The 72,089-nt window shown below is 36.0% G+C and overlaps 1 protein-coding gene across 1 annotated transcript; it reads left to right on the top strand.

Moving 5' to 3' along the window:
• The first annotated feature begins 23,598 nt into the window (after positions 1 to 23,598).
• Positions 23,599 to 24,914, top strand: TUSC1 (tumor suppressor candidate 1). Its single transcript, XM_060301011.2, has one exon. The coding sequence runs from the start codon at positions 23,761 to 23,763 to the stop codon at positions 24,373 to 24,375; it is 615 nt and encodes a 204-aa protein (XP_060156994.1). The 5' UTR covers positions 23,599 to 23,760; the 3' UTR covers positions 24,376 to 24,914.
• The last annotated feature ends 47,175 nt before the right edge of the window (positions 24,915 to 72,089 follow it).

Raw genomic sequence — 72,089 nt, 5'->3', positions numbered from 1 at the left:
GTTTCCGAGAAGACTTCAAAGACTGGAGTCAAACAGTGAACACTGTAGATAGAGTTCTCTGGTCCCTAGGCTAGTAGCATCTGGAAAGAATCCATTGTTATATTGTCCTAACCAAGTGCTTTAGAGATTGGCAGAATTAAAACAGCACGAAGCTCTCAGTCCTGACCCACATAGTGTGAACAGCTTCTCCTTATAGCTTTTAAAGATCCTGACTATATTTGGTTCTTCTGGAAATGGAACCTATTTGGGGCACAGGGCAACACTGAGGAGATGCTAAAAAGTTCTCCTAATTTTTCCCATATCTGCCAGAGATGGTCAAGGGACCTAATCAGAGAACCCTTGAAAATCGCAGGTACCTTTCCATTTAAAGTACCTGTTACTGAACGTAAATTCGTGTGCCTGACGCACAGAGAGGCCAAACAAAAATGTCAGTTTGGAGCAGGCAAAGGTTTATTGCAGGGCCATGCAAGGAGACGGGTGTCTCATGCTCAAAATACCCGGAACTCCCCGAAGGGTTTCAGCAAAGCATTTTTAAAAGCCAGATGAGGGGGGAAGGAGTGTCCCAGGGTATGTGATCAGCTCACACACAATTCTCTGATTGGTTGATGGTGAGGTAACAGGGCAATTAATATTATCAATCCTTAGAAGCCGGTAGGTCTGGGGGCTCATGATCATCAAGTAGTTAATTTCTTCCATTTGGTGGTGGATTTAGCATCTGTAAAACAACTCAGGAAGTGTGCAGATACTATTACCTACGTACTTCAGAGAGGAGCTACAGCAGACGATATGGGGGAGGTATCTGTCCTGGGAAGGCCTCATAGGGTCCTGCTAGGTTACACATCCATGTTTCCGTGGTGCAACTTACTTATTTATTAGTTCATTCATTTATACATTGAAGTAAAATTTATTTTACTTGTACCCTAGGAGATGGGATTCAGTGTTCAAGAAGATAAACAAGGTCCCTGCTCTCATAGAAGGATCTGGACAATGAATGAGTAAGTAATTTATACCACTCAATTCTCACTTTTAATGAAAAGTCCTTATTTCAGCAGGTTTGTTTATTGATAATGAAGGACCTAAGATTTGTGAAAGGGTATATCCAAAATAAGTTATTCATAAATATTCAATAATATCTTATAACTGACAATACTAGATACATCAAAAATTATAGAGGATGCTCAATAAATGCATGCAGCTTTAGAAAGAGTCAAAGGGAATCATCTTTAGATTACCCATCCTTTGTCTAATGCAATCAGATGTAATATTTAGGAATTTGTATCTGTATGTAGGTACCTGAGTTAAGAATCAAGAGTAAAGGAGACAACTTGATGGTTTTATCAATTTGCATTTTTATCAAGACGACTTATTATGTGGAGATTTTATCTTTTCATGTCATTGCATTTAAAAATAAAAGGTTATTGTAAAATCTGGCATCATAAGGCATGTATCAAAGTATCTTCAAGGAAATTCCAAGTCATTGTGAATCAAAGGCAGGTCTTTTCGTAAGTATGGTGGCAACTTGTGGCAGTATTGAATTTTAATGCAGATTACTTGCCTATCTTATCAGAAAGGTGGGATTCTTTAAGAAAAAGAAAGCTACTCTAAATATCAATACATGACATGATTATGTGATTAGGCCTTAGACACTGACATCTTTAAACCATGTTCTAGCTAGGTAAAGTTAGTTGTTTACTGAGCATACACTATGTTCGTTGTGTGGCAGTGTAATACATAGATGGATAAGATATGAATCATCCACTTAAGAAGGCTTTAACAAGGTTTATATTGGCTCCCTTCATTCCAGATAAGTTGATATAAGTATTCCGACCTTCCATATTACCATACTTGTCGTAGTGCCTTGCTTCTATGACCTTGCTTAGCCAGTATTTTTGATTGAGTGGAAAGTGAGTGTAGGGAGTGATGATACAGTCATAACTTAATGGGCTAGTTCTTCCTCAGGAGGGAGATACTAATATATGCACTTTGAGACCGATGGAGATGATATACTGTACCCTCAAGCCCTCTACCATTTCAGCCAAGTTTTCATCTCTGGAGGAAGAATTCTAGGACAAGCATAACAGCCTGAATGGTCTCACTGCAGGTTGCTAGATAAAGCGCTTGTGCCATCTCTTCCTCTAATGATTTTTCTGCAAAGGCACCTCCATTGCATCACTGCCAGATGGAAAGTTTACTCGTGGCTCCTCTCCAGTTTGAGCCAGGCCATGCTTCCTCTGAGGGCCATACAGTTCAGGCTAGCTGGTTAATTAACAAGCTCTTAATAAACACCTACTCTGTATGGAACACTCTGTGCAGTTCTGCTCTCTACCTATACAAAACCTACTCACACATCACAGCTCAGCTCCAGGCTCTGCTCCTTTGCCTCCTCTACTGATTCTAACCTATGTTGATACACCCTGTGGAAACGATCATCTGAACCATTTGGCATTTTAATATTTTTTTATCATTTGATTTTTTATTGATATCTAAGTGTACACTTTAATTTCTAAGCACAACTGTAAGCACAAAGATGTTATTTTTCTATTGTTACTTATTATAGTTGAAGATTACTTTGTGACTAATTTATTGTTACTTAAAATACTGTTTCCCAAAAGTGTTTCAGGAAATGCTAGTCCTTAGAAAAATTCTGGGAAAAAGGGCAGGTGGTGGTGTGAGACGGTCGAATAAGTTTGTGAAAAGCTGTACACCATTTCTTCCCTCTTAAAAATACATTGAAGATAATTCAAACTTTGCAAATTCATGTGTTAAAGATAAAATTTTAACTCGGTTTTCCCTAAATTTAACCAATTCCTTGTTTAATGAGATCAGATATAATCTTCAGGAATTACGTCTTTATTTAGATATCTGAAGTAAGAATTCACTATTAGAGATAGAAGTTTAAACTTGGTGTGGTTTGTTTTTATGGTGACAGTCAAATACCTTTTACCTTTTTTACCAGTCAAATACCTTTTTTACCTTTTTATATATATAAAATATACCTTATGAGTATATTTTCAAACGAAAGCCCCTCCCCTGTCCCTTTACTGAACACCATTTAACATCCCTCAAAACCAGCACTCTACTGAATAATTTTTGGGAAATACATTTTTCCATTGTAGGCAATAGTTACGGCTAGTGGTATAATCAAAGTAGATGCTACATCTGAGAGGTAGCGTCTGTTTGGCTCGTGGCCGTGGTGAGGAATATCCTAGATGTCCAGAAACTTTGTACAGGCAGGGGTTAAGTTCTCTTCCTTAGCCTTTGAAGCTGTGATATAAGTGATACAAGAAAAACAGGTGTAACATCTATCACCCCAGTGGCAGTCAAGGTCCATTCAGTTGATCAGATTATCTCTGTCACTAAATAGAGGAGGACTGTCATTTGGTCAAAACTGTCTAAAGCTCAGCTCCCATGCTAGAGTCTTCCAATAAGCTCAGGAGACATTAAACCAGACAGTTTCCTTGTCATCAGACTTGAAACTACAAGGAAGTCCATAGCATTATTTAGTTGCACAGGGTACATTTTATGAAATACTGTGCCTGAAAAGTCAGAAGGAGGAAAATCACTCCAACAGAAGTAGTGTTTCTATGTTTTCTCACGTAGGAAGTGGTGTTTTCTAAGTTTTCAGATAAATGGCCACAGAGTTTAGGAAAATGTTCAGGAATTGATGCTGTGTCTTGTTTTTGGCAATGTCAATTAGAGATGTTTGCCAGGTTTCTCCATTGTAAAATTTCAAATTTTTCTTTTGAAAGTAGTAAATATGTCGTAAGAGATACTTTGAGACTATGCGAATATTTTGTTTCTCATCATACTTTGACCCAGTAATTTTAGCATTAGTTGATGACTCCTGCCTACAGTACCTATTACTAAAATGTTCACCAAATGGCAAATTGCTGTCATTCCTCCTACATTTATTAATTGCAATCCTAGTATAAGGAAGAGCTACCCCTTTTACCCCATTTATTTGTTTATGTATTTAATTACTTATATCAATATAGACTCATGGAGATTTATTTTATTTGATGTGCTATTATCCATTGCTTGTTACTGTTTAGTTTTTTTCCTTAACTTGTCTCAGCTTCAGCTTTTGGAAACATCTTTAAGTTGGCTTTTGTGACCTTCATCCTTTTTTTGTTTTAACACTTCCTTATTTTTCAGAACTCTAAGATATTCCAAGCTCATCCTGTACTTCCTCAGTAATTTCCCAGCCCTAGAATCAGTAATTTTTCAAGTGTTTTTGTTTCTTTTGGGGAATTGTTTATAGAAACCAAGATCTAGGCATAGAGTGTTCTCATTGCTACTGGGACGTCATTGCTGTTATGCCATCTCAGTGAATACAGCTAGAAAATATTTGTATGTATAGTAACCCTTGTATATATACATCTACATCTATTTCCTAACAGTTCACATTATTTCTAATAAAATCCATCAGTTCCAACTGATATTTCCAATTCCAGTCTAACATCACCTTGTTCATTCTAGCCTTCTCCTTTCCTTATTTGTAACTCCTTTCTCTGGTAGTGAGAAATCTGTATCTCATTATCCACAATCCATTACTATCGGGTACACTGACATACGATAGTCACAGAATTGCTAATTCATACCCCAGCGAAATCAAATTTACCAACTGAAGCATTATATTTGTGTATAGTTCTTTTTTTTCTTTAGGCTTATAGTATCTTGTGAAAATACTTTTTTTTTTTTTTTTATGGAGTTATTTAGTCTATTTTTCTCTGACCCCTGCAGTGGGACTATTTATTCATTTGTAATAGGATTAGGTTTATTTGTTATTTTTGTATTCCATTTTCAGTCCTTCCCCTATATCCAGTTTGAATTTAATTATTTATTGCTTCTGTTTATAAAATATTGCTATGAGTCTAAGATGCAGAACTATACATACAGGTACACTCAAAGAAGTTTCTCTTCCTCTCCTTCTTTTCTGATCCACTCCCGTTCTCATTCCCCCATCCTTTCCACTCTATTCCCACCACCCCAGAGGTAACCCATCTCATTTGTTTCTGAATTTTTTTACCTGAATTACTTTTTGCACTAATGAGCAGATATATTGATATTTTCTTACTTGTCTTTCTTTATGAAAGGCTGTATGCTCTATTCTTTTGTATTTGCCTTTTGCACTTAAAAATCCAACCTGAAAATTACTCCATGTCAGTAATAGAGATCTTCCTCATTCATTCTTACAGCTGTATATGGAGCACCTAACATTTTTAAGGGTCTGTACATACAAACTGATGAGAATGACCAATTGTATTCATTGATTGTGATGACTACTTATATTCAAATCAAAATAAAATACCCCATGACTTGCCGCCTGAATTTTTATCTCATCCCTGGCTTCATGAGTCAGAAAGCATACATATGTCTAACTTAATTTCATGCACATGCTCTGGCTGGTGCTTCTCACTCTCTTCCTTCCCGTTTCTTCTTGCTCAAGTTGGCTTTTGCTTCATCTTGTGGTCTCATGTTTGAAATGAGTCATTAGTTTCTGGTTCTCCCATTCTCTGTCTTGCCTCCAGGCACCTTACATCAATATGGGTTCTACCTTGGCAACACCACAGCTCCTGGCCTGTGTGTCAGTTTCACTGTAAACTCCCCTGGTCATGGTGGTCTTGCTTTTATAACCAGACCTAGTCTAGCTGAGTCTAATCCAGCTAACTCTACTCCAGATTTCTCTTTCGTCTCTGACTTCTCTGCGGCCCTCACTCACTCTTAGGCAAATTACCTGGGATACTGTCCAATTTGCAGAATGAGGCTTGGCTTTAAATTTTAGCACTTTTTTTTTTTTTTTTTGAAAGAGGCTTACGTCTTTTTACTATATCTTTGCAATGCTTTTACTCTATTCATTCAGGACACTGTTAAACAGTTCCCTCATGAAATTCATCCATTATGGTAAATGTTTTCACTTCATGGAAACCTACTGAAATGGAAAGTATTTTGAAAATAAATGAAACCTATTTTTGAAGACTATGCATGACCAGATTTAGCAAATGTTGATAGCTTGGAAATTCCTGATACTTTAAAGGAAGAGGGGGAAAAAAATACAGTTCTGTGCTAGAAAGGTTTTAGCCTGCACATGTAACTTTATTTTTATAGATGTAGTGATTAAAATCTTGATTAATTGTTCCAGGAAGTCTAACTCACAAAAAACAAACTTTCCGATTATCCAAATAAGTGCACACACAAATCAAAATGCAAGAATGCTATCTCTATGTTTAACTCTCTTCTCACCAAAATGTTATGAGATTCTGTTCATTCCCTTTTTCTGTTGATACACATAACAGTTTAGACATCTGGATTTGAGCTATATGAAAAGCAGGGGACAGCCATTAGAAGGAATAAGTAGAAAACATGTGCAGTGAATATTTGTGATAAAACAAGCCATTTCATTATCCACATGCAGTTGGAGACTTTTTTCTACCTTCTCATCTTTGGCAGAAATCAATTTAACTCTCACATCAATAGAACATCTCCTAGATGAACCCCTGAGGTGGGTCTATAAAGGGTATCTGATTTTTTCATTAATGCAAAGCTATTAAAGCCATAAATAGGGCTTAACAGCATTCAACATTCATTGCAGAAGGGCTCCTCTAGCAAAGTTGTATACAGAGAAAAATAACAATTTCCTATAAATTCTGGCATTTAAAGGTGGGAAGTGATCTGAAAATTGTACGATGGAAATGTAGGTTCTAAGGATGAAAATAAGACAATAGTGGTCAGATCTGAAGAATTCACTTTTTTTTCCAGATCAGGTTTAATTTTGCTTATACTATAAATGGATACACACACTTGATACTCTAAAAATACACTGTGTATATTTACTTGCCACAGATGTCTGATGAATCACTGTACAATATGTTTGAGATAGGTGAAAATGATTTGAACATCTAATGGAATAGCAACTAAATATAGTACTTTAAAATAAATTACAGAGGTTAAACATCCTGAGACATTTTAAGGTTACCTCTCCCTAATTGATAAACAGGGTATTCATTTGTCTTTTTTCTCTGCATTTCTCATTTTTTGAGATCAGATAGCTTGTTCTACCAAATAGTTTCTGAGATATCCCATCTTCTTTCTAAATGCTCCTTTTTTTTTTTTGAGACAAAGAGTTAAGAGTAGTAACAGGTTAGTGTGAAATGTGTAGGTTAACATATTAACTAACTAATAAAACCTAGACGTTATGTTAGGTGTTGGAAATATAATAGTAAAAAAATATGGGCCTTGCCCTCACAGAGCCTATAGCCTATTATAGTCCAAGTAAGAACATATATGTGTGTGTGTGTGTGTGTGTGTGTGTGTGTATATATATATATATATATATATATGCAGGTTGTTAAAGAGCTATGAGGGGCAGCAGTAGGATGCCAAGAAGATAACGAGTGGGTGAAGTCATCAACTCCCATAGGTAGGTAGTCATGAAAGAATTCCCTCCTGAAGTTTGAAGAGAAAACCATATGAAAGCTAGCAGAAGAATACTCTAGATAGAGAAAGGAGCTTGTCATGTCCAGGGATCTGAAAAGAGGCCAATGTAGCTAGAGTACAGTGCAGAGAAGTTCAGATAGGAAACAAAAAAATGGAAGTTGAGAAATTGGAGTTTTCAGTGACGAAGCTGTATGGCAAAAGCAGATGGCATCTGGAGGGATGGGGATTTGTAGTCAGAGGTAGAAAGAGGAAAGTTTACACTTTCAGATGTATAGCAGCTCTAGATGATTGCAAAGTTTGCAGTGCTACCTAGCAGACCTGGGGGATGAAGTAGCAACATTGTGAGAGTTATAGAATGAAAAGATGTCAAGGAATGTTAAGAGAAGGCTGTTAAGGGGTCCTCATGGTCTTTGAGACCAGGCTAAGTATTATAGAAAGCAAGACTCTTTTAACATATGGGAAGTATACATTTTGTTATTATGCTAAATTCAAATCTCTATGATTAGAACATTTTTACTAGTTTTTAAATGGGCAAAACTTATTCAAAACATTAAGGATGTTCAGTTTTCTTCACGTACATATGGGATAGTGAGAAATTTGTTGTACTTTGACTGAAACTGTCATTTTTACATTCAGCAACCAACTGTCTGTATTGTATCAGAAACAAATAATCCAGTCATTAAAATAATCAGAGGCAGTGATTCTCAAACTTGCCTAGTGTAAGGATCACCTAGGATGCTTGTGAAAAGTGAAAACTCCTGGGTCTCATCCCAAATTTACTGACTCACAATCTTCTGGAACAGTGTTTGAAATTTTTCATTTTTAATAAGCACCCTAAATAATTCTTAAGATCAAAAAAGACTGGGAAAAGCTGCTGTAGTGGAAATACAACATACTATGCATGAGGAAATACGAATTCTAGGCCCATTTCTCTGCTAACCAGCTTTTGATCCAATTACTTAATCTTTCTTGGTCCTCAGTTTCCTTTTCTACAAAATAATTATTTTGAGGGTCATCCATAAAAATTTCCTAGCATCAGCACTTCCATCTATGGTCTGTATAGGAAATTTTCCATATACAGTAAGTTAATAGTTTAAGTCTTGTGACTTCAGGGAACATTTAAGAAAACAGCAAATTACAAGTGATTTGCTGAAGACTCCATGAAATTAATAAGAAGGCATTTTTCTTATTTTCTGGTATTTTTAAGGACTGGCCACCTTACCATATCTTTGTGGAAATAATCTAAGAGATTTTCTGGCTCTCTTCTTTTGAATCTCCTTAAAAGTTTTCATTGAAATAGCTTATCAAAAGAAAAAAACAACTCAGTAAAAATAACAGTCTTAAACCCAAAATATATTTATTAAAATAACTATTCTTATAGTCAAAGGAAACCATGACAGACAGCAAAAGAAATATAATTTTTAACAATAATGTTTTATATTAAAACATGTTTTAGATTTAAAAGGCGTGTGTACCACTAGTAATATAATATAGCTCCTTAGATAGAGCACAGTGTTTTTAAAGCTGTGGGTTGCAGTGTATTAGTGGATAGGAACCAAAAATGTTTTTGCAGATTAAATTGAACACAATAAAAATATCAAACACATATAGTAGGTTAAGTATTATTTTGTGAATGTTCTTCTTCAGGTATATACTCATATATATAGACATATTTTTGTATATATGCATATCTATAAACACATGAGATTTTATACAAAATGAATTTCTCGCTGTGTCATACATGTATAATATGCATTATTTACTGCTATATTACAAATAATTATGAGTTTGGGATATTAAGTTAGACCTGTGAATACTGTGCCTGAAAACATGAGGGAAAAAATATATCTCAGGCTCCTGTGAAATATGAGCACGAACTCAGTGAGCTCTGACTTATATCTCATTTCTAAGTACTCACTCCACACAGTTAGTGTTCTGTCTCCAGATATCCAGGTACGAAGGCCCAATAACATTGGTGCTTGGCACCAGAATCTAAATGAAGCACAGTGTTATAAGGGAAAGTCAACCCTGTTCAAAATCATACTCAACGCTCTTTACTACCTACCTCACAGGTAGATTGAAATGTCAGTGTCCATTATTTGCTGTAAACTTCTTGAGATCAGAGACCCTGGCTTCTGTTCAAGACAAAATCAGTTTATTTTCATTGGTATGGGGAAAACCTGAGGATTTCAACTGGATTTACTGATTTTCTTTCAATAAGTAGTTATATTTTAAAAAGAAGAATTGACTGTAGCTCCTTTATTTGGCATTTACAAGTGTTTATGAATTTGAGGAATATATTTAGATGAAAAATGATTTGGCTTCCTTGCATGTCTTTTCCCTGAACCTGATACATACAGCCCTATGTCAGGTCCAGAACATAGGACAAAAAAGCAAGTTGTTGGGCCTCCAGTGACAACATGGAATTTGAAGTTCTAAGAACTAGATGTTCATTGAAAAATTGAACTGCAACATGCCAAGGTCAGAGAGTGACGTTTTCATAAATTAATGCTATCAGAAGCTGCTGGAATTTTCACAATTGTCTTATTTGAAACCAGCAGACATTTCAGTAGAGGTCATGCTGATTATGCTGGGGGTAAATCTGAAGACTTCCAATGCATGTAAGAATTTTATCTGAATACATAGTGATAAAACTCAAATATAGATATGTATTTATGCTTAAGAAAAACCCTATATTTGTATGCTTAGTGCCTCTTCAGTTGCTCTAAAATATGTTTCTCTTTTTACGTACTTAAACTTACATATCGCTTTTGGTAGTTTTTATCTAGAAGTAACAAAAATCTTAAACTATAAGTTTCAGTTTGATAGACATAGATTTGAATTGCAACTAGACAATGGAATAAGAAATGATAAAATTATAGTGAGGAAGTGACAGAGGCTAACAGAAAGAGAAGGAGAACTAATTTTCCACTTACTTTGACTATGTAATAATTTCTGAACAGTTCATACCTGGGTGAACCCTGAACACAGGAATTGATTGGGAATTATTAAATATTTATTTCACGTTTTTCATTTGCCATTAGGTCATTGGGTATAGGTCATACATGAAGAATATTCTGAAACCGTAATAAGGATTATGATTCTAAATATTCTATTAAACATTTCGTTATGTTAAAAAAAATATATGGGAAACCAGGACAACTCCTCTGAGACATGCGATGAAGCCTCTAAGTGGGAAATCAGAATAGGAAATCTTAATATGCCTGTAATTTTTCTAATCATGTCTTTATCTACCGGAACTCATATTATCTCACTTAACTCACTTCCCTCCCCTTTAAACCTTTGCAAGATGGGTTTTAAAGGAAGTGATCAATTCCAGTTCATCATCCCTGAACGGAGCTGAAGTTTCACTGGCAAGAAGGAGTTAGGGTGGTAGTTTCCAGCCTTTCTAGCAGCAAACCTACTGCCCATTTCCCTGAAATACAAAACAATAATGGGAACAAGAAGTTTGAATTTTACTTACTGACAGTGTAAGATTCCGCGGGAGCAGAGATCAGTGTCTGCTGACCTGCCAGAGGACAGACTGCCTGTGGGTTGCTCCCATCCCTGCCCCATCCCTGGCCAGGGAGCCTCAGAGTGGTTGCCACAAGGACCTTCAGCCCTGCTGGAGGCCATGAACGTGTCTTTCACTTTCTTAGTAAGCACTATCTGTACACTAAAACAGAAAACAACAGACAGAGATGATAACCATCACAGTCACAAAGTAATTTAAATTAAATTTAAAAATACGCAGACAAACAAATCAGACAGCACATTCCCTGGGAATGGAATGTGAAGCACATTTGCACTCGCAGATACTCCCCATTTAGTCCTGTTAGCAAGTAGGTCTGTCCTAGCCTTCATTTTATGGACTTCAATTACTATATTTTTCTAAATATGAATAATCTTTTTCCTTAAGTCATATTCTGATGGATAGCTCTGTTTTGACACCCCTTCGTCTCATCTCTAGACAGATGCCTCTCGCTTGTGAGGTGGTAGGGAAAAAAATGTTTTTTCAAGTCAGTGCTGTTAAAGCAGACAGTGCTCCTCTTGCACCCTCCCCGGAAACCTCTAAATCTCTAAGCAACAATAGGCTCAGCTGACAGTCCTGATCTGAGATGTTTAAGAGGATTTTAGAAGAGATTTGGCTTTTGTTTGTTGTTTGTTGATATCTGGAATAATGGGAGAGTATTATTTCTAGTCTTTCAAACAAAAGGTTTCAGAGCTTGCTTTGAGAGTAGGTCTGGTGATTGGGATGCTTCCATCTCATCCCACTCATTGGATCATCACTAATGTTACACTGCAGAGCTGGCCAAATGGTGGTATATTTCTCAGTAGCAAGTAAATAAAGGGAAGTAAATGACCAATAATTTATTCTACACTGTTATAAGTAACTGAAATGACCTAGAAGAAACGAATGTGTCTCTATTATTACCACATGCTGTAAAAAGATAAAAGTATATGGAAATAATGATTTTCAATTGCATAAAGAAAAATGTATATATCAATGCCTTTATATTTCATATATGTATAACATTTCATCCATTGAAAAACAGTAATGGACCCAAAACTTAACGTGTCATGTGGGTCATGAGATAGTTCATGAGATTATGGATCTGAGGGAATATATTCAGTGATTTGTCCAAAGTTAGCTAGAATTAACAGCACAAGCAAAGAGGTATTGTTACCTCTTTCACTTAGCTACAGCTAAAATACTGAGTAATAACACTCAAACAGTTTAGGGGTATCCAAACAGTGTTGTCCTTGAAAGGTAAGAACTAGCCTCTACTCTTTGCTTTCTCAATAGCTTGTGGAAGAAGTTGAAATTAGATCTTCCACACTTTAGTAAGGGAGCACTGCGTTGAGAAAGTTTTAAAGATTGAATCCAAATTCAACCTTAGCAAGGAAGAAAGTGGGATTAGTGATATCTGCATAGGTACTGAAGGGGGAAGGAGCACTAGCCCTTGTGTCACTTACTTGCCATCTCTTATTGCCATATTATTGCCAACACATTGTTTATCCATTTCATCATTCAGCTATCTATCCATCTACTTTAAAATGGCATATTGAACTTAAACTATATGAACTTCTGGGCTATATCCTAGGAAATTAGAATCTATGTTCTAGCCAAAATACACTCTAGAAAAATTAAAACCTAATATTACATAGGACCAGCCTGTAATTTCCTTTCTACTCTGTGTGGCCACTATTTCAGATGCATGCTTTTCAGATATCCTCTTTTCACTCCATTATTCTCTTTTGAGGTGCACAGTCTTCTCCCACTTCTTATTCTTTGCTTCTCCACAATCTCATGCAAATACTTTTCTCTCAGTCTGTAAATAATTACTCATGAGCTCTTTGATGTAGTTTCCATTTAACTAAAAAGTGGTGACTGGGTGTTGGTATCTGCTCAGTGTCCTCAGGGATGCTGAGGTAATTAACTCCACCTACTACACTGGCCACATTTTTGCCTATTACTAAGGCCTCAGTGTTTTTTGTTTTTCTGTTGTTGTTGTTTTAGTATTTTCTAGCTGCTTCCTCATCAATTGCCTGTTGGTCAAACTTCCCCTTTAACTTACTGCTGTCTCAGGTTTCATCATGGGGAGAATCTAATGATACAGGATATGATTAGAAATGTAGACAATTTTTTTTTAATTCTCTTATTCTTTCTTTCTTTCTCCTGTCTTTTTTTTTGTTTGTTTTTTTTTGCTTAAGATTGAAGTTGCTTTGGGACTAGAAAAACATCATGTAGAATCAGTTCCCTAAACTCAAAAAGGTTTTAAAGTGCTTAGTCAACACTATAGTATTTTCTCCCAAGTCTTGTTTCATTGTAGCCTAAATTCTACTGATTAGGTGGATTGTTCTTTCTTCTTGGTGAATCTCTCTCTAAATCTGGATACTTCCTGCAGATATGATCAAACTAAGCCACTGTTTATCACTATTTGAACGCCAATGTCCTCTTATTTTCCTAATATTTGAAAAATTAGCCTTGGTAAAAATAAATTCAGTAGTAACTTCATTTTTAATAATCAAGAATTTGTATAAGTTAACAGCTGAAAAAGAACTGTTGGTCACCTCGGGATTCATTTTTTATTCAACAAATATTTATTGAGCACCTATATTATCCTAGATAGTATAAAATGATAAACAAATCTGATATGGGCTCTATTTCTTTGTATCTTACAGACTGGCAGAATAGATAAACAAAATGTAGTATTAAAATGGAACTTACAGATTAGTGGAAAATTTAATAAAATATAGTCAAGGCTAATTGTCAACATTCTGAAGTAAGTGAATAGAGCAAAGGGATAGACAGCAAAGATGGTTGTCATCTAGGAAAACCTTGATGGAAAGAATATTTAACTTGAGATCTAAATGATTTTTTTAATCATGACAAGTCACACAGAGCAGAGGAAGAATACATTCCAATTAGATAGAAATGAATGTTCAAAATCCCTAAAGCAGGAAACAGTTTGACAAGCTCCAAGAATTAAAGAGGCCAGCATGGCTAGAGTGTAGCAGAAAAGTAGGTAATAAAAATAGATGAGTCTTAAGAAGTACGCAGGAGCCAGGGATTATCAGAAAATTGTAGGCTATGTTAAGAGTTTTAGATTTTATTGGAAGCGTAATGGGACACCACTGTAGGGTTTTATGCAGAGAAACAGCATGCTCATATTCATGCTTGCAAAAAGTCACACTGGTGGGCTTCCCTGGTGGCGCAGTGGTTGAGAGTCCGCCTGCCAATGCAGGGGACACGGATTCGTGCCCCGGTCTGGGAAGATCCCACATGCCGCGGAGCAGCTGGGCCCGTAAGCCATGGCCGCTGAGCCTGCGCGTCTGGAGCCTGTGCTCCGCAACGGGAGAGGCCACAGCAGTGAGAGGCCCGCGTACCGCAAAACAAAAAGTCACACTGGTGGCTCTGTGCAGAAGGGATTTGATAGGGTAAATATTGAGACCAGCAAAGCAGTTGCAGCAGGCCAGATGATAGAGGGTAGCGCTTTGGACTAATCTGTGGTCAGAGGAGATGCTGAGAAAAACCAAGATTCTTTAGAGGAAGAAATGAACAACTGGAGATGGATCTAGTACCAGGGGTGGGAATGATAGGGAAGAAGAAGGAATCAAAAAAGACAGCTGGCTTAAACCACAGGATGGATGGTGGGACTAATTACTGAGATGGAGAAGTCTGGGAGCAAAACAGCTTAGGAGAGCAGGGCAGTGTAAGAGTTCCATTTTGAAAATATTGTTGGACACACCTGTGAGATAGTCAAGAAAACGCGTCAGGTGAGAATCAATGTTTGAAGCTGGAACTCAGAAGCTGGAACTCAGAGTAGAATTTTGGGGTTGAGAGATAAATTTGGAAAGCACTAGCACAGAAAAAAAATAAGGTTATTGGATTGGATGAAATATTTAATGAAAACATAGAGAAGAAGAAAGGATATAGGAATCCAGCATAATCTGAGGGCTTGTAAGTTTAGAGTTTACAACTGTTATGGCAATACATGTTCAAGTTCCTACAATGTGCTAGGCACTTTATATATTTTAAGTTTTTAAAATACTGGTTCATAGTTGAATTTATTAAATACTACTTGATTGAATGAATGTACAGCCTTCACTAGAACAAATATCTCTTTGAAATATGGTAGAACTTGTCCTCATCTCAGCTGACGTGCCAAAACTAGACATTGATTATAGGTGCATACCTGTCTGAGAGGCTAAACCATATTGAGAACCTTCATCAAGGGATTTGAACTGGGAAACTGATTCACTGTCCTGTATATAAGAGGGCAGCATGATCAGAGAGAAGACTGGGGATATGAACATCTTGAAAGAGTCTAACAGAGAGTGTTTTCCTGAGGTTCCCGCTCCCTACATATTCTAAGTAAAAGTTCCTCAGAAGAGCCACAGCTAGATCCTGTGAGTAGTCCACAGAATGGAAACTGACATTCAGCCTGAAGCAGAATACTCTAACTGCAGAAACTGATATTCTTAGTGTATGCTTCGACAGGTGGAGTGTAGTGAGACGCTTGGTGTTTGTGGGACACTGTTGCCTGGATAAATCTTAAAGGTTAAGGGTTAGCTGAAGATGACTTCAGGAGGGTGGGTGAGGAGGTAAAGCATGGAAGAGAATAAACATCAATTTCACCCTCCTTTTCCATTAAGGCTGGTTAATTCCAATCTGGGGGGGAATGGGTAGTGACAGTGCTGTGAGGAGATGAGAAACAGGGAATTGGATGAGCGTTTTAAGTTTTGAATTATATTGCAGTGGACTTTTAATATCTGAAAATGAGGACTGTTCATTAATATTCAGAAGTAGTTGTAAATTAATGGTTCTTTTCGAGATATTATATAAGGGAAGGGAAGGAAGAGTGACAGAGTGGGTTTGAGGGGCAGTGGTAAAAGAAAAAAATAAATTACTTGGTTTTTTGCACCCTTCTGAAGATAGCTGGTAGGTAACTTAGTTCTAATTAGAAATCATTCCCAGACTCCTGTTACTACCTTCAGTGATGCGTACGTAGCTGGAGAACTCAGATTGAGCCAGAATCACTATTTTAGATACGTATGCTTAAGAATAAGAGGGCCCTATCTGTTCAGGGTTGATTTAAAAATACAAAACACCAAGACCGGGCGTGCTGTGGTGGAGCCAGGGCCGGGGCAGGAGCCGGGTCGGGACCATGGGCGCTCCGCACCTCGCCTGCATCCGCGGTCCCTCGCCTCCAGCCCGCTCCGGCCCCGGCCCCCTCACTCCTGCGGCCAGATTCCTGCCGGAACTGGAGCTCCCAGGATGCCCCTTCCCCGGCCGTGGTGAGCCCGCTGGTCTCCAGGACGTGTTCCTGATTTGAGGTGAGACCATGAAGAGAAGATAAAACAAATAATAATGCTTTTCCGCAGTCGCTTCGTGCTGCGCTGCTGGCCTTCGTGAGCCTCAGCCTCCAGTTCTGAACTAGCACTGCCAACCACATAGGAGGTGTCTCAGGAATGTTTAAGTGAATGAATGAATCTACACCTGCTCTGGAAAGCAGGCCGACCCTAATTCCCTATCCTTCTAGTGCTGTGTACTTGAAGCCGAGAAAATACCTGTGCAATGCCAGCAGTTGTGTTTTTGCTGCCACCTACCTGACCTCCACCTCCCACCTCACCCCGATGGGTGGGAGACAAGGGCTTGGCCCCCATCACCGCCTGGGACACCTCTGTGAGGAGGTGGCGTTGCTGTCACTGTCTGCCTGATGGAAGGAAGGGCAGGTGGCTGCGAGAGCAGGATGTTCTCAGTGTGCTGGGGGACGTGGGAAAGACTTGGCATTTGGAATAAGTGGTTTGAAGGGAAGAGGCTTTGAACAAGTTTCTCTGCTTCCCCTCCAATTTGTGACACATTCCATGCACACATCTACTGCATATGACAGGCACTTCTAATAGTAAAGAGAATTAAAAATACTCACTTTATCCTAACAGAATAGAGAAAGAGGTCAAGAGAAGATACTTGTTTAAAGATACTCCAGATAGTTAATGAAGTGTTAAAAAAAAAAAAGAATATTTTCCAGAAAGTGTGTTAGGACTGTCATTCATTTAATTGTTTATAACTTTTCATTAAAAACTTTCCATCCTGTCACTGGAGAGGTAGGATGTTACAATCAACCTTGATTGTTATTCTGAGACCCTGACAGGTTCTGAGACGTGAATGTGGGTTACTTGTGTTTGCTGCGTTTCTCTTGCATGAGGTGGTTTCCGCATCACTCAGTTGGCCTGTGTGTTTCGCTTATATAACTCTTCTGAAAGTACCTTCTGTTTTAGGAGAGCCACTTTTCAGCCGTACTGTTTTTACGGAAAATTTTGCAGGGTAAATTGACCTGCCTGGGTCTGAGGTCTTTATTCTTGAATACGTTGAAGTTCGGGAAGATATTAAGATATGAACGTTCTTACTGCTCTTCTGTGTCTAGGTAAACTGTAACTTTGGAATTTAATAATTCCTGTGAAAATCGAGTTAAATGGCTTTAGTTTTTAATTGCTTTATTGGTTGCTAATTATTATGGTGTAAGAAACTGGACTAATTCATAATACAAAGGTGTCTGCTTAAGTAACACTTATATTTTCATCCTTACCCTAAAATATATGGCCTTTTTTTCTTAAAATAAAATAAAATAAACAAAACAAACAAAAAAACTCTTTCATTGGCATGAAATCAAACATAGAGAAAATGCTGGAAATATGCAGAGTGATCTCTTGCATTTTCTTTTCCAATATCAATTTCACGATGGCTTTCTGAAGATTGAGACCAATAATTAGAGTAAGAAGTGGGGTATACTGATTGTCCCAGTGCTGTCCAATAGACCTTTCTGTGATAATGGAAATGCTCTATGTCTGTTCAATCCATCATGATAGCCACTAAGCCACATGTGACTACTGAGAACCTGAAATGTAGCTAGCGTAATGTGAGAACTAATTTTTAAATTTTATTTAATTTTAATTCATTTAAGCTGAAATTTAAACAGCCACCTGTGGCTAGTGTACAGCACAGGTCCAGACCCTTTAAGAAATAATGCTAATCTACAAACATGTAGCATGGGGACACTACTTTAGAACTAACAAAGACATTTCCCACGTTAAAAAGTCTCCATTTTGGACTTCTTTTGGCCAAGTGTTCTGTGTGGATACCTTTTGCTCTTAGCTACATTACTTTCTGCTTAACCTATAATGCTCTTGCCCTCTTTTGTTAGTCTGGCCAGTGCTTTTATATTTAAAGGAAGGAGGGTCTTTCCCCCACTGTAGAAAGTATCCTAGTTAAGACAGAGAAGTCATGCTGCTTTTTGTTTATGTCACAATTTTCCCTGTAGCTAGAATTAAATGATGTTGTCAAAGGGCAATGCTAGTGTTTGATGGTTTTTAATATTTTTGTCCATATCAAAAGATTAAATAAATGCAATCAATATTCTCAATTCCTAACCCTCTAGTAATTATTCCAATAAAGAGATATTCATGCTACCAAGCATCAATACATGCTCTTCATAGCCCTAATAAATCGGCTCCCAGAAAATAAAACCGTGTTCAGCTAGGGCTTTAGAGAGAATGTTAGCAAATCCCAAGCTCAGAATGTGATTAACTAAGTTTTTCAGCACATGGAGCTTACAAAATATGGATTTTTAAAACCCAAACATTTAATGAGAACTATCAAAAAATAAAAATCGTATCTGCAAAGGGGCTGCATATTATATTTGGGGCAGCTCCTTAAGCAAATAACTCATATGGGGAGTTTAAATACCACTGGCTCTTCACAAGAACTCATTCTATTAATGTCTTATAAAATAAAAACAACAAATTAATAATAGTATCAAGAGTTAATGTGTAATCCTTGCTGGCTGACTCTATTTTAAGATTTTTAAGAGCTCTTCCCAAGAACCCCATGAGGTAGATACTACTTTATTCCATTGTACAAATGAGGGAACTGTGGCTTCAGAAGGCTGCCCAAGGTCATACATCTGGAGTGGGAGGGTTGGGTTGTGGTGTTTATGAAATCTGGGTATGTATGTCTTACTCCAAAACCTGTACCTCTTATTTATTACATATTCAAAAATCTACATATAAAGACCCACTATATATTAAGATAAGTCTTTAACAAGGCTTGTCATTAACAAGGCAATGCCAGCCTCCTTCCTAGTTCAGTCTGAAAATTGTCAGCATTCTAAAAACCTTTTTTGGTGAGTTTCAATTAGCTCAGCTCTTGGATATATAGGTTAACTTTATTGACTATTAAATGGTTAAAGTTTTACTTGATAAAATCATCCTTAAAGATTATATAAGAGAATGAGGAATTAATTTTTTCAATATCCTAGTCATTCAAGAAATATTTGTATCATACTCTCACACACACACACAATATAAGCTGCTCCAGGAACTCATATCTTGTACAGATCTACTTGTACAAGAAATATTAACTTGTACACGAAATATTAACTCATATCTTGTACAGATCTACTTGTACAAGAAGGACCTCAGCATCAATTTACTGGAACAGGTATTTGCAGTACGTTATCAATGTCTAAAAGAGGGAAAAACACCTTGAGTTCAGGGGATCTAAGACAAACGTATGAAATGGTAGGGTATAAACTTTCTTTACAATCCAGATAAGTGAGACAAAAAATGAAACGTACTGTATGAACAACAAGGCTTTATTTCTCATAGTTCCATAGTTCAGAGGCTGGAAAGTCCAAGAACAAGGTGCCAGTTGACTCAACTCCCCAGTGAGGGCTCTCTTCCTGGCTTGCAGGTGGCCATCTTTTGGCTGTGTACTCACAAGGTGGAAAGAGAGACGGGAAGGAAGCTTTCTGATGTCCTTTCTTTTATGGGCACTAATTCCATCAGAAGAGAGTCTCACCCTCATGACCTCCTCTAAACCTAATTACTTCCCAAAAGCCCCATCTCCAAATACCATCACATTAGCAATTAGGGCTTTGACATATGAATTTTGGAGGGGTACAGTTCAGTCCACAGACCATGCATTACACCCAAACTCCAGGACAAAAGACTCTCAGTAGCAGCATGAATACAGCAGCAGAGGAATAATGGAAGGTAAGCATAGAAACACCCAGGGCATCCTGCCAGACTAAGGAGTTCAACATAATTATACAACCGACCTTGGTCAAAGTTGTTAACCAAGTTCATTTGATGATATATTATAGGATGTTTTAAGGAGAGAGGCCACACAGAGGCATTTGATATAGGATGACTTGTCCCAATGTGAGTGTGCCATAAATTACCTTAACATATGATTCATTTGATAAGAAATGTGGTTCAAAATGGAGAAATGAGAGTCAAATAAGTATGACAATAAAAGAATCTTAGAAATCAACTGGGGATACAGGAAACTATGTATGTAATAGGGCCTCTTTCTCAAGCCAGCACTTAGAAATATATACCAGAGAGTGTATATGGGGAAAAAAATAAAAATAAAGAAAACTTGTTTGGAGGATGGGAGAAAGGGGGCAGTGAACTCAGCTGTCATTCAAAGTTGGGTTTGAGAAGTACTAAAGTGGAAGTGTAAGGCGAAAAAAAACAGTGCCACTCCAGTTTGCTGACACAGCTTTTCTTAACTCCAGTATTTACAGAAATGTTGGTGTAAGGCATTATATTAAGAAGCACAGGGCTTCCCTGGTGGCGCAGTGGTTGAGAGTCCACCTGCTGATGCAGGGGACGCGGGTTCGTGCCCCGGTCCGGGAAGATCCCACATGCCGCAGAGCGACTAGGCCTGTGTGCCATGGCCGCTGAGCCTGCGTGTCCGGAGCCCGTGCTCCACAACGGGAGAGGCCACAACAGTGAGAGGCCCGCATACCGCAAAAAAAAAAAAAAAAAAGAAGCACAATGACTGTCACCTCATCTAATCATCTTTTTTCTCTTATGTAAAATGAAATACAAGTGTTGAACAGTTAGAGAATGGGCAGTGAGGGTGTGGAGAGAGAAAATAATAGATAATAATACTTACAAAAAGTCCCCTTTTTAGTTCCCAAAAAACTAAAAAGTTGCTGTTTCAGGGAAATAGTGAAATCAAGTACTCTAAATTACTTACTTCCACTTTTTCTGCTCTTTTACTACAAATTTTATAACCTTAGTGAAGGAATAATCTTTGGCATTAGAGTTTTCTAAACACAAAGTGCACATAGTCCGTTGGAGTTTTTATTTATAAAACTGTCACATTTATTATAGGAGAATTCTTATCTCTTTTTCTTGAGTAGGGGTAGCTTAAAGAACAATAATTACAGTGTCAGAAAAAAGCAATTTGTGTCCTTTGAGCCTTTTTTCTCTTCAGTAAGCAAGTAATTTTACTGCTTACAAGCTCCCATTTTTCAAAGAAAGCACAAGTGTTTATTTTATGTATATTTTCTAATTAAGAGCTTATGTTTTTCTATATTCTCTTCTTTGAAGGATAATTGCTTTTAAATTTTATCATTTCCATAATTTTTTTCTCTAAGATTTCTTCATTTTACTTTCATATATGTTATATTATTTGTGCAATAATATTTTCATATGTAGTCTACTAACAAATAATAGTCGGTAGAACCATTTTTACTAACTTTTGTCCTACTATATTTAGAAATGCTGTAATGTTCAAGTATACAATTCTTGACAATATTCTAAGTGAATTTAAATATATTTAAATACAAGGAATAATTTGGGCAGTGATCATTTTAGTAACTCTATTCCAAATCATCTTTCAACTTAGAGATCACATCCATTGTCTCTACCTCCTATTTGGGAAGATGGGTGGAATCTCCATTAACCCTAAGGTGAATGTTCATTGCTTTGCACAGATAACCTTCATGATTGTGATTAATAATCTTTGCTGGATCAATTTTCTCTCCCCACCCTGGTTTTTTTTTTTTTTTTCCCTTTTCTTTCCTCCCCTCCTTCCTTTCTTTTAGTAAAATAAAAATAGTTATATATGCCACATGCCTGCAGAGGGGCAGAATTAGTGGGTTCTCTCTTTTGGGAGTATATACATATAATCAGATTAGTTACTGTAAAATACATAAAACAAACTGACAATTTTACTGGATCTTCTTCTGCTTAATGAGTTTTACCTGCTTTTCATGATATTTTATATTACTTCATTAATTTATCAAGGCAAAAGAGAGCACTTTGGGGTTGGATCAGGGGTAGAGAGTAGGACATGGAGGCCTTCTCATATAACCAGTGTCAGTGTTCTTTAGGAAACTCAGTATAGTTCATTACAGTGGTTAGGTACAAAAATTTACGAGATATTCTACAAAGGAAACAAAGCAGCTTTAATCTGATAAGTTGTAAAAAGAGAATACTAGTAGATTTACTAATGTAAGGGTAAGAAGAGTGAAGCCAACAAAAAATAAAAGACAGTACTCAATTCATAACACCCAAGGGGTGACTGAATCTTTCTTATGCAGAGTCTAACTTGTGTGGCATATCTATCTTCTTATCTCAGGGCTCCCTAAAGCTCTTATCTAAAATCGGGAACTAATCACCTTTCACCAGCATTTTTTCTTGCAGTCTCCATACACACTATGGGAAAAAACTTATTTTTTGTTCAATAATACATAGAAAAGTTGGTGTATGTCTGTAACAAAGTTTTCACCATCTACTTTTATTGGAAATTAAGAATGATATGGTCTTTTCTTTCATAAAACTAAATTTATATTTCTTGAAATTCTGAAGTTATATATCCTTTTTGATTTCATGAAATGATAATGACGATTGTGTTTTTGTGGTGTTTTAGGATAAAAGTTGAATAATTCTGTCTTTTCCCCTAGTTAGTTACCTTTGTTTGTACTGTTCAAGGAAAACCCCAACTGTGAACCAGGTTTCTCAAATGCTCTTCTAGTTCCTTTACTTGTTCCGGTGGTTTGAAGACTTCAGTTAACCTAAGAATTACCTGGGACCTTGTTGAAAATATAGGTTCTGGCTAACACCTCTCTCTGCCATGAGATTCTGGCATCAGTGTCTTATCCTTAATTTACTTTGCAATTATCCAATTATTGTGTAAGTTGAGTCCCTTAGAAACAGAGTGTGATTCATTCAATGAGCTGTATCCACCCAGAGATTTTGGAATTTACTGAGTAAAGTTTCTTGAACGTGTGAGACACATTTTGAGTTTCACAGGTTTTGTTAACAGACCTGAGCACATCAAGTACGTATAACCTTGTTTCTATAGACTTGCAAACAATTTGCCAAGTGGAACCCTGGCTGTCCACAAACTGGGAATTGCCTATATTCTTTTGAGAGCTACCCGTTCCCACTTGAGTGCCTCATGACAGGTGCTCAGCTCCACTCTGTTGAATGTTTCCTTAAGCTTAGAGGTGGGTTAAACCGCTGGGTTCTAAATAAACCCGTTATAGCTTTTCAACGTGCCCCACGAAGCTGTCCCAGAACTTCTCATTGTAATATTATTTGCTTTGAGATTGCCCTGTAAAAGGCAAGGTAACTGGTGGTTGCGCTGGAGACAGGGCGAGGCCGGCTGGTTCCTGCAGTGCCCTGGCCCGCGCCGAAGAGCCCTGGCAGAGCCCGGCCGAGGATACACGCTTTTCCCCCCCGCGCTGCCGGAGGCCTGAGCCGCAGGGCGCTCCCCAGGGGCATTGTGTGTGAGCCCGCCTGGAGATCGCAGGCCCAGGGGGCAGCTCCACCCGAGGAGACAAGACACGCCTCAAACCGGGCAAACTCCCGGCCTCCTCTGGCCCCAAGCCAGCAGCCGCCACCCGCCACCTTCTCTCCTCCTGCGCTGTTGCCCCGACTGCCCTGCCGGGCCCCGAACTCGCTGGCGCCTGGGCGCGCGGCCCCTCGGCCCAAGGGGCTGGCGGCGTGGTTGGGACGATGTGGCGCATGCGTGGTGGCGCCACCAGGCGCGGGAGCTGCGGCGGAGGGGACAGCCGCGGGCAGGGCCGCCCGGGCCGCGTTCGTGGGGGTGGCGGCAGCGGGGGCTGGAGAGGCCGCGCGGGCGGCGCCCGACAGCAGCTGGAGGAGCGGTTCGCCGACTTGGCGGCGAGCCACCTAGAGGCCATCCGCGCGCGGGACGAGCGGGACCGACAGAACGCGCGGCTGCGTGAGGAGAACGCCCGACTGCGGCTCGAGAACCGGCGGCTGAAGCGCGAGAACCGCAGTCTCTTCCGTCAGGCCTTGCGGCTTCCCGGCGAGGGTGGTGACGGGGCGTACGCGGAGGCGGCGAGGGCGACCCCGAGCCCCGAAGAGGCCAGCACGAACAGGAGAGCTAGGGGCGGCGGCCCCGAGGACGAGCAGGGCAGCCCCAGGGCCCTGAGAGCCCGGCTTGAGAAGCTGGAGGCCATGTACCGCCGGGCCCTGCTGCAGTTGCACCTCGAGCAGCGGGGGCCGCGCCCGCGTGGGGACAAGGAGGAGACCTGTCCACGCAGACCCGACTCAGGCCAGGGAACCCCGGAACCCGAGCCCGAACCCTCGGAACCCTGGCTGTAGCCCGAGGCCGCAGCCGGGGGGAGGCGGGGCTTCGCGCGGGCCCCTCCTCCTCCGTTCACGGTTGCCCCCAGCTCGCGCGCTCCTGAGCCGCGCGCTCCCGCCTCCTGCCTGGCCGGCCACTTCCGGGGGCGAGTCGCGCTCGGCCGGCAGAGGCTGAGAAGGGCGCGGGGCCGTCTGAGTCCACGTGTACAGATCAACCTTCTCTGGCCCCTGCTCGTTTCCGTGGAGGGAGGCCAGGCAGCGGAGGGGCGGGTTTTAAAACAGCAAGAAATGGGTGCCAGTCAACACTTCCTAATGCCTGAAGTTTTCTGAGTGTTGTGAGGACCTGTGGTATTTTTTCCCTCTGTTTTGGTTCTTTGAGGGGTGAATAATACATTTTGAATCGGTTTAGTTTGTTCATTCTTAAGTCTCCCAGAGCCTCTAGCCGCTCTCTCTTATGTGGCCAACATTCTAAGTATTTGGTTTGTCTTTATAAGTCGGTGTTACTTGGATAGCCTATGAAGTACCACCCTTTTATGAAAAAGGTGATATATATAATTTAGAAACTCATGTCTGCCCTGGCTCTAGTCCTTATACATCTAATATATACTGATTTGTTTACCCCATTCTGCCCCCCACCCCCAGCCCTGGGAATTTTTAAACTATCTGCCTATAGTAATTCTTTGATCGGCAAATAAATTTGGTGCACTAAAAATAACCTAAAGCTATCCCACGACTATTATTTAAAGTGTGTGAAATGTTTACACGTTTCTTTAAGAAATATACATGTATGTATATATTATACCTATTTTTAATATCTGAACTTGATTAGCTTTTGTAAACTCATTTTCTTTTCGCTTTATGAAACAGTGATCTTTTAAAACAATCTAAAGATTAGACAGTCTAAACATTTCATAATTTTTATACATTTTAGACTTGACAGCATAGCACACAGCTACTTTGCCTAATATTGCTAATGTTTAAGAATTTTTAAGAAATTATGAATTATATGTATATCAGAAGTCCCAAAACAAAGTGATTTAAGTCTCAGTTGTAATTTCAATGCAGGAAAAAAAAATGTGATTATCTTAACAAATATTCTAAAATCAGTTGATTGTACTTTGTTAATGAATAACACCTTTGCCTAGTAATGAAGAGGATACCATTGTACCTGGTAAAAATCATAGGTGTAAAAGGGTGTTTAAGTGGTGGAGAACACTTCAGTTTAAGGAGGCAGAAAACAATGAGAAGAGTTTCTGTTACAGCTAGAAAAAAATCATGAGTTAGAATGTTTGTTTTGTTTGTGGAATATTCCAAAAGTTTCATAGCATATATTATAAAACAAGTTGCCAAAGAAAATAGTTTTGAGATGTTTTCTAATCCTGGGTATTGAAGACACTGCATTTTGCTTAAAAGTAATTGATAGTTTTGAACATTAAAATCTTCCCCTATGACCAAGAAATACGAGAAGAATCTTGGTGAGAATAAGTAGGTATATGAAAACTATTTCTATCCCCTTTACGTCGTTTTCTAATAGCGAAAGAATTAAAACACTTTTAGGAGGCAGTAGGAATTGAAGAATGGAAAAAAGCCTATTGGCCCTACTTCTACTTTGAGTGTAAATTAGTTAATCTCTCTAAGCCTTAGTTTTGTTACTATTAAAATGAACATACCATCTACCTTAAAATGTTAATAAAAATTTTATTGAAATGCTATCTGCAGAATACCTGCTTCAAAATAAGATCTATCAGTAAGAATTATAATCCAAATTGTGAAATTTCAAGTGCATATTTTACTGTCACTTTACTTTCCTTCTGTATTTTGTTCCTCTATGACTTTATGGGTATTAGCAGATATGTATATTTCGAATGTGTTGACATTTTTCTCTCCTTTTAAACAAACAGGGGAGATAAAGCCTTTATGATAAGGGAGTAATACAAAAAGTTTAAAATATTTCCTGATTGTGGCAACTGGCGATTCAAGAACTAAGCAAAATATTCAGTTTAACTAGTTTTAAACACCCTTTGTTTTAAAATCATGTATAAGCATGGTGAAAAAAACTTTTGTAATAAGGCACACACACAAATGAGGAATTTTTTTTAGCACAATTCCTGAAAAGTTTTAAAAATTCTGAAACCCAAATGCCCCTATAAATGGGTTAAGGCTCAACTTTGTTGAATTTCCCCAATGATACCTGATGAGAAGTATCATGTAGTAATATAAAAGATGTTTTGTTATATCAAAATATGTACCTGTTTAAGAAATGGGTAAAGTTGATTTTAGAAAAGTTTTGTCTAGGCCCTAGTTTGATCTAAAATAACCTAAAACTACAGATTATCATACTTTGTTACAATGACATTTCCATAACTTCAGATTTCTTGTGCAATGAAAAGAGGGCTTATAATAGAAATGAGCAGAAAATGTGTGTCATATTAGCAAGCAAATTCAGTGAGGAGGGTTGGCATTTTTTTAATTAGCAATTTTTATTGCTGCTACTCACAAACGTATACCATCTTTATGTTTTCATCTGTAAAAATTAGGATGTAAATCAAAGCAGTATAAAATGGGGTCTTTTGTAGATCATAGAACAAGCTGTCCTTGCTATACTTCTTGAACATAGTGAATATTTGAAGAATACTTGAAAATATTCTTTGTATTGTTTAGTCTTAGACATAGATTGCCAATTTATGAGTATCGCCATGATGAAACTAATACCAAATTATTCAATAAATTAAATCATCAGTATATACTAAATAATTGTTAGCAACATGATTTTGATCCCAGTGCCAAAATACCATTTTCTATTTTGATTAAAGGAACAGATTTTCACTGAGAATTTGTCATAAAATCTTCATGAGTGAATGAAAAAACTTATTACTATTTCTGTTCAGTGATTAATTGATCAATTATAAGTTCTAATTTTTCTACTATAAACTTGCTTTCCTGATATATATTTTACCTATCTGATATAGACACTATATAAATCTATTTGTGCAATGGAAATATGAACCAAGGAAAACCAATAATACCCACGTCTGACTTTATGAGGTTATCATGCTCAAATTTCAGATTTTAAAGCTTAAACTAATATTAGCATCTCTTAATGATTTGAATTAAACTATGTTGTGTTTAATCCATAGGGGGTTTTGCTTATTAAAAAATTCATATTCAGAATCGACTTGTCAGTATAGTGTTTGCATTATTCATGTTAATTTATTAGACTTTAGAGAAAATTTGAGAAGGACTTTAGAGAAAATTTGAGAAAGGGGGCTTCCCTGGTGGTGCAGTGGTTGAGAGTCCGCCTGCCGATGCAGGGGACATGGGTTCGTGCCCGGGTCCGGGAGGATCCCACGTGCCGCGGAGCAGCTGGGCCCGTGAGCCATGGCCGCTGAGCCTGCGCGTCCGGAGCCTGTGCTCCGCAACAGGAGAGGCCACAGCAGTGAGAGGCCCGCGTACCGCAAAAAAAAAAAAAACAAAACAAAACAAAAAAAAACCTCTATTGTATTTTAAACTTAATGGGTCTGACTTAAGTTATGGTGAAGACTCTGTTGCTAATAACCAAGAAACCCAACAATTCAGTGACTATTAAAAACAGGATTTTTAAATCTGATACATAAACTTCCTGATTCAGGTGCTTCAGGATGTCAGGAAGCTATGCTCCACATGGTCATTCAGGGTCTCAGATTCTTTTTATCATGTTTCTCTACCTTGCCCAAGGTCATTGTTTCATCTGTGTGGTAGAAATAGGTTACTTTCAGGTCCAGGTTTCAGCATATGGGAAAGCAAAAGAAAGGCTTGGCCAAGTGAGAAAGTGATATAAATTCCCCTGGTCACATTCTGCTGGTAAAACCTTATCACATGACCCATTGACCCTGGCAGCTATCCTGTGATCATAAGAATAGCAGTTCAGAGAGATGAAAGAAAACTTATGTCTTAATAATATCATTGCAGCTCTGTTTATCACACCCAGAGTCTGTCCTACATCTGGACTTACAGTTATCTGAGAAAATACATTTCCTTATTGTTTAACCCAGTTTGAGTTAGGAGATTCTCTTAGTAGAAGTAAAAATGGAATACTATACAACAGTATGAATGAACGCTATGATGACACATGAAAATATGGATGTCTCCCAAACAAAATGTTGAGGAAAAGAGGCCAGACACAAAGAACATAAAATGGACAAAACGTTAATATCTATATCTATTGAGAACTCTTATAAATCAAACAAGAGAAGGGCAATCATCCCAATGCAGAAAAAGGCAAAAGAACTTACAGATCCTTTATGTTAGAGAAAAGCTGGATAGCCAATAAACTATGGAAAGATTTTCAAATTAATAGTAATATAAAACTTAGATGTCCTATCTCTTATATTCCATAACTCAAATAATCAGCATTTGCCTAATGGCTATAGGAAAAAAATTATAAATCATTCTGAATATCTTTTCCAATGCTCCTTATAGCTAAATGGTTATCAAATCTTAAAATTTTTGGTCTCAAAAATGCCCTTCACAGTTATTCCTTTTTCTTCATTCATAATTTTGGGCATAGGTTATCTAAGGACCTTTGTTTCATTTTGCATGAGGTAAACACTAAGGAATGCAAATTTATTTTAATTCAGAGGATAAATTGGTGTATGTACTATTGACCAATAATTTTCAAAGTAGGGTATGCAAGTATGCTGAGAGCAGGTTAAAAATCTCAGGTCTTCTATTTGCGTTTATTTTTACCTCATGCTTTTAAAATTTATTCTTTCTGTGTGTGTTCTGAAGTGTTCTTAGTATAGTAAATGATATACACATTTTGTTATGTGCTCAACAATATTTATAGATCCTGATAGAGTCTAAAGAATACTACACTGGGAGTCAAAAGCTCATTTGCAGGGTTTTCATTTATTAGTTTTGGACCTCAAGAATATTATAATCTTTTTAACATGGAATTTTTCTTAAATAGGAAAATTGAGTAATAGAATGTATCTAAATATGCATTATAGCTAGGTTTGTTATGAGACTTAAATTAGATATTATAACTAAACTTATATTTTATGCTTTAAAATACGATACTACCAAAGTAAGAAAATTACTATTTTTTGAAAGATAATTTTTCATGTTCCTTGGCTTTTGGGACAAAAAGAATTAGCTATTAAAATTATTTTAGATTTTTGACATTTTTTTTAATCTTCACAACTACTTTTTAAGGTTTAGGATTAATTCATCAGAATTTTTCAGTGCGTATCTTTTTGCTTGGCATTTTATACATTTCAAGCAAGAAATTAGGGCAGGTGTGTATCTATCAAGTATAAGGAGGCTACCGAATTAACCTACAAATCTCAAAAGTTATATTAATGAATCTGTGTGCTTCACAACCTTTTCTGAGAAGAATAAAACAGTTTTATTGAGGCGCATTAACACTACTAATAATTCTAAAACCTGAAAATACCTGACTGTGAAGTTGATTATGTACTCCAACAGAAAGCTATAATCAAAAGGTTTCTGAATCCCCTCCTTCAACAGTGTTTTTTTTCCCCATATTATTGATGCAGATGTTGAGTTTCTTAACAAAAATGCGAAATAATTGGGGCTGAAGACTTCCTTTAGCCAAAAAGAAATTTTCACGTTTTTATTAAGCAATATATTTCATAATGAAATAAATTCCATGAATTATTCTTCTGATACCAAGATTCAGCAGCATAAAATAAAAACAAAATGTCCAAAAATAACTCCTAGATATCAAACATTTGCCTTCCAGATCCACTCTCTATTCTTCTCCACTTTACTCTCTTTTTTACCACATTACTGGCCTCCCTTGGTCCTTGGGTTTCAAGGCAAGATTGGTTTCTGACTGGATTTGGCCATGGAAATACTAGCAAGAGGGCAGAAGCAGGAAGTAGGGTTGGGTATGGGGTTGCTACAGTTTAGCTGCATCCTGCCTATCAAGGGTCACAGCTCCTGTAAGTCTGCCTTCTCTCAGAGCTCTCTTTCTCCAGGTTCTGGTAGGGGCTCTAGCCTCTCACCACTTCTGCCCAAGGGGTGGTGAAGTTTTCCGTAGTAGGTGTTACTACCTTCAGGGTACTGCTCCGTATCCTTTGGTTTCCCTAAACCTTACCCAGTTTTTGCAAACAGCCCTTTATTGCACCATTTAAAAATTACTCACCTTCAGTGTGCCATTTTTTTTCCTGTGGGGACCCAGGTTGATTCAATAAATGAACAGTGACTACTGATATTGATATCGATTTGCATACTTTTACTGTATTTAATTTAATGCATCTTGAAGAGTCCATGGAGCAAAATGCTATATCTCAAAATCTGATCTTCAGTTAATCTAGTTTGATGCTTTCTTGATTTAACTAACTCAAAACGGACACATGAAAATTAGGTTTTACAATTAGATACTAGGTATATATTAGTGGTTACAGGGTTTTTAAAAAAATTGTATCCTCAGTGATTCAGTATCATTCAACAGATATTTAATTTTTAATAACTCATGTATAAAATCTTTGACCATTAGTAATACAATCTATGAAATCATTTCTTCCTTTGAAGTGTTTAACATCCAATGCAAAGATGCAGACATATAATGTAAAATAGGAAATCAGGGAGAAAATATTAATGACCTAAAGTAGGAAGAACAGGATTAACATGAAGTGTTATTAGAGCTAATTCTTAAAAGACACATAGGGTATCAAGTAGATGGGTCTCATGGGATGATTATTTAAGACTAAGCGAACATGAGCAAAGGGATGTGAATAGAAATGTATAGGGAATGCTCTAGGAATAAAAAAGACTGTAATATGACTGCAGTGAAGGGTATAGAGGATTGAATAAAGCAGATTGTGGTCAAATAGTGAAAGACCTTAAACTCCAAATGGGAATTTAATCGTTCAATGGAGAAAAATCAAAGTTCTTTGAGCAGGTGATTGATTTAGAATTGTAGAGTAGCTCATATCATGATCAGGTGTAGTTTTAAGGAAGATTACACAGGCAGCAGATAATTAGAGGAAAGGGGAAACTGGAGGTAGAAATGCCAGTAAAGAAATTAGAGCAATGGTACAATTAAGAGGTAACAGTGTTTGAACATGATCAAAATTGTTGGCGAAGAGTATGTTTCTTAATTTGTTTCCTCTGAAAGCAGAGCTTGTTACAAGGCAGTATATAAAGATAATACAATTATGGGGGAAACATCTACAGCTATAAGAGATAAAGACCAAAGAATAAACTTAGAGAAAAGTGTATATTCAAAGAACTAACAAAGGAGATTCAAAAGAGTAGGCTAGAAATGTAAGGGGAAATCTAACAGATTGTAATTCCTTAGGGGAAACCCAGGGAAGATAGATTTGATGAAAGAATGAACTGTTTAATACTACAAACAAGTTAAGCAATATGTGATAGAGTCCAAATAAAAAATGGTCTAATTGTCCGCTCATCCCTATATCCATAGCCATTATAAAGTAATTTTACAACTCTACCTATGAACAGATGGAGCTTCTTGTTGCTCCTTGCTTTGGCCAATGGAATGCAACTGAACTGACAATGTCTTTGTGTATAGGACTCAAGAGACCATGAACACTTCTGTACTTTCTTAGAATATTGTTGTCACCACATGAACAACGTTAAGCTAGCACGCTGGGTGGAATGAGTGTAAACTCATCACTCTTGTTACCCCAGCCCATGGCCAGCCAACTAGCATGCTGGGTGGAATGAGTGTAAACTGATCACTCGTGTTACCCCAGCCAACAGCCAGCCAACTATCTTCAACCACCCAGTTCCCAGTCAGTCAGCTAAACACACAGATACGCACAAGCCCTGTATAGGTCAACTCAGCCAGGCCCAGGTCAGGAAAACCACTGACAAGTAAACTTGTGATCAACAATTAATGGTTATATTAAGTCATTAGATTTGGGGAGCAAACTGTTAGATTATAAATTGTTGAGCAGTTACAAGGAATTTGGCAATGAATATTTTTAAATAAGTATCTTAAAGAGAAGAACAGAGTTGGAAAAGTTGCTGAGGGTATTATTATTTGTATTCTGTGTATGGAATGAATTTGAGTATGTTTCAGGAGAGATGCGAATAATGGAAAGTGAGATGAACAGCCCAATGGAAGAAGATATAAAGAGTTAACATGTTATCATGAATGGATTAACTCAAATGCACAGATGATTAGAATAGTCTGGTAAAGGAATAGATTAAATTCTTATTGAAGAGGAGGTAAGGAGAAAAGAGCAGGTGATAATATAGAGAAAGAATGAGGTTGGAGACAGGTAGATTTGAGTGAGGTCATGTCTTTTCAATGAAACAGTAAAATCATTTGTTGAATTAAGTTAGCTGATTTTCTGTTCTAAAAGTGGAGAAAAGTTTCAAACACTGATGAAAGATATTTAAAGTGTGGTCAATTGGGAGATAAATAAAAGGATGGCTGAATGGTTCTGAGAGCCCAGGTGATTCTGGATAGCAAGAAACACACTGCAAGTGTAGAAATCATATTGGCCATTGGGAGAAAAAACACGCAAGAGAAAACTGAAAGATAACCTCAAGATACACAAGAGAACTTTTTATTTCTAAGGTTGGATTTCACTAAGCAGTCTTACTGGTAACTGAATTCTGATGATTTCTTTCTGTATGTTGTATATCTTGAATTAATCCTATTAGGATAAGTATAATTAATTAGATCATGCATGTGCAAATTTGAAAATTTCATAATTTTGGAGTCTTGGCAGTGTATGTAGGGTGGAAGAGAGGGACAAAGTGGAGACTTGACAATCCAGACTAGTGTTGGGAAAGAAATATAAAATATTAATAAGAAATGTAAGGAAAACAGTGCCCTCTCTTTGTTTATCAGGCTTAACATCAGGATTGTGAAGTTGATGAGAAACAGTTCTTGGGTCCTTTGTGCAGAGATGGCAAACTGTCTCTGTATCTGCAGCATGTTGATCAGAGGAGGATGTTGATAAAGGCAAAGAATGAGGTACATTTATACAGGAAGGGAAGACTGGATTTTTGTGGCAGTCTCTTGGGATTTCCTTTCTTTAATCTGCAGTCAGAAGAATCAATTGGATTCAATATCTTTACTTATAGCATAATAATATCAATGCAGAATTGTTGAGAAAATCAAAAGAGATGAGTATACATGAAAGTGCATTGAAAATCTAAAACCTGATGCAAATGAAAAGGATTTGCTAAAGCTAACGGCAACAATATTTAAGATAACTTTTATTAAAATTTGTTTTTAAATGATACAAGGAATAAGCCTTATCATATTGCTTAAAAATACTGGTTCTGTCTCAAAATGATCAAAGCAATTAATCTAAAACGTTTGTCATAAGGGGTTAAAATAATACCCTGAGTGTTACACGTTATAAAATTGTGTATATACTGTTTCAATGTATGTACACAACATTCACCAAAGAAACCTAAATTCAATTACTTCTAACCCCACCAGCCCTGCATATCTTACTGCTTCTATCATGCAATGTTTATGTGAACTTTTTTTTTTTTTTTTTTTGCGGTACACGGGCCTCTCACTGTTGTGGCATCTCCCATTGCGGAGCACAGGCTCCGGGCGCAGGCTCAGCGGCCATGACGCACGGGCCTAGCTGCTCTGCGGCATGTGGGATCTTCCCGGACCGGGGCACGAACCCGCGTCACCTGCATCGGCAGGCGGACCCTCAACCATTGCGCCACCAGGGAAGCGTGAACTATTTGAACTATGTGAACTATTTTTATTATCATTTTTTGTACCATTTGAAAGTCCTTCATGATGAGGATTATTTGCTCTGTTCGTCTACATAGATGTTGATAGAGCATAAAGCCAGTGACACATAATTTTTGAACATTGATATGTTCTCCCTGCTATCTTAAACAGGGAAAGAAACAGCATAATTCACCTACTAGTTTGTATTTTGCATTCTGAAGATCAGGTCTCAAACATATATACAAGGTGAGAAATTTTAAAATAATCCATTCTTTTATTAATGAAGTTAACAGTCATTCACTTTTGAAATGTATGTTGAGTACCTGCTCTGTGACAGGCACTGTCCTCAGTCCCTACCTTGGAAAGCTTGCAAAGAATTGAAGGGAGGTAAATAATAAATATCTTTTTTCAATCCAAAATAATTTATCAATTTTTGTTTAACAAAATTTATTTTTCAGTTTTTGGTTTATATTAATTGGGAGGACAAGATGAAAAAAGTTTACACTGAGAGAGGCAATAGCATAGTGGTATGAGCAGGTGGTTTTGAGTCACTATCACTGAGCCTTTCTAGTTTTCAAGCATAAAGCTCTCTTCCCATTTTAATTCCCCTGATCTGTATAAATTCTCACCAACTCATTTAATTTTAGATACAATTTAAAAATGAATATTCCACACAATGTGTAAGGATAGTGTCTTCAGTAAACGGTGCTGGGAAAGCTGGATAGCCATGTGCGAAAGAATGAAATTGAACTCTTAAACCATATACAAAAATTAACTCAAAAAGGTTTAAAGACTTAAACATAAGACCTGAAACCTTAAAACTCCTAGGTGAAAATATAGAAAAGAAAGCTTCTTAACATGGGCCTTGGCAATGATTTCTTGGATATGACACTAAAAGCACAGGTAACAAAAGCAAAAATAGACAAGTAAGATTACATCAAATTAAAAAGCTTCTGCATGGCAAAGGAAACCATCAACAAAATGAAAAAGCAACCTGTGGAATGGGTGAAAATATTTGCAAACCATATATCTGATAAAGGGCTAATATCCAATATATATAGGGAAATCCTACAACTCAACAGCAAGCAAGAAGGAAGGGAAGGGAGACAGGAAGGGAGGGAGGGAGGGAGGGGAGGGGGGAGGAAGGAAGGAAGGAAGGAAGGAAGGAAGGAAGGAAGGAAGGAAATGATTTGATTAAAAATTGGGGAAAGAACTTGAACAGACATTTCTCTAAGGAAGACCTACAAGTGACCAATAGGTATATGAAAAGATGCTCAACATCTCTATTCATCAGAGAAATGCAAATCAAAACCACAATGAGATATCACCTCATATCTGCTAGGATGGCTATTACCTAAAAAGAAGTTTTGTTTTTTTTTTTAAAAAGATAAGTGTTGAGGAGGATGTGGAAAATAGGAAACCCTTGTATACTATTGGTGGGAATGCAAATTGGTGCAGCCACTATGGAAATAGTATGGAGGTTCCTCAAAAAATTAAATATAGAACCACCATATGATTTAGCAATCCCACTTTGTATATATATGCAAAGAAATTGAAATCATGAAGTCAAAGACATATCTGAACTCCCATGTTCATTGCAACATTATTCCCAATAGCTTAGAAATGAAAGCAACCTAAATGTCCATTGATGACTGAATGGATAAAGAAAATGTTTACTATATACATATTAATATATATATATATATATAAAATGTTATAAAAGTAGGAAATCCTGTCATTTGTGATGACATGGATGAACCTGGAGAACAGTATCCTAAGTGAAATAAGCCAGACACAGAAGGGCAAATACTACATGGTATCACTTATATGAGGAATCTAAAAGAGTTAAACCCATAGCAGCAGTGAGTGGAATGCCGGTTGCCAGGAGGGGGAACAGGGAGGTATTAGTCAAAGGGTACAAACTTTCAGTTATACAAGATGAATAAATCCTAGAGATCTTACTGTACAGCATACTGCCTGTAGTTAACAGTACTGTATGGCATACGTAAAATTTTGCTAAAAGGGTAGATCTTATGTTAAGTGTTCTTATCACACCAAAAAATAAAGATGTCAGTAGGAAACTTTTAGAAATGAGGGAGATGTTTGTGGCATAACTTGTGATGATAGTTTCACAGGTATATACTTATCTCTGAATTCATCAAGTTGTATACATTAAATATGTACAGCTTTGTGTTTGTCCATCATACCTCAATAAAATAGTTTAAAAAATAAGGTCTTGCTTGCTTTTAGAAGCTTTCACTGAAGTAAGTGGATATTTAACTTGAAAGGTGACATTATATAAACGTACATCATGTGTTTCATTTGATTGTGAATTCTCAAAGGCAAGAATTGTATCTTATTCACCCTGTATCCCTAATAAGTACCTGGAATATTATAGGGAATAAATAATTATTTTTTACTTTTGAAAAAAAAAAAGATTCCCAAGCTGAATGGAAGCAGATTACTTTTCTCTTCTTCCAAAAATGTATTTTGAAAGAAACGAGATGAGTTTTCCTAGAGATGTATCTAATTGTTTGGCAGTAATTTGTGGTCCTTCAAAAATCGGACTAATTATCATCATGTAGGCAGGGGTTCTTAGGTGGCAATTTGTAGTTTTTAGCAGTTTTTTACTTGCAGCATTTTGAAGTTGCTGCAGCAGGAGGTAAAGCACAAAACCATGTTTATTTGAAAGGAAATATCTAAAATGCTATGTTATAGAATCACTGAAGTTGAGTTCAGGGGAAGTGAAGAATGTATCTTTCCTCTTGTTTATATTAGTTAAACTTCCTGTGTTTTCCACATAATGGTGATTTAGAATTTGGTTCCTATAATAGACTCATAAGTGTACTAGTGTCTTAAATTGGTATTCACTTACAGATATAGTCTAATACACTGGCCAATATGGTAGCCCATAGCCAGAGGTGGCTGTTGAGTATTTGAGCAGTCTGACTTGAGATGCATAAAGTAAGTGTGAAATACACACTGGATTTAACACGCTTAGTCAAAAAAGCTTAAAATATTACATTAATAATTTTTATATTAATTACATGTTAGAATTATAACAGTTGATATATTGGGGTAAATAAAATATGTTAATAAAACTATTTTATCTGTTTCTTTTACTTTCTTAATGTGGCTTCAAGAAAATTTAAAAGCATACATGTAGCTTGACTTATATTTCTTTTGAATAGTACTGTCTAATAAGTACAGAATACAGTGGGATTATTTTTTTACCCTTGAGAACATCATCTTCTGTTACTGGATTACAATGATTTTTATATCACACAGCTTAGGTTTGTATTCAATTTCTCATCTACTAAAACCAGGAGCTACATTTAAAGAGAGCTGCTGGTAAGCAGCTCAACACCATTCTGCAGTTTATTATATGTATCAAAAATTTATATATCCCACTTACTTGCAAATAGTTTTTGCCGAAGCTTACCCACAAAATATATTTAAACACAGCAGTTACAAATAAAATCAAATAGAAACAAAACAAGATAGAGGAGGAATAGGTATCATTCTAAAGTAAAGTGTTTACTGTACTTGATTAGTCATTTAGACCAAAGTTTCTTACAAAGGGAAAAGGAAGACGTAGCTATTGTCTTCTTGGCCTTATGGTAAATTAAAACAAAAATTTGGAATCATCCATTATTAGAAACTGAACTTTTTATAAGGTAGCCTCTAAAGCTTTCTGAATGGTGAAGAAATAAAATAAAAAGGCAGCAAACTATCTGAGAAGTGAGGAAAATCAGAGCACCTTAAAAATCTATTGCTCCTATATCTGGTTATCCCACTGATGACCCTACTTATGTGGCCTCAGTTATACATATGTATCTTTGTTCTGAAATAATGGTAACATGAATAGCAGCAGTAAGGGCCCTCTTCATCAAATTCCATAGAGTATTTGAAAAACCGGTAGTGAAAATTTTCAGCAATACTATGAGGGATCAAAAGATCCAAGGGTTGCTTTAATCAAAACATAGCTTGAGGTCAATTAAAAAGTTGTGCAGTACAAATGGAGAAAAACATTTTGGCATTTTAGAAGGGAACCTGAAGAATCTATTGAAATGAATCACATATGAAAAAATTGCTTTTAATTAATTACATCCTGGTTTTAGTCAAGTCTGAAAGAGAAAATTGAAGTGAGAAGAGGGAAGTAAGGAGAATGTAGTTGAAATGAGAGGTAGTGAGAGCCAGAACTTCCTTGTAAACCCTGAAAAGAAATTTGCGTTTTGCTCTAAGTGTGATTCTAAGCCATTGACTTTGAGTGCTGGAAATATAGAATATCATTTTACATTCTAAATCATCAGTCTGACTGATCTGGGGGCCCAGAGAGAAATCAAGATAATGCCTTTTTAGAAATAGACATAAAGATATGTTATAAATTCTTGATTACAAGAATTCAAATCTCAGGGAATGGATCAGGGCTGGATATGAAAATTTGGGCATCAATATATAAAGAATAGAAGAAATCTTCTGGGAGTAGTTAGAGATAGAAAAAACAAGTGGCCTGAACTCCCAAATATTTGGATCTCACCTAAAGATGCTGAAGTCAGTAAAGAAAACTTAGAAGGGGCAGAACAAAAACCAGGAGCATGATACTTCGTGGATGCCAAAGAGCCTATGACAGGGATGGGGGATTACCAAGTGTGCCAAATACCATGAATAGGCTGAGTAAGAAGAGAACACAGAAGCAGCCATGAGATGTGTCACCACCGGGGCCATGGTTGACATTGACTAGGGTGGTTTCAGTGGTGCAGTTTAAAAGAAAGATTGGAAGCTGACAAAGTGAATCCTAGATGCACAATTAATAATAGGTTTTTCAAGACTTTCCTATTAAAGGAATAACAATAACAACAAAATGAAATGATAATAAGCCAATAAAGGATTAAGAGAAACTTGTATTTTTATGTTTTTTTAATTCTAGGAGTGATACAATGGAAAGAGAAAGATGATATTCCTGGAGCATATGAATAGGGGACCAGTGTCCTCTAAAAGAGGAGATAGGGACAAGAGGATGGAAGTCTGAGAATATATGAAAAGACTGGCCTTAGAAGAGAGTAGGGACACTTCATTCTTTGTCATAAGAAAGAAAGCGGATAGAGGATAAAGAGATACAGGTGGAGCAGCAGATTTATTGGAGGGACTCTAAAGGCATTACTTTCTTCTTTTTCTATTTTCTCAACAAAGTGTGAAGCAAGTCATCGGCTGCAATGGAGGGAATGGATCTGTCTTATTACAAAAAGAATAAAGCAATTGACTCTAATAAAGAGAAGCCATCTAAACCTGTTTTCAAGGTCGCATGCTACATTTTCTTTCCTAGTAAACCCACTGCTATCTACATGATTCTAAATGATTGGAAGAGTATCTACAACCCAGATGTTTGATAATTCTATGTCACTTCTTAACACTGTTGGGTTTATGAGTGAATAGGGGAGGCTGGAATACATGTCACTTCACTCACATTTTCTTTATTTGTTGAGTCATCAGTACTTAGAGCAAATCTGGAGGATAGCCAAGAGATTAGCCATACAAAGGCAGGCTGAGGTTTAAAATAAAAGAAGTTAACGTCTGTTCCCCTGAAATAATATTTATATAGAAATCAAACATAGATTTTATTTTTTCATTGCCATAAAAGATATAGAGAAGGCCAGATAAACTCATCTATTTTATTTCCTCAGAACTACAGAAAATCTGATATCAAAAGACAAACATGAAGATTAGTACTTGAATTGTGATTATCAGATATTATTGCAATTTATTCTCAGGGTAGTACCATTTTATGTGACAATTTCAGGCTGAACTGTAACCTATGTACTAAGGCAGTCATTCTCCACCTGTTGAAACTTAAGGTATGGGAGTTCTTATTTTGAGGATACTGATGAATCTTTAAACATCAGTGGATATAAAGATAATCAAAAATACTACTTTAAAAACATAGAAACCTTAATTTTATTATCTTTTGGCAATAGCTCATATTGTTTGATTGGGTTAATTAGTGTTACAAATCCATTCTTTATTATTTATTAGCTAGATAAAATCTTTAGATGTGTGGTGGAACAATCCCTTTGTAACTTTACTGACTTTTATTGTTGAGGGCTTTCTTAAAATGTGTTTCTATAATAAATATATAAAGTGTTCAGTTTGGAGACCTATAAGGCAGTTGACTCCTGAAAATCAGTGACAACATCTAGGTACAACATGATAAATCTTGGGCTCTAGAGTCAGGCAATCCTGAATTACTGTTCTGCCATCTCCACTGAGTTGTATGTCCTTGAGTAAATCACTTAACCTCTAAACTTTCTCATGTGTAAAACAGGGAAATTAATAGTATCGCTACAGTTGTAAGATAAGTTGAGAACATGAATATTAAACACGTGTGCAAAGTATTAAACGTGTGTGTAATGGCAGCAATGGCATATGTGGAAAGCAACCTATGTGGAAGTTTCTTCATGAACGGGGTGGTTCCTAGATGTTTACTTTTTTCATCTCTCTTGTTGAGCTTTTCTTTTTTAATTATTAATATGCAAATTCATTGTAGGTAGATGTGGTTTGCATTTTATTTCCTAATATTTGATGCCTAAAAATATATATATTTAATATACTGTATGTAGAAGATAGGAGACATAATAGTAAAATTTATACCTATGAACTCATCACCCAGTTTAAGAACTGAAATAAAATAAACACAGCTTCATCAACTAGGTGGTCCTTTACTATCTCGTGCTCCTGACTCATGGTCAGGGATAACTGCTATTTTAAAGTTTGGATTTATCATTTTCTCTTTTAAAAATACACATTCATCATATATGAAAGTATCCCTAAAATATATTTTTTATTTTGCTTTTTTGCTTATGTCGTTTCTGTTAACAGCATTTTTGATCAATATATTCCTAAAGTGTATCCACGTTTGGCATTTTTATTTTTTATGATTATAAAAAATCCCATTGTGCAAATACAACAAAATTTTGTTCAGCCTGTTTTGAGGATTATTTGAGTTGTTTCCAATTGTTTTGCTATTAGGAACTATGCTGTATCTTGTACATTGAAAATTAGTGCAGGTGTACCTCTAGGAAAAAGTGGAATTGCAACGTCTTTTTTCAGTTTTACAAGATTCTATTGTGTTTCAAAGTGGTTGCACCAATTAATTTGAATAAGTGTCATATAAGGATACTTGGTGATCCATAAACTTACCTTCAACTTTAAAGAAACAATATTTGCTCAGTTACAGATTTCTCCATTCTATCTCTCCATCCATCCATCAATTCATCTTATTTTTGATGCAGAGTAAGTTGAGGATATCAGTATTCCTCAACACAAAACACTTCAGCTTACATATTATGAACTAGAGTTCAATATTTGTTTAGGTAAAATAAGCATAGAGAAATGCACAAACCTTATGTGTAACATTTCATGAATTTTAATATATGCATACATCTGTTGTATCACACAAATGGCTATCAATTTATAGAAGAACATCATCATCATGACAGAAAGTTCTTTCATGGCTCCTCCCACTCAACTTCTGCATCCTTCTAGGAAGCAGTAATTGTTCTGTTTTGTCATCATGTATTTATTTCTATAGAAATGGCATCTTTTGTGTGTGGCTATTTTTGGGTCATTTGGCATTTTTCATATAAATTTCAGATTTAACATGTCAAGTTCTGAAAAAACTATTAGAATTTTGATTTATAGTACACTGAGTCTATACATAAATTTGGAGGTTTTATTGTCCATGAGAATGGCATATCTCTCCAATTATTTGAATCTTCTTTAATATATTACAAGAAAAATTTATATTTTTTCTATACATCTTTTACATATCTTTTGTTAAACATTTCTTAAGTACTTTACATTTGATAGCTATTATAAATGATAAATAATGATTATGATGAAAATGGTGATGTGATGATTGTATTCTTGTTTCTTCCTGGCATACAGAATTTTATTGCATACTGACCATATATTCAAGTACATTGTTAAACTCTCTTATTTTCTCTAACTTTTTTGTAGAATGTTTTGATGATTTTATATAGTAATAATAATATCTATGAATAATTATATTATTAAAAATTCTAATAATTTTACTCTCCTTTCTTCTCTGTGCTAACAAGGACTTCCAGAACTCTAAATGGAAGCAATGATAATGTACATCCTTATCATGTTTTTGATTTTAAAAGGTCTGCTTTTAGGAAGATACACTTTTTCCAAGTCCTTTTTTTTTCCCCCTCTATTTTATATTTTGTGAAGGTTTTATAATAACTTGATATCAGATTTTTTCATTTATCCACAAAGATTGAGATGATCATACAATATTCTCCTTTAATTTGCTAAGAAGCTGAAATACGTATCAGTGTTGAACCACCCTTCTATTACTGGATTAACTTGGATTAATCATGGTGTACTATCTTTTCTATGCAGTCCTGAATGTAGCTCTCTAAAATCCTGTTTATGACCTTTGCAGCTAGATCATGATTGCGATTAGCACATAGTCTTCTATTAAACAGAATTTATTATTATATATTAAAATCTACTTTCTCCATCTCACATTTCCCTCATACCTTTTAAGCTGCTCCCCTAATTTCAACCAGATTATATTTGTCAGGCTTCAGAGTATGTTAAATACTCTCTCAATTTCATCAATTTAACCCATTGTAGTGGATTCAAAGTCTCTTAAAGTAGTTTGACATTTTCCCCAGAAATAATGGCATTTTGTGTGTAAAGAAGAGACCTAGAATAAAGGCAACGTTTTATTATTTATTTGGAAAGTTCTAGCAAATACAGTATATGACCATATGATATTGAGGGACTCCAGAGAAAAAGACAATTTGACCCCCTAGGCAGTCTCAAAATAGACACAGTTTGACCCAAGTTTGTGTAAATCGAAAAAACAAACAAGCAAACAATACTTTTTCTATAATTTAGAACATTTATATGCCCATTTTTCTGTTATTTTATTTTTGTTCTGGAGTCTGAGCAAACAGAACAGCTAAGATGCATTCTGGTCTTTCTAATCATATCTGTATCACATTACAACTATTAGTTTGTCCCCTCTTTCCTTTCACCCACTTTTAATACAAGTTTCAATTGTGCTTTGTTAGTTCCTGTCCATTACTATTAGAGAGGAGTAGCCTACATCCCCTTAATGAATTACTTTTCACTCTTTCTTCTATTGCATTATTTTCTTTCATTAAGAAGATTTGGGGGATAGCAAAATAGATCTGTCCATATATAATTACAAACTAATAAGTATAAGTTTTCTTATTTTTTTTTTATCAATTATGTGTTTTTGTAGTAGTATTGACTATGAAATAGGAGGACGTATATCTTTTTTGAAAAGAAGGGGGAATTTGCCTTACAATTAACAGTCATTAAAATATTTTTATTATTATGTAGATATAGGTAACAATACAGATATTAAGGTTAATTTTAGTGGTCATTATATTATCATGCTTTTAGTTGACCTCTGCTAAAAATGGAAATTCTGAATTCCATTTCTGCTTTTATAATTCAAAGAGAGATTTTTTGAAACAATGTTCTGGTTTATTTTCACATAAAATTAGCTTTGACTTTCAGTACTTTGCAGGTATTTTGGTAGCATTGCTTCAGTATTGTTATATGCCACTGTATTTTTCTTTTCTTTTCCTTGTGAAATTTTGCTGTCTCTACCAAAAAAAAAAAAAAAAAAGTAAAATTGAGAATAAAGTCTTTTCTTTCTAGTCTTCCTAACTTCTTCAAAAAACAGTTATATGTGTGGCTTGTATCAGGGATTACAAAGTGTGAACCCAATATATTGTCTGTGTGATTAATTTACCTATTATGGAAATTGAATCTGGTAGTCAGTCAAATGTAATTACTTCAGCATGTGCCAGGCAGGGCACTGTATTAGGTATTAGGAGTGTTGCTACCAATAAACCATCCAGGAGCTACTAGTAATATGTTTGTGAAATATTTGTATTAGTTTTTCATTACTGCTATAATAAATTTCCAAAGACTGGTGGCTTAAAACAGCACAATTTTTTTTTTTTAATCTTAGAGTTTTGTTAAAACTTCTAACTTTATGTTAGAAGTATGAAATGTTTCAATGGGCTAAATCAAGGTGGTAGCAGGGATATGTTCCTTCTGGAGGCTCTAGGGGAGAATCTATTTCCTTGACTTTTCCAGCTTTTAGAGGCAGCCAATTTCTTGATTCAAGGTGTCCTTCTACCTTTGAAGCCAGCAAAGGCCCAATGGCCAGTGGAGTCTTTCTCATGCTGCGTCACTCTGATATTGATTCTCTTGGTTCCCTTTTTCACTTATAAGGACACTTGTGATTACATTGGGCCAGGATAATCTCCTTATCTGTTATTCAAGATGGTCACCTTTTTTTAAAGGTCGTTTTAATATTAGTAACCTTAATTCCAACTGCAAACTTAATTTCCCGTTGCCATGTAGCATAACATATTAACAGGTTCCAGAGTTTAAAATGAGCACATCCTGGGGGACCATTATTCTGCCTACCATAGTACTCTATAAGTCTAAGTACCATGCCAAGTTTCAGACCTCTAAAATAATGAACTGAAAGTTTCATCTGTAAAATTTGGATCTAAAACATCTTTTTCATTATTCATTACATACAAGTGCTGCAAAACTTTGATTTTGGTTGATTTATTTGGATAATTATCCTTAGTTCTCCAGCTGATTTTGCATAAGTTAAAATAACATAGATTTAATCTCTTAACCAAACATAAGAGTTCCAGTTTTAGAATTGTATTAATTTTAGAAACAAAAGACAGTAAGGGATACTTATGAATATTAATTAAGTAGGTTCTAAAATAAATTATAAGGAATAACATTTCAGAATCTAAGGACTCAGCTTCTGTGTAAGACATATTAAAAATGACAGCATGGTTTGCCACTACTATTTTTTTTTAATTCCTTCTGACCTTATATGTTTAACTTTTCAGGGTCAAAAAAGAAGTATTAGGTGTTTGATTTGAATGTATAAATTTTTGACTTAAGGGTTTCTGGCTTCAACTCTATTAGGACCTCCTAACCTTACAGCTTGATGTGATTTAGTAAGTAGACATGATGGTCATTGTTTCATGTATAAACAAAAAGCCACTTTTTGTCTTTCAAACTAGATTTAAAATTCACTGACACAGTAGAAATAGAAGTTAGAGTGAATATCATGGAATAATTAACATTATATTCATGTTATGATAAAAATTACCATTTTCATTGATGCTGAGCCAAAATAGATTGCAGCATGAGTTCCTAAAAGATCTCGAAGTCCCATCCTGTTTTTTTTTTTTCCTCAAGATGTCAGAGTATGGTTTTTGCTAACTCATTGGTTTAGAGAATGTATTTGATGAGGCCTGAATGCTGAAATACATAGGTCAGTTATGACCTTCACCTCCTGGTGAAGGATTCTTTAGATGTTGAGCATAAATCTGGAGCAAGAGTAATCATAATAAAAGTTTCTTTTAATTGTTAAGCACATAATGAAACTTTGGGGTACCAGTACTTTGCATCCTCCTCAGGGCTGTAATGGCTGTAATTTCTGATAAGATACAATACTAAACTGACATTTTCATTTCTGAATTTATCCTATTTCATGAGATTTTAGGCACCTTGTTTTAAATAAAATTGCATGACTAACTACTGAGCCCCAACCATCTGTTGCTGTATAGATATTGTGTACTCAGTGAACATCCTTCTACTGAGAAATAGCTTCATATTTCTGTTTTGGAAGGGATATATTTGGTCATCAAATTAAACTTCCCATTTTGCATGTTCAACCAACCCAAACTTTGCCAAGAGGTTAAAAATTCCAGGATCTCTTTATATTTTGCATTAATTACATGAATGGGTTTTAATTTTTTTTTTTTTTATCAGTTATCCCTCATTTTGTTTTGCTTAAAATTTGATTTATTTGGCTCCTGCAGACTTAGAGAATTAAAAACAACTTGGGATCAAATCTCAGCTCTATCTTTTAAAGATGTTTGATTTTTTCACTTCCTTGGATATAAATAGAAAATAATAACACTTATCTTTCTAAATTGTAATGATTAAAAGAGATATGTTTAACTGTCTAACATAGTATCCTATTCATAGCAGATACGCAAGAAAACTTCTTTCCTTGTTCTTTTGTGTTATCTTTTTCTTCCCTCTTCTCCTTTTTAGTTACTAGAGTGGTAAATCCAGGTTACATTTTTGAGTTGCATTGTGTTGTTTTCTGCTTAGACCTTATGGTTGTATAGGGTGAAAAATTGGTTGTTGACATTTATTGTGATGAAATAAAGGATAAAAAAAGGTTTGAGGCTTTGAATACACCATATCCCATAGGAGAAAGGAAAATTAGAGACCCCCAATCCTTGTAGGCCAGTGTGATAAATCTTTAATAAAGCAACTGTAGGATATATCCCTTAAACCTAGAGAAATATATAAAATAATCTTTTAAATCATGTTAATGGCTTGTTTAGTAGCACTGGCCTACTTAGTAGTTAATATTTCCACCTACTTATAGATTTTTCACTTGAGAATTGGAATTTCCTTCTCTTTAATTCCTGTGCATGTTAGAAATATAATATAATACTGTTGGGTGAGGAATCTTTTGCTAACACAGGCTCAGTGGGGGTATGTGAAACCAAAAAAAAAAAAAAAAAGCTATAAGGAGGCTTGTACACTTTCCTCTTATTATTGCACCTGCATTAGCATACCTTCAGCTTCAGTTACTTGTTAAAGAAGGAAATTTTAGAAGAAAAAAATTCTATGTACTTCAAGGAGTATAGGTAAAGAATTACTCAAATTTAAGACATAGGTCCCCAAACCCTAGGTGAAGGCTCACAAACATATATTATTTATTATGTATTTGCTGTGAAGTTTAAACTTCTTAAGTTCAGGGAACATTTTTATTATTATATATTTCCAAGTGCTTCAGGTTATTATCCTCTGGAAAATTAGTGATATGATTTTAAAATGTTATGCTGTCCTTTTTAACAAATAAACATATGAAAATTATTTGAAAATGAAAATCTATGAACAAATAAACGTAAAACACTATAAGAATAATGAATATGATGGTGATGATGATGGTGATTATGAAAAAGATAATGAAAATCAAGGCTATAGAATTTGATGTGGAGGAGAACTGAACAACTTAGTGAAGAGGTGTGATACCTCTTGTTAAGAAGTTAGTGTATCAGGTAGACTGGTATAGGTACAGTGTAATAATAAAGGAGGAATAACTTATTTGTAAGTAAAAGAATTTATCATTTACTGTTTGGTGATGCAGTTAGATACTCAGATGAAGAAGTTATTCCCAGTATAATAATTATATTATACCATTGTTATCACCAGTATAATAATAGTTAAGGGTAAAATATTTGAACACAAATAGCAAAAAGCATTTTGCATGGTGGTGTTTAGAGGAAAGAAGAGGCAACTTCTGCTTGAGAAGGGGGATCTGAAATTCTAAAATCAAGTCATCAAACCAGAGACTTTTGCAGAGAAAAAGCTACAGTTTTTCAGCATTAACTAAATGTGAGGATAAGGAAGATAAAGAAACCAAGTTGATTCAAAGTTCTTAACTTTGAAAGACTAGAGGGTGGGTGCCATGAATAGAAATTTAAAAATCAAAAGGAAATTTTAGTAGAAGACAAATAGCTATAATGCAGTCTTGTTTTGTGGGAGTTTGAGGAAAGTAGGGGTTTTACTTCTGCTTAGAAGGTGGAATTAGTCATTTAAAAAAGAGGCATCAAACCTGTGTCTCCAAGGAAGAGTGATGGGATGGAGGAGGGAGATCAAGTGACATTTAGTCATGAGAAGAGACAGCAGGGAGTACGGAACTCTTGAGGAGAGAGGGTTTGGGACAGGATTGCCTAAGATGTAAGTCCAAGTAGGTATATCAAGGGGATCTGGGAACGAGGCAGGTTAAAAATTCAGATTAAAAGTTTGGGAGAAGACTCAGAGCTGGAAATACAGGATTCTGAGCCATCTGAGGAGAGATGATACTCAAAGATTTATGATAGGATATAATGGATTATAGATAGAAAGACAATGACTCCAGAGGCTTAGGGATGGCGTACCTTGAAGGGCTGAGAGGAGCAGCAAGGCAAGAGAGTAGAGGAAACAGAGAAAGAGGAATCAGAGTAGTGGTAGACAAACTAGAAGAGTGTTCTCAGAAACAGAACCATGAGAGGAAAGAGGATTTAAGGGGGATCAACCTGAAATGTGTATGTTGTCGGAGCATCAAGACATGTTTTTGGAATAGATGCATGTGGTTAGATTGGGAGTAATGATAGCTATGTGCAAACATTGCCATTCCTACCCTTGGCCTCTGCTGGCTGATAACGTTAATGTCTGTAAATATCTTTTCACTTATTTGTACACCTCCATCTCTGTCATTTGTGGTTATTTCAGAAAAGAGAAATCCAGAGCATATGTGCGCCTTTTTAATTTCATGTATCTTTGTACATACTTTCTCAAGTGCCTTGTACATAATTTTATATTCTTTTGTAACCACAGTTTTTCTTTGCACAAAAGATTTGCTAACAAGAGCTCTGATTTCTCAAGTGAACCCAAACATTTCTAATTAAATGTAAGCTTAGTATCTTTCAGAGAAAAATTCTTAATGCTTCCATTAAAATTAGTAAGCAGCACGTGTCTACAACAATAACAGTAGAGTTTGGTGGTGGCTTTTAGCCTTTGGATTGAAAACTGCTTTTGATAATGAACTCAGAATGTCTTGTAGAATCCTTGCACTTTAATATCCCTAATATTATTCTTGATGATTTGTTAAACTTAAGGAGAGTAAAACAACTTTTTTCATACCTATAAAGGAAAAGTCAGGAACAAAGTTTGTCTCTAACTTAAACTACTTAGTTTTTTCTGTTTTTTAATACTTTTGTTGATTCTCTAATTGCTTCTGTGCATATGTTATATTTACCCAATTCAACTGTAAGATTTTTGTGGGCAGAGACCATTTTTATTTTTTTCATTTTTAAAAAAAATTAGCCATGTAGCAGCACAATATCTTACACATGAAACACAATAGTAAACTGAATGTATGTTGAATGGAACCAAAAGAATCTTCTATATTTACATATCCCTCTGTTTCTCTTAATTCTCATTTAAGCATAGTTCAGAATTCATCCCAATTCATTTTTTATGACTTTTTGTAAGAAAAACCTCAGAAATGGCCATATTATAAATGTACCTAAAGTGAAACTTTTTACCATGTTATCAACAAGATAAATATTTTGAACTCAAAACTAGAGAAATTAGATAAAAGGGGAATACTACAAGTTGGAAAAAAAATTAGTACAAAAGCAGCATATCCCACAGAATAAAAAGAAGTAAAAGATCAAGACATTGAAAAATAGGAGTGGGATATGAGAACACTTTTTTATTTCTTGTTTATTTTTCATAACTAACAAATAACTCATTCTTTTTACCTCTGACAGTAACATTTGTGCAGAAAAGTCATTTTCATTAACCTTTGGTTTGTAATTTACAGCCTCTCTGCCCAAAGGCATTGCTGTTATTTACAATTTTTCTTAGTCCTATGGAAAACCAAACGACCATCATCGGAAGGCTAATATATGTTAAGTGCCTTCGGCACATTTCAATTAAGTATTAACATAGATTGGAAAATTTCCAAAACATTTAGTGAATATTACTTTCAATCATTTTCATTAAAATTAATAGCAAGTGTTAAAAAGTAATATACCAGGGAGCTGGGGGAATTGACTTCCTAGCTTCTAAAAGTCCTCTTGTGTTAATGTAGAAAGAATTTTAGTACAATTCAGCCACATAGTAACCTGGTCCCATTAAATCCTCCATTTTGTGTAGGTAGAGGATGGGAGTTATGTGCAAATTGTTTTTTTTTTTTAAATAAATTTATTTAATTTATTTATTTTTGGCTGCATTGGGTCTTTGTTGATGCATGCTGGCTTTCTCTGGCTGTGGCAAGCGGGGGCTACTCTGCGTTGAGGAGCGAGGGCTTCTCACTGCGGTGGCCTCTCCCTCTGCGGAGCACGGACTCTAGGTGCTCCGGCTTTAGTAGTTGTGGCACCCAGGCTCAGCAGCCGCGATGCATGGGCTCTAGAGCGCAGGTTCAGTAGTTGTGGCGCATGGCTCAGTTGCTCCACGGCATGTGGGATCCCCCTGGACCAGGGCTCAAACCCGTGTCCCCTGCATTGGCAGGCGGATTCCCAACCACTGCACCACCAGGGAAGCCCCGTGAATTGTTTTAATACTTTTAAATAGTGACTCCAGATTTTAATGAGTATTTACTAGATACCCTAAATAATGAACTGGCATTTGAGCAAGGTTAAAACCTCCAACTACACTCATACATCACTAACAATATTTTTCAGAAATACTTAAAGATGAGCTTTGAGAAATCAGTTTACAGAAGTGAGAAAAAGAACTCTCCAAATTAAAGATTATACCAAAATAGAGGTACTAAAATCATTATAAGAGGAACCAATGATTGAAAATTTTGTCTGCGAGAATTTAAAAAAAAAAGTAAAACTGATGAATGAAGTGAAATATATTGTTGAAATATCAAAATATATCAGAAATCTTAATGGCCAAAATTTACCTCTAAAAATAGTATTATATAGAATGTTAGCATTAAAATAAAAGTCATTGGCCTTCCTCACTTAGTAACCCTTTATTTTCTTAAAAATGAAAAGATCTCCAGCTGCATACCTGCTTACAGTACTATTGGTATTACATGCAGCATTTTAAAAAGTGATATTTTATCAGATTTAGTTTGTGAGATATATATATATGCACACATATAATATTATATATATACACACATATATATAATTTTCAATTTGGGGTAATAATTTTTCAACCTTTAGAGATATTACACATAAACACTGATTTTCCTTCATGTCTTCTGTTCAAGTCAATGTTATATAAGGATCACAGAGTGGAACATGAACAAGTTAAAGATTTTACATAGAGTTTTGCTGTTGGAATAAGAGCAGCATTTTGAATGTTAATATCATAAAGTGTTTTACTCACTTTGTCCTAAATTTCCTTCAAATGTAAGAGAAGGAAAAGGGATATTATACAAAGGACATAATAAAAGAGCGTAAAGATAAAACTCTTTTCTTTGCAATGGGGATGGCCTTCCTTTTTGTTAGTTTTCTAGATGCTCACCTCTTCAAAAAAGCCATTGAATACAATTAAACTGACACTCCAAGAGTACAGAATAGTGAAACCAGAAGAATACTTAGCTTAGAAAACATGGTAAGGATAATTATGTCACCGCACTTGTGTAAGGTGTGATGATCAAGGTGAGGTACCCCTGGCTATGAATCCAAGTAGTGAATGTTGACATCTGCTTTGTGAAATCAGGGGAGTCAGCCTGGCCAAACAGTAGCTTAGTAGCTTGTATGGCCAGTGCAGGTCTAAGAATGTGGGCTCTCAGGCAGGTCCTTAGGAGAGTATGGCTTTGAGAGAGCATCCCTAAGAAACTACTGAAAAATGGGTCATGTAAAAAGCACACAGGTTTATGTTTGCCACTGTAACTGTTACATGAGAAAACTAAGGCTAGTTGTGTGGTGTGTATAGGAGAGACTCAGAAGATGTCGTTCCGCATGTCTGGGATAACTTTTTTCTTATCCCTGTTGTCCACCAGAAAGATTCATTTTTATTCTTCAAATCTGAGGGAAAATGTCATTTGGTTTCACTAGTTTTCATTCGCCCCATTTCTTAAGTAGAGTCATTCCTTCCTTTGCCTCTGCTATATTAACCAAAATTTCAGAAAGGGAGACTGGATTTAAGTAAAAAGGTGTTTATTTGGGGTTTGTTAGGACTGCTACTGGGAGACAAAGGTTCAAGAGGCCCTTGAATTGTGTTCCAAGGGACTATAAAATTTGATTTTTTTTTTTTTATTATTTATTTAGTTTTTGCGGTACGCGGGCCTCTCACTGCTGTGGCCTCTCCCATCGCGGAGCACAGGCTCTGGACGCGCAGGCTCAGCAGCCATGGCTCACAGGCCAGCTGCTACGCGGCATGTGGGATCTTCCCGGACTGGGGCATGAACCCGTGTCCCCTGCATCGGCAGGCGGGCTGTCAACCACTGTGCCACCAGGGAAGCCCCCAAAATTTGATTTTTAAATGACCTTGAATATGCCATCACATAGCACTTCACACACACACACACACACACACACACACACACTTTTTCTTTCTCTCACCATAGATTAAGCATCTTAAAGAAAGGGCCGGTATCTATTTAACTTTTTATTCTTGGCCCCTAGCACACTGACTGATAGATAATAGTTGCTCAAATATATTGAATGAATAAATTAATAATTTAAGGCTATAAAAAAATCGAGTAAGATTAAAGGGTAATAAGATCAGAACAATATCAAGAGTTTTTAAGGAAAAATGTCTCTTATATTTGAAAGTGATTCTAAGTAAATGCCAACAGAATTTGAAACGCTTCTAGATTCCATATGCTTCAAGCACTATTACTACAGAAAGAAAAAAAAAAAGACGGATTCATGTGAGGATAAGTGGGGAATTCTTAGAAATGGTATTTTGCCATATTTGCTAGTATTTTGCTAGTTCTTAATAGGGAGGGGTTAACAAATGAAAAGGAATTAATTTGCACCAAATATATTGCAGTGAATTATAAAGGCATGTAAATTGTAGTTTGGTAGATCATTATAAAATTCTTCCATACTAGTTTGGTTGTTCTCAATTCAGTTGTTTTCATAGTTCCAAATTTGAAAATCAAAAATTTTCAACAGTTTATCTAGTTATGAATCTGGTCTTTGGACGAATTCTATAGAAACTGAATCTCCTAGCATGATTCAGTCTCTATAGATGACTGAATAGAGGTAGTTTTCAAATGGATTATTTGCAAAAAATCACGTTATGGTATATTGTATTTTTGTTTTGTTTGAAATTAATAAATTATCTTTGAAATATTAGATGGCTATTAATAAATAGCATATGTAGCATAAGCTAAGTATCTTCCATCTAAGGTTGCATATTGATAACAGATCAAGTAAAGCTATTCTTCCTCATGTAAGTAGACAGTGAGAGCTTGAGCACCGTTTTTTGCTTTTTTTTCCTACTCTTGTCTCTAATTTGATATCTCTAAGGCTTTGGTTTCTATTTCTATAAAAGCTTTTTCCCATGTGAATTAGGCAATTTTTACTGATAAAGAGAAGACCTCTGTAACATTTTTTCCTGGAAGCTACCATCAAATTGTTGACTTCTTTCCAGTGACCTTCAAAGTATAATGATAATGCATCATTATTAATCTGTATTGGAGTTGAACTTATAACCTTTAGACCAAGACTTGTATATTGGACATCTATATTCATGATTCCTAGATTTTAGCAGAGTATCTATCTCTTGGGTCATCTATGAGGAAACATGCGGAATTCATATGAACATAGTTGTAAAATGGTTAAGATTTTTAGGACAAAAATTGTATGCAATTGAATTACTTTAAGATTGATGTTGCTCACAAGATAATGTGTCTTATACAAGAGTAGTCTATGGCGCTTTTACTGAGTAATTAGGGGATGTAGCCCATGGAACTAACTCTTCTTTGTGTTAAATTCCAATTTTATTTTTGATTCTCAGTAACAAATCAACTAGGTGAATATCCATGGAAAAGGATTACCTATGGTTCCCTTAGCAATAAAATTATATTTATATAATACTATAACTATAATATAATATTTATATTATAGTATAACATAATATATAATATAATAATGTTTATATTATAACAATATATAATAATATAACATTATATTATAATATTTATGTTAATATTCACTTAAAGGTTCAAAAATATAAAATGGATAATATAGCCTTAGATTCTTTATGCCTTTAGAAGTGAAACCTAGCTACTACATAGATATGTAGCTATACAAGTATGTAGAACCTATACTATGATGTCAAGTCTCCTGCGTAGTCTATCATTGCCAACTGATGGTGGTTTTAGGACAGACCTGATGGACACGTATATGGGTTTTGTTTGGATGAAATATATTTGTGCATTAAAACTGAACACATTATTCTGAATCAGATAGACTTGGTTTTTGAATCTCTCATCTTTACCTTTGGGTAGATGAGCAAGGGAAATGCTTTCATTCCCAAATTCCTGTGAACTCTGCTATTATATCTCTAGCACTTAGCACGATGAGCTGGCTAATTGATTCCAATTAAACAAAGGTTTAAACCAAACACGACAGAAAATCATGTCCAAACAAGTGGTTGTTTCCCCTTCATCTTCAGATGTAAAACATGCAAGAGATTCGTTGGAATACTCGTTGTCAAGATCTTCAGAACAGAGGGCTCTGAGAATGGCCACAAATAATATGTAGTAATCACATATAGGTTGAGTAACCAGCCTTTCTCTTTCAACTGAAGTATTTTTTCCCTTGGGAAAAGTTAATCTCCCTACTACAACAAGGTACTGAAAACTGCCAATTACGGCATCTAATTCTGTTGATAAAAATATGACCCAGGTAAAGGTCCTATCCTGTGAAGTCTTTTATTTTCTTTGAAGTAATGTGCTGTGTCCTAAGCATGCTAATACTGACCTATAAAGCTAATTTCAGCTCCATTAACAATTATAGAAATGCACATTAGCAATCAAATAGTAAAGAAAATAATATATTGCAGTGTTCCGTGTTTGAGAAAGTGTAGGAAATTAACACATTCATTTTCTTGGGGCATTGTATGTTTTGACCAACTTTCATGAACATATCTTGATAGTCTGCATCAAAACATTGAAAAATGTATGTACCTTTTGACCCGATAATTCTACTTCACATGTATTTATCCTAATGAACAAATGAGTGTGTAAAAAGATCTTTACAAAAGACTGCATGTCATATCACTGTTATAGTAGGGAAAATATATAAACAATGCGAGAGTCAATAATAGGGCATTTGTGATGTAAATTGTGGCATATCATAAGTAAAGTATAGTCTTAAAAATAATGTAGGAAAATATTAAATACCATAGAAAGGTATTCATGATGTTTTATAGGGTGTGTTAGGAAACATTATTTCCAGTGTGATTTTATTTTTGTTTAAACAAAGTTGTATGTTAAAAAAGACTAAAAAAAAAAAAAGTTTCAGGATGTTGATAGAAATTATCTTTGAGGAGGGTTATTGGGTAACTGTCACTATTGATCTCTATTTTCTAAGTTTTTAAACAACAAACGTTTTAAATAAGAAATATCAAAAATTCATATTTTGAACAACAAAAGGTCATTCCAAAGATAAGTGGTGCAGTATTGATTGTATAGAACCTTGGAAAGTTGACATCACTTTGAATGATTTACTTAGAGATTTCCTTATTTGCTTTTATGTTAGACTGAGGGACGTGACTTTGTTGTTGTTTTTTTTTTTATCTTGTATAAAACATGTTTGTTTCTAGCTTTCAGGAAGCCAGAACAAAGAGGGAAACATACATAAGATGCATAACTCAAGTTATTAGAAAGTAGAAACCGTAACTGCTCTTCAGGGGAAAGAAATATATAAATAACTGTACAACTCAATTATAAATAGTATGCATTAAGTGACAGAAAATGTCCTCAATAAGATGTTAACACAAATGCAACAATTAATCAAGGTACTTAAGAAGCATGTTGAGTTTGTCAAGAGTCTTTCTTTTTCTTTTCTTCCCTAGAATCATTTAGCATTATGGTGAATATACAAAATACTGTATTGCCAAAATTAAGTAACCTGGAAACATTTTGCATCCCCTCATCATATTGGTTTATTTAAATTCAGTAAATATTTTTTGTATGCTTATTATTAGTTCAACACCCTGTTATATGCTATGAAGCATGGCAAGCAGCTTAAGTTGGGAGTTCATCATGTATAGAACTTTCAATTTTATTTAATATTATGTTCTCAGAAACGAAGATTTGTGTATTCTTTTATTCACTAGCAGTTAGTGGTGTAAGTGATAAAATAGGGCAAGACTTTATTTTTTGTACTTGAAGGATGTGATCTGCAGGATTGAAGGATTATATAAGTTCATTTAGAGTCTGTATCCTAAATTTAATAACCACATCTTAAAATAGGGATAATAGTATCCATATCATAGAGGTATACGGAGCTCTAAATGAGAAAGGCATGCAGAAGATTTAGGAGAGTGCCTACCATGTAGCAAAAATATAATAAATGTAATTTATTATTACTATTATTATTATTTTAGTGTCTAAGGCAAAATTCAAACTCAGTCTGGCATACAAAGCTCCCAGAGCCCCTGTCTGTTCCTTCAGTCTTATCTTGCACTATTGCATTCACACCTCATGCTCCCCAGGCCCAATGAGACCTTGCACGTCTCATACATCTGTGCTTTTGCTCAGCTGCCCTTTCTGCATGGAATCCTAGCTTAAAGACCTAACAGAATGTTTCTCATATTTTAAGACTTGATTCAAGAGATGTATATCCCAAAGTCTATCCTGAAACCTCCTTCTCACTCTACTCAGGATTGAATATTTTCTCTCTGATGTCCTTTGTATGCAACACAATTTTCTCTGTAGTGCCCTTGGTATTTAAGTGCTGTATTTGTTTACATATCATTATTCCTCTTTTACACCCTACACTCTTCAAGATCACAAAGTTTTATTGCCCTTTGTATTCTCACTACAGAACACAATGCCTAGAATATAATAGACATTAAAGATGTGAGAAACACATAGAGAATAGCCATGTTCCTCCAGATGAGGCCTAGGCCACCAGCCAACCTACCAGCTCTTCAAGGACACATGAGCAAGCCCACTCCAGAACAACAGCACTGTTGAGTTGAACTGCAGACTTGTGAGAAATAATACATGGCCACGTGGTATTTTAAGCACAAGATTTGGGATGTCTGTTTCATGACAATCACTAACTGATACAGATACGTAAATAAAATACCAGGAAAAGAAAGTAATTTAATTTCAATGCTAGATTTTCCATGAGAACAATATAAAAAGAGACCTGGGAAGGAATAGTTTGTCTGTGGGAGAATAAAAATATTTCATGAAGGGAGTAAAAACTCACAAGGTTAGGGGCTTTTTCATGTCAATTAGAAAAGCTCAAGCTCCAGCTCATCACTCCCTTCTACTCCGTTTTCTTAGCAGACTATTGATGAGAGTCATCAGAGACTCCGAGGCATCCCGTTATTTTGTAATAGCAACTGTGTGTGATGAGTGTCTGGGGCACAATGGAAGTCAGTATAGCTACATGTACAATGTCAGGATTTTTCACAGCGCTTCCCAATTAACTTCCAGAGAGCCTGACTACAATATCACCAGCTGCTCACTCAATCAATTTCTACACATTTTTCTGAGCTAAATGGGGCTTGCATGACTGAATTTGCATAGGAGTTTTCTCCAGTTGCAATATCATAACTAGTGGGCGAGGTATTTGGAAATGATTTTTTTCTGCTTTGTGGGACATTCTCTTTGATTTTATATCTTCCCTGTCTCTTTCTCCAACATTGCTTTTGCATCTGTGAGATATGTAAATTTGGAACGAGAGTCAAAAACCAGTGATGAGAGGAATAAGGTGAACTCCCCTCTTTTCATAATTTATCCATTTATTAATTCATCTTCTTGCCAGATACAAATTGATTGCCTAGAATGTGTAAGGTACTATGCAAAGTGCTGGGGTTATAATAAAAATAAGAAAGAGCTCTTGAAATCATGAAGTTAACATTTTAGGGAAGAGTATGGAAATATACAGGTAATCCACAGATAATGATAGGGAGGGTCTAATTTAGGGAGGGTAGTTAGAGAAATCTTCTGTAAGAGGATACCATTTAAGCTGAGACCTGAAGCACAGGAGTCAGCAATGGGAAGACTTTGGGGAAGGTAATTTAAGGCCGCTGGAAAAACAATGGCAAATCTCTTGTGGAGAAGAGCTCATTGTGTACAGAACTGGCCAGTAAGACTGTAGTGTAACAGAAGATGGGTAAGAGATAAGAAATAAGACGGGGAGCTAGGCAGAGAGTAGTTCATGCAGGGCCCTAAAGATCATGCTAATAATTTACACATTTCAGGACCCAGACATTCAGGTGACTCTTTCTGCTTGTCTTTATTGTCCCAATACCATAGGCAAGAGAGATGCAAGAGAGGAAGACAAGAGACTGACAGTTGCAGTGATACAGGTGAAAGATGTAGTACTTGGATGAAGGACTGATAGTGAGGATAGAAGGAAATAGATTGTGCTATATTTTGGAGGTGGACCTCGCTGCACTAATGAATAGATGTTTTAGAGGGTTTTTCTTTTATCTTCCTTTTTGCATGCAAATTAGGGCTATAAGCCCCAGTTTGGGCCACATTATTCTATCAGTATTAAACCACAAGAGATGCTTCCCATTCAGTAAAGGACATTACATCCTACCAAGATCAACAACTAGGGTTGCCTAATTTTCATACAGGTAAAATGACAGCCAGATAGATTAGGGTAAAAAGATTTTAGAATGACCCCCTGGGAAATTGCTATTTAGATATATAGAAATGGTGATGGGACTCAGGGCAGGCTGCTCCTGAGTGGCCCCCAGATGTGCCCCTTTGGCATGCAGATTATTTTGAGCTGAAAAGTATCAAGGCCCAAAAGATTTGGGAAGAACCTTTGAACTTCCTCCTTACCGTTGAAAAGAATTTAAGATAGGAAGACTGTCCTGTATGGAGCTATCACCAGAGATAACTATAATTAAAGCATTAGGTGTGGTAGACAGGGAGGAACCTTGGAAAGCCCATTCGATCACAGTCCTCTCTATGTCCCACTGTCTCTGGACAGACCAGCACTCATTTGTTTACCAAACATTAACTCTTTTTATCTTCCTGTGAATTTCCCCTTGAAGTCTCAGACCCCCACCTCCTTCTCCTTAGTCCATAATAATATATATATATATATATATATATATATATATATATATATATATATATATATATACACCTCACCTTCCTTTGTTGTCTTTGGAGTTCTTTATACTTATGCGGATTCTCCATGTATACATAATAATTAGGTTTTCTCCTATTAATCTGCCTTATGTCATTTTTATTGCCAGCCAGAAGAACTAAAAGGGGAAAGAAGGGAAATTTCCCTTCCTCCAATGATGGTAAAGATGTGGACACTGAAACATTTCTCCTGACAAAATGATTTACAGTTTCCTTAACCCAACATTCCTTCACATTTGGTGTCTGTTGATGAACTGTGTATGTATGGGAAAACTAGACTTAAACCTAAATTAAACTTTACAGATTTCTTTTTAGAAAATTACATCTGTTTTATTCATACACATGATACAAACTATAATGAACTATTAATAGTTTATACTAAGAGATATAGTAAATGACTGGTTCATGTTAAGTGGTGAAGTAACAGGACACCAAACAAATCCCAAGACAATAGAAAATGATTTACTAAAAGTGAAACCATGCACCTCAGAGTGGGACTCGAACCCACATGGCTGGGGCTCGAACCCAGCCAAAACCCACAGTCTTCCAACTGAGATCACACACCTTGTTTCAGGACTTCATGAATCTCAGGTTCTTGATGTCTCATCACAGAAAGAATTCAGTGAAAGACAAAGTGATAGGTAAGAAGTGGATTTATTTAGAAAGAAACACACTCCACAGACAGAGTGTGGGCCATCTCAGAAGGTGAGAAAGGCCTTGGGAGAAACATACTCCACAGACAGTGTGGGGCTATCTCAGAAGTTAAGAAAGGCACCAGGGTATGGGGTTGTCAGTTTTTATAGGGGTGGATAATTTCATAGACTAATGAGTGGGAGGAGTATTCCAGCTCTTTCAGGAAGGGACTGGTATTTCCAGGAATTGGGCCACTGCCCACTTTTTGATCCTTATGGTCCACCTTAGAACAGTCATGGTGCCTGTGGGTATGTCATTTAGCTTGCTGATGTGTTACAGTGAGCGTATACTGAGGCTCAAGGTCTAGTAGAAGTCAACTTGTCTGCCACCTTGGACCCATTTGGTTTTAATCAGTTTATGTCATGTACTTGGGCTATGTCATTCTTTCAAAGGTTGTGCCCTGACCCCTTTCCTACTGTTTCAAAAGTAGAAAAGGGCATAAACTTCAACTGCTAGTGTTCAGCAACTTTAAAGTTGAGATACAATGCATAAATAGAACTAAATTCTCATGCTTTGCAACTCAACCTGCTATAATGCAACTATTGAAAAACTTTATCTGAAAAAAGATGAGATTTCTTTAGGTTTAAAAAAATCATAGAAGGGACTTCCCTGGTGGCACAGTGGTTAAGAATCTGCCTGCCAATGCAGGGGACACGGGTTCGAGCCCAGGTCCGGGAAGATCCCACATGCCCCAGAGCAACTAAGCCCGTGCGTCACAACTACTGAGCCTGTGCTCTAGAGCCCATGAGCCACAACTACTGAGCCCGTGTGCTACAACTACTGAAACCCGCATGCCTAGAGCCTGTGCTCTGTAACAAGAGAAGCCACCACAATGAGAAGCCCATGCACCGTGACAAAGAGTAGCCCCTGCTTGCTGCAACTAGAGAAAGCCCGCGTGGAGCAACAAAGACCCAATGCAGCCAAATAAATAAATAAATAAAAATCATAGGAGAAAAATATTACAAATACAAAGAACACAGTGGTTTATATAATTGTTGTAAAGAATAATGGTCTCCCAAAAATTTCCACGTCCTAATCCCCAAGGCCTGTGGATATGTTACGTTATGTGGCCAAAGGATTTTGCAGGAGTGATTAAGTTAAGGACTTTGCGATGAGGAGATTGTCCTGAATTATTTGGGTGGGCCCAGTGTAATCACAAGAGTCATCATAAGAGGAAAACAGGAGGGTCAGAGGTAGATAATAAGATCTGATGTCAGAACTAGATTGCAGAGAAAGAGTGATTTGATGATGTTACATAGTTGGCTTTTAAAATGAAGAAAAGGGTCATGAAGAATGTAGGTAGACTCTAGAAGCTGGAAAAGGCAAGGGAACAGATTTTCCTGATAACTTTCGAGAGAAAGACAACCTGACCATACCATTTTGGATTTCTGACCCCCAAAATTGTGAAGAAGATAAAGTTTTATTGTTTTAAACCCACTAAGTTTGTAGGAAACTAATACAATCACGAAAAACGAAGGAAAAAAAGCTATTATAAATAGACATTTATACAAAACTAACTCTGAGATTGAAGTGTAATTTAAAGATGTATATGAAATAAAAAATGAAACTATTAGAAAGGATTGTGGATTCTATGCAGTATGGTATCTGGACTGTAGAAAATATTCAAGGACAACTTACAATGTCAAATGAAGAAATACTAATCCACGCTAATGCAAAGCCTTTAACTGAAACATTTGGAAGTTCACATGTCGGTGTTAGACAAGGATTATTATTTAATGAAAGATTATTTAAAATACTTTTAGGAATGCATCTACAAAGCTTTTGGTCTCTATAACCCAGGCCAGTTACAGTCAGAGATTCCAAAGACTTGTTCTTGGTCAGTAATGATGCTGAAAATGTTGGCCTCTGTGCACCGGTGCTGAATCAAATCTTGGAGACAGAGCTTTGGGTAAAGTAGAAATGAATAGCTTTATAGCTTTGCCAGGCAAATCGGGACACGGCAGACTCATGCTCCTCAAAACTGTGTGTCCCAACCTGGGAGGATTTGGTGAGGAGTTTTTATAGCAATGGTTCAAGGGCGTGGTTGCTGATAAGATTAGGGTGTGTGCAGGGCCTGCACTTCTTTAATCTGGTCTCAGGTAGTCTTCTGATGAGCTTCGCTGGTTCCTTTAATCTGACCTCAGGTGGTCTTCTCTGGAATGAAGAATGCTAACATCTTCCACTTCTTGGGGTTTTAGTTCTGTAAAGAGCTCAGAGATATTGTTATGTGTATCCCTTGAGGCGAACCAGGACCCTGCCCCAAGGCTGCACTATTGTTTTTTGACTGCTCCTCCCTTGTCTCTGCATCCCCTTCCCTTCCCTGATTAGCAACTGTTTAAAAGGCTTCCATGCCCTGGAGCCCTACAGGGTCTTGCGTAGTTTTAGTAGTAACTATTAATTGGAAAGATCCACATAGTCAAGTCCTAAAAGAAGACTGGGATTTTATATATATATATATATATATATATATATATATATAGTTCATATGTATAATCCTTAGTGTATCTTAAATATATTATAAGTGGAGTTTTTGGAACATGAAAAGAAGTACTAAAGTCAACCACCATACTTGTTTAATGTGGTTTCTTGTGTGTTGTTTAATTTTGCTTTTAGAAAATTGTTCAGTGGTGTTATGAATTGGTCCTATGATAGTAAATTCAGGAGTAGCTTGAAATCCGTGAAGAAAGAATTTCTGATGGAAAATTTCAGACAAATCTTTTATAGGTCACAATTATCCCCACTGCAACCATAGCCTGCTTAGCCAACATTGTGAAATAATAACTCTTTTCAAGACAATTACAAGATTTTCTATTTTCCCTAGTTCTTTTTAATTTCAGCCTTCCTGAAATAAAATGCTGAATACCTGTGCATTTTCCAAGAAATGGGGGGGAAGAAAGAGGGCCTTTTACCAAGTTATCAGCAATGTCAGTACTGATGCCCCAAAGCCAGGGCAAACATATGATTAATAAAATTGGATCACTTGTAAATCAGTGGTGAAGTGTCAGGTCCTTGAATAGGTTGGAGGATTTATTCTAATGAAAGAATGACAATAAAGAATCATTTACAACTGAAATGGGAATGGAAGTAATTAAGAGCTCCTTTGAAAACAGAAGGATAAATGAAGGAGTTAGGTAAGGCTAGAGTATTAATAGGAGTTAAAAAAAACAGCTGCAGACCATTTGTCTTCTTGATTGGCTAACTTTATGGATTTTTTTTTTTTAAGGAGGCATTCATTCCATTGAAAACACTATGGTAAACATAAATATTTCTCCAAATGGTATGATAATTACTCCTGGAATCAGATGGCAAATATAAAAGTAACACTACAGGGGCTTCCCTGGTGGCGCGGTGGTTGGGGGTCCACCTGCCGATGCAGGGGGCACGGGTTCGTGCCCCGGTCCGGGGAGATCCTACGTGCCGCGAGGCGGCTGGGCCCGCGAGCCATGGCCTCTGAGCCTGTGCTCCGCAAGCAACGGGAGAGGGCACGGCAGTAAGAGGCCCGCGTACCGCAAAAAAAAAAAAACAAAAACTTTTTTCATGGTGCCAAATTGAATATAATCTTAAATGCTACAATACAGAGACAAAGTATGTCAGGTTATTTAAATCAAGTTTACAAAAACTGAAATGTTTGAGGGTAGATTTAAAGTTCCATTGCCTCACATTTTCATATTTAGTGATTTTAGCTTAAACCTTACTTTGTTCTTTTGGCCCAACTCAAATCCTTGCCCTAAACATCTTTGGTGCTATTGCCGCAGCTCATTATTTGGGCTTATAAATCGTATTCTTAGTGCACTTTTGATTTGTATATAGCACATATTGCAAAAGAGATGTAAACTTCCAATGAGAAGGAAGTAAATGTGTAAAGTTTCCAGTTTTTGTATCTATACAAGTATCCGTTAGGAATCTTAAATGATTGAAAAACAAATCCAAGCTTGCCTAAGCAGAAAAAAGAAAGAAAAGGGGGAAAAAAAATGTATTTCTCATTTAAATAAACCATTCAAAGGTAGATTTTTCAGGTATTAAATTAATTAAACAAGAAGGCCATTAGACTGAAGTAGCTCTTGAAGGGGAGCAAAATATATCACTGAAAATATGCCTCTTTGGCATACTGATTATGTTAGGCTGATTATTCTTAAGAAACAGCAGACACAGGTGAAGCTCTGAAAACTGTATAGGTTACTCTTTCATAAGAGACATTTACAATTATAGATCTTCTTTGGCTTATGGTGGGTTTATATGTCCTGATAAACCCATTGTAAGGTGAAAATATTGCAAGTTGAAAAGGCATTTAATATACCTAACCTAAACATCATAGCCTAGCCTACCTTAAAACCTGCACAGAAGACTGACATTAGCCTATAGTTGGGCAAAATCATCTTACACAAAACCTATTTTATAATGAAGTGTTGAATATTTCATGTAATTTATTGAATGCACTGAAAGTACTAAAAGTGAAAAGCAGAATGTTTGTACGGGTACAGAATGATTTTCAGTGTGCGGGTGGCTTACCCTTGCAGTCTTGCAGCTGACTGACGGCTTTGACTCCTGCTACTCCACACCGCAGGAGAATATCTGGCTGAATATTGCTAGCCCGGGACAAGATCAAAATTCAAAGAATGATTTCTACTGAATGCATGTCACTTTCGCTCCATAATACAGTTGAAAACTTGTTTGTCAAGAAGTAAATTGGGGACTGTATAAGGGAAATCTTCATTTGTAAGTGTGTCTCCCTTTCTGTGTCAGGAAAAAGCCTGACTCTAAATCTCTAGAAATTCTTATCAAGGAGAATGCATTTTTTGTTTGTTTGCTTATTTATTTATTTAGAACAAGAGGCATCTTGGGGGAGAATTTCAAAATGTGCATGAGAGTGTGTTTTATAGGGGAAATGAAAGGTGAAAAAAATAGGTTTGGGTCAAACTGTGGACAGATTTGAATGCTAGGCTAAAGATTTGGGACATTATGCTCTTCTCAGTGGGTAAACGTTGATGAGGATTTTGAGAAGAATATTATGTATATTAGGTACCTTTTCCTAATTCTTATTAAAATACATGGCAGTGAAGATAAATGTAAATGTTGCAGCTACTCTGTGCCTGGCATATATTTTGTACTGATTATTTTTTTCTCTTACCACCTTGTGAGGTAGGTTAGAATAGTCATTATAAAGGAAACCGAGTCTCAGAGAAATTACTTAATTTGCTTAGTTCATGTAAATAGAGAGATTAGCCATTCCTTACTCTGTGCTCCCAAAGCACTCTGAAGGGACCACCAATAGACTGCTCATCTGTTTTAACTCACACTCTTCAGAATATAGTTTAAGGCATAGGGAACAGAGATTAACAAGGACACTTTTCACAGAGACACAAAACCATAAAATCAAAACTCAGCCATCTAAAAACATACTTATTTTGACTTTGTTAAGATAACATCTTCCATACACACCAGGAGCCTTTTCTAAATCTTATCCCCCAAACACAGAGTTTTATAACATAGGCTCTGCCTGTCAGGTCTTTAAGACAGCAGAAGCTTTTTACCTGAGTTGACTGGTTCTGTAGAACCTTTACCTGAGTAGAGGCTCTGTCTCCAGGTACAGATGTTCAGGGACTATGACTGCTTCCTAAACATCCTCATGGTTGAATTATATACTGCTTCTATGTTTCCATTTACTTTATTTCCTTCTCTTTTGCTTATAATTAATAATCCCATTGTATTATATTCACTGTATATATGACAGTACTCTGCTCTCTTTTTTATTTGGTTGCATTTTTTTATTAAATTTTTTTTTAGGTTGTATACAGTTTTTAAAGGTTACTCTCCATTTACAGTTTTAATAAAATATTGGCTTTATTGCCCATGTTGTACAATACATCCTTGAGACTATCTTCTACCCAGTAGTTTGTACCTTCCACTCCCCTACCCCTATATTGCCCTTCTCCCCTCCCCACTGGTAACGAAGAGTTTGCTCTCTATATCTGTGAGTCTGCTTCTTTTACGTTATATTCACTAGTTTGTTGTAGTTTTTAGATTCCACATATATGCGATATCATACAATATTTATCTTTCTCTGTCTGACTTATTTCACTTAGCACAGTGTCCTCCAAGTCTATCCATGTTGCTGCAAATGGCAAAATTTTGTTCTCTTTTATGGCTGAGTAGTATTCCTTTGTATATATATATAATTTGGTTGCATTTTCTAGTGGTCAGTAAATCTTTATTACATACATGTTTGAATGATGGTTAGAAGAAATCTTAGCCTTACCTAATTTTCATTTTAGTTTTTAACTTGAAGTTGATGACTCATATAAACAAAATTTTGCTGACAATTCAATATGATCCACATAATTATATTTACTTCTTAATTGCATGGAATAATCTTGTAAATCTGATTTTCACTTTGAGTTTTCTTTAAGTGGTCAGTTGAGCTGAACTGAGTTGAACTGAAGTTATACATTTTGCATTCTTTAGCCTAATGTGGTTCCTTTAAAGCTATTTATTTATTTGTTTCTAAATTTTAGGGACTAAGCCTAGTGGATGTAAATTTTTAAGCACAGGAAAAAAATTCAGATTGAAAGGACATTAATACTAACCAAACTAAGAGTATTAACATATGTTGAATGGAATTTAAGCCTCAGTTTCCTGAACTCTGAAATATGGATACTGATAGTATTTTGTTACAGATTTGCACTGAATTTTAAAGGTAATGTTTTTATAGCATTTAATCTGGATTTTACATGTGGTAGATACTCCTCAAATGGGAATTATTAGTTTTACAGTACTTGAGGCAAAACAAAGAAAAGTTAAATAAAGGATCAGGAAATGTATTTTAGGGGACATTTCATTTCCATGTTTTATATTTCCAAAGATAATATTAAAACGAGATTAGATTTATTTTTATAAGGCAGACCAATTCTTGCATGAGAATTACCTATTTAAAATAAGGTACAAAAACTTCACGTTTCCTGAAAAAGTTACTTTACTGTAGATTCTGAGGATTCAGTGAAAAAGAAAAGTTAGATTCTGCTCTATTGACATTTGCATCTTGATGGGGAGGCAAGTATTAAACAAGTAAAGAATAACATGCCCAAGACCACACACCTCCTAAACAGGGGCAGTCAGAATTTGAACTCAGGAATTCTTTTTTTATTTAAATTTTTTTTTCCAGCTTCATTGAGATATAATTGACATATAACATTGTGTGTGTTTAAAGTATACAATGTGATGACTTAATACACATATGTATTATGAAATATTCACTACTATAAGGTTAGTTAACAAATCCTTCACCTCACATAATTACCATTTGTTGTTGTCTTTATTATGGTGAGATCATTAAAGCTCTACTCTCATAGCAACTTTCAAGTGTACAACACAGTACTGTTAACTGTAGTCACCATGCTGTACATTAGATCCCTGGAACTATTCATCTTATAACTGAGAGTTTGTACTCTTTGACCAACATCTCCCCATTTCCCCTACCCCTCAGCCTCTGGCAACCAGCATTTTACTCTCTGCTTCTGTGAGTTTGACTATTTTAGATTTCTTGTTTACTTCCCCATGATAACAAGTGGTTTCATGTTGTATTTGTCTTCCTGTGTTTGGTACATTTCACTTAGTATAATGTTTTCAGGTTCATCCGTGTTGTTGCAGATAGCAAGATTTCCTTCCTTTTCAAAGCTGAATAAAATTCCATTGTGTGCATATACCACATTTTCTTTTTCCATTTAGCTGTCAATGGACATTTAGGTTGCTTCCTATATGTCTTGACTGTTGTGAATAATATTGCAGTGAACACAGGTGTGCAGATATCTCTTTGAGATAATGATTTCAATTCCTTGAGATAATGATTTCAATTCCTTTTGATAATGATTTCAATCCCAAAAGTGGGATTACTGGATCAAGTGGTAGTTCTATTTTTATTTTTTGAGGAACCTCCATACTGTTTTCCATAGTGGCTGCACCAATTCACATTCCCACCAAGAGTGCACCAGGGTTCCCTTTTCTCCACACCCTCACCAATATTTGTTATCTCTATGTTTTATGGTAATAGCCATTCTAACAGGTGTGAGGTGATAATCTCATTGTGGTTTTGACTTACATTTTCCTAATGATTAGTAACGGTTGAGTACCTTTTCATGTACTTGTTGGCCATTTGTAAGTCTTCCTTGGGGAAATGTCTGTTTAAGTCCTCTACCAATTCTCTAATCAGATTGTTCAGTTTTTTGCTATGGAGTTTTATAAGCTCTTTATATATTTTGAATATTAACCCCTTATTAGATATTTGGTTTGCAAATATTTTCTCCCATTCCATAGGGTGCCTTTTCATTTTGTTTCCTCTTCCATGTGAACTCTGGCTTTGTTTTAGAAAATTCCATTTAATTTCTATCATATGAATTTGACTTCAGTTTACAAGTTCTTATACAGCACACTATTCTGAAACTAACAAAAGAGCAAAACACGGCAAGACATTGTCACACTATTTTATAATCCCACTGGATTATAATTTTGTGAGGGCATATAAATAAAGGTAGGCTAACTGCTCTAATGCTCTAAGAACAATCACATATTTCAATGGCTTAATATAATGAAAGTTTCTCACTCACATCACAGTACAAAGTAGGGAGAGAGGTGTGGTAGAAACCATTCTATGTTATCATCGGGAATGAAAGCTTTTTAAATTTAGATTCTCAGAGTCATCTTGATTACCCAGGCATAAAGAAAGAGAGACAGAGGAAGGTTGTGTTGTAGAATTTTATGAGCTAGGCCTGAAATGGCATACTTCACCTCTGTATACATCCCATTGTTCAGAACTCAGTCTCATGGGAGTTCTGATTATATGGGAGACTGGAAAGTGCACTGTAGCTAAATGCCAGGAAGGAGATGAAAGGAGATTTGGTTAATACATGGCCATCTCTGCCATAGCTCTATCTTCTATTCATCAAATGCATATTTTACGCTGTTCACCACAGCCCATCCAATTCTTAGCACTGTGTACCCATCACTATGTAACTGATAGATATGCAAAATATGCATGCTTTCATTTACTGAGGACTCTTGCATGACAGGTACTGTGCTCAGACATTTGTCATCAATTCATTAATTCCTTCATTCAAAATATTTATCTGGCATTTATCTGTGCCATGTGCTCGAGCTAATGTGATCTGCTAAGTCTCTCGGCATTTATAGTCTGATGGGGAAGATATACTTTGAAATGTGCTTTTAAAAAAAAATTAAATGCAGACTTGCAAAGTTCTAAAAAAGTTTTTTTTTTTTTTTAAGGTGCTGATAGAATAGTTGGGTGGAAAATCCACTTAAATGAGAAAGTTCAGATAAGGTCTCTGTGGAGATGTCTAAACAAAGACCCAAAGGATGAGAAAAAGCACTTTTGTGGAGAGCCAGGGCAAGAGCATGGAAGGTAAAGGGACCAACAAAAGCAAAGGTCTTAATGTGGCAATAAGAGCTCTGTGTGACAGAGGACAGGGAAAAGACCTCTATTGCTGAATCATAATTAACAAGAAGACTACCAGATGAGGGTGGAGATATCAAAAGCCAAGCCCGTTTAAGGTAAAGAGATTGGATTTTATTCTGAGTGCAAGAAGATACAATAGAAGATTTCAGGCAAGAGATTGATCTGCTTCATAATTTTTATAAAGTCTCTTCAGGAGTTTGTAGCAAATGGTTGATAGAGGGGCACAGTTGGTTAGCAGTACTTCAAGTAAATTATGACAAGCATGATGGTATGGAGTAGGAGTGGAGAAATGGAACAAATTAAGGTATATTTTAAAACATGAAGTGAAAAAGACTTACTATTTCTTTCATACACAGTCTGAAGAATGTTGATGTCATTTAGTGGGATAGAGAAGAATGAAGGGAGAAAAGGATTTAGACTTGTACCCCTGAGGATCAAGCTGATATAGTTACAGAATTAACAAAAGACTTCACCAGTGGGCACCCATGATCATTAATAAGCTCAATGATAGAGAGACTTATGGGGGATTTCTCTTTAATGGGCTTAAGTCCTAGAATCACATAAGGAATGACTTACTAGGATTCTCCAGGGCGCTGCATGATCCTTAATAGAGTAGGAAGTAACCTCTCTACATCCCTGGTGACCTCAGGGTCAAAGCTTGCAATCTCCTTTCCATCTTGTGAAGAACTTGAACTTAGAATAGGAGACAGACGTGTTATTAATCAACAACGTGGACAATGACAAAGCTGAAGAAAGTGCTGAATTCAAAGGAGGTTGGAATGAGTACCTTCATTACAAAACTGCCTTTTGAGTTGGGCATTCAGTAGGAGTTCATTAGGAGATAGTCATACTCTAATATGAGATATTCATACTCTAATAAAACTCTTCTAAAAACTAGGAATTATATAACTTTAAAGAATCACTCTATTACATTTGTTACTTTTCTTTGACATCTTATTTTCGTCACTATTTTAAATAATATTTAAATTATTTAAATAATTTATTTTTTCAATTAGTAGTCTAAGAATTGTCCACGTATGTGAGCAGTTGTTAATTATATTGTTCAAATAATATACTTACTGATTTTTTGTTGGCCTGATCTTTCGGTAGTTAGGCAAGTGTTTAAATCCCTCATTATTAGGATCCATCTTATTTTCTCTTTGCAATTTAGTCACTTTTCCATTTGTATTTTGAGTCTATACTATTAAGTATGTATGCATTTCACATTATTCTATCTTCCTAGTAAATTAAAGCATCTTTATATTTTATAGATGGCTTTTATAAAGAGCATCTACTTGGATTTTTAAAGTCCTGTTTGCCTAATTTCTTTTGTAACTGGAGAATTTGTTCCATTCATGCATTGTAATAACCGATAGATTTGAATTTAATTGCATCATCTAATTTTGTAGTCTTCTTTTCTTTTTCTTTCCCTTAGCTTCTTTTGGATTATCGTTTATTACACTGCTATTTACTCTTACATGTCAGAAAGTTGTATGCACTATTTCTGCTGATAACTTAGAAATTGCATCATAGTTCTCTAATGTAATTCAAATGATAATGAATATCTTTGCCCTCCTTAAGAATATGTCTTTAACCACTTTAAATTCAACCAATCCCACCCAATTTGTTGCCATTTTCTTGAAGATTTAATTCATTAAAAAAAGAGACAGAATTTTATCATTGATTAATAGTCAGTATTTTTTAGATTTATATAAAATATTATCATTAAATTTTGCATCTCAGACCTCCATTCTCTGTTTCATTTCCTTTTAATAACATTAAATCTCTTGGAAATCCTTCTCATGAGGAAATATGGCAAACTCTCAATTTTTGTTTGTCTGAAAAATAACTTTGAAGGATATTTTTGCTCTGTGTGGTATTCTGGGTTGACAATTGTCCTGACAGATACTGAGTATCTTTAATAACATTAAAGATATTATTACTGTCTTCTGATTTTTAAAAGTTAGCTGATAGTCGTTACTTTTGAGGTAGCATGACTTTCATATATGACATACTTTCTTCCACTGTGCTGCATTCTTCATATTTCAGATCTATCTTTCAGGTTATTATTTCTCTTGTATATTTGTTATGATATGTTGTTCAATATCACACTGTGTGTATAATTTTATTTATAGTATTTTAAATATCCTGTAGTAGTATATAGACATTTTTCAAATCCGAGTGAACATTTTTATGGTCTCTTTCTCCATTATCCTACTTTTGTTTTCCATTTTTAATTTAGTTGTTTAAATAAATGAATCTTTATCTTAAAAATTTGGAATCTGGTAATTCTAATACCTGAAGTCTTTGTTGACCTGACATGTTTTTTCAGTTGCGTTTGCCTGTTTGACTCATGGTGCCTTGTTTCCTTCTTCATTGATAGTGTTGATTCTGTGAACCGATGTGTTTTTGAGGTATGAGGTGAGTGATGTGGATCCTTTGAAAGAAGATCTGTATTTTCTTCTGCCAGATCCCTGAGGACACTATCAGTCTAGTACTTCTTTAAGATAAACCTTTCATTTTAAATTATTTTAGTTTCAGCAACAAATGTAAATTCAGGATACAAAACCTTATAAGGCCCAGATTTGAAGTGTGATTTCTAAAAACAGGTTTCTTGAGATGTGCAATTTTTCTTTCCTCCTTCTCTTTTCCCTCTTTCTTCTCCTTCTTGTTTTGCTTCTTCTTCAACTATCTCCAGGTGTGGAAGAGCAGGATTATTTCCAGCTCTCTCCATGAGACTTTATGCCTAAATGTCCTATCGTTCACCCTGTATTGAACAAACTCAACGTTTTCTACTATCCATGCTCCATGGAACTTTGAAAATATGCTCAAAGTTACAGGTCACTGGAAAATGTCCTCAGATGAAAGCCAGTGTGAATAATTCTCTTATCTCTCTTGTTTCCTGGTCTCATTTTGATTGGGGCTCTAAAGAGTCCTTACTATAT

Source organism: Globicephala melas, chromosome 6, assembly GCF_963455315.2.
Source record: "Globicephala melas chromosome 6, mGloMel1.2, whole genome shotgun sequence".
NCBI classification, from domain to species: Eukaryota; Metazoa; Chordata; class Mammalia; order Artiodactyla; family Delphinidae; genus Globicephala; species Globicephala melas.
The sequence above is the reverse complement of the archived record's forward strand: the minus strand, read 5'-3'. Positions and strand labels throughout refer to the sequence as shown.

What these genes read in the sequence shown, in the direction of transcription:
- TUSC1 (XM_060301011.2), top strand. Translation starts at nt 23,761, where the DNA reads ATGTGGCGCATGCGTGGTGGCGCCACCAGGCGCGGGAGCTGCGGCGGA.